General features: G+C 36.0%; 1 protein-coding gene across 1 annotated transcript; it reads right to left on the minus strand.

The window, feature by feature from the left end:
* Nucleotides 1-14,534: 14,534 nt before the first annotated feature.
* Nucleotides 14,535-40,296, minus strand: LOC129882531 (uncharacterized). The gene is made up of 7 exons (XM_055956868.1): nucleotides 40,112-40,296; nucleotides 39,914-40,001; nucleotides 39,520-39,578; nucleotides 39,297-39,436; nucleotides 38,055-38,265; nucleotides 36,018-36,189; nucleotides 14,535-14,911 (listed from the first exon to the last, which is right to left on the minus strand). Exons 1-6 carry the CDS (start codon nucleotides 40,112-40,114, stop codon nucleotides 36,019-36,021), a joined length of 672 nt encoding a protein of 223 aa, XP_055812843.1. The 5' UTR covers nucleotides 40,115-40,296; the 3' UTR covers nucleotides 14,535-14,911; nucleotide 36,018.
* Between the last annotated feature and the right edge of the window lie 31,793 nt (nucleotides 40,297-72,089).

Raw genomic sequence — 72,089 nt, forward strand, 5'->3', positions numbered from 1 at the left:
TCTAAAAGTATATCAAAATATTATTTAAGACATAACTCCTAAAGATGAAGTCAATAAACTCTAAACTCTATATGCGACTAGTATATGAAGCGTCTAAACTAATTCTGAATAGATACCAAAACAGGCCCAAGGCTACCTCAAAATACTAATAATAAATGAAAGAAATAAAAGACTAAGAGATCCTCCAAATGCAAAGAGCTCTCACCAAGAGTTGGATGAAAAATAAATCTTCAGCGAAGCGCCTATTGAGGATCTCCATCACCTGCGTCCGCATCATAAAATGATGTAGCACCAAATGGCCTCAGTACATGGAATGTACAGTATGTAAAATAGATGAAAAGAAACTTACTCAAGAATACTCAACTCAACTTAATTCAGTGAATACTAAAATACTCAACTCAATAAAGCATGAAATAAATAAATAAGACAATGTTTACAAAATATAAGTAAATAATGCAACTCAGTATAAAAATAGTATTTTACTCTTGGCGAGTTTCTCTTCATTGACAACCATCACTATGAGCATCCTGATGATACCATGCATTGTTATCATTTCCACAACCATCTAATACCTTACTAGGGTGAGGGATACAACTCATCTCATGGATCCAATAAAAGTCCGTATCAGGGACTAAAGTGAGGAGTCACACGAACCAATGGTACAATCCTATGCTACACTAGCTATACTTTATGGGTTTCGAGTTGCTCCAGACTCTTACCCAAATTAGTGCTCAATACTACTTCCAAAATGTATGTATAATGCTCATGAACTCAAGTGAGTATAAGTACTCAAATTTAATCTCATTTAGTCTCATTGGATTTTTCTCAATTTAACTCAACTATTCTCAACTCATCTCTTCTTTTTAAAATAGTTATACTCTTAACTCAAAACATTTAAAAACATAGCTCGATTTCTCAACTCAGTCTCAAAATAAATATTTAAATGCATTATACTCAAACTCATTTAGACTCATAATTATCATGCTAAAAAATCAATGAATGAAAGATTTCTCAAAACTCAACCTCATGCTCAAAAAATTTCTCAATTAAAGGATGAAAATATCTGTAAGACCCAAAAATTTGAAGTCGAAACAAAGGGAAAACTTGGGAAAATGAATTGGTTCAAGGTCTACGACTCAACCTACGAGTCGTAAGAATGACTAGTAGGATTGATACTGAAGTTGAAAAATTGGCTAAGTTAAGAAGTTAGTCTATGAGTCAAGTTACGACTCATAGAAGTGAAGATGACTCCTAGAAGTGAGTCATAGTTGTAGGGCCTGAGCTATGAACATAACTAGCCTCAATACTTTTTCTACAACTCAACAGGATGAGTCATAGAACATTTGATGAGTCATAAATTTGAGTCGTAGGAAAACTTCAAAGACTCTATTTTTAGAGTTTTCTCAGACCCTGCAGAATGCGTCCTTTCTACGAATCGTAGAAAGGTATACAATTCATAAGGACCCATTGTAGGGTCTGTTCGGCTATTTACAAGAAGGGGTATTTTGGTCCTTCCATATGTTTTATTAGTGAATGGGACATTTTTTTGGACTAAATTCTCACTATTTACTAGCCCTTAGCATTCCCTAACCTTTCATTCTCTCATTAACTCTCAAATTCACAAAACTTTTCTCTCCCAAGGCTCCTTTCAAAGGTCTTCTTCATCACCAAGAAAATTTAGGGTTTCTTTAAGATCAAGTATCCCTTGTCAATATCAAGGTCAAAATTTATCAAGGTATGTGGGTCTTTATCCATCGATTCTTCCACCCATGGAATCAAAAACCCTTTTAAATTGAATCTATTGATTTCAATTAAGATTTTCTTATGGGTCATTCTAATTTCTACTTAATAGCATGAATCATGATTAAGCTAATGATTATTGATCTATTTTGATGCAAAATAGTTTCAAATGCATGGATTCAGGGTTTGTAAGTAGTTTTTCGACTTAGCTCCTTAAAGGTTCTTGAAATTCATGGTGGGTTGTTTAAAGCGTGATTTTAAATTGATGAACTTCATAGTGTTATGCATGATTTCATTTATATACATGTTAAAAGTTGAATTGACTTGAATCCACCTAGTTTTACTCTATTTTCATTAAAGCATAATTTGAAGGTGATAGACTTCAATTAAATGTTTATGAAAGCTAATGACTATGATTATAGGAGTCTTTTCAATGAAAGAACAAATGTTGGTGAGAGGTTTTCTCACCCAAGTTATGGATTCTTTATGTGATAAGGACAACTCTTGCATACTTGAATCACCAAAGGTTTTAAGGAGCTTTTCTACCAAATGATGATTTGATATCTCAAAATGTATGTATGTTTATGTTACTATGATATACTAATCTGTGGGATTTGACTTAGCAATGAATGAGGCTTAAGGTGGGGTTTGGTAAGGGAATCCTAGTAACAACCTCTTGTTTTATTTACTATGTACCACCATACGAACCATTGTAGGCTAGGCTAGTGGATCCACAAATGGCCATCTAATGTTAAAGAAATGAATTTTGACGGAGTTCTACCTTGGAAAGTAGTCTCCTCTTCCAATGTGAAGGGTTATGTTGGATTCCATGTTATAGCTCACGTGGTCTTAATGTCGGTTACAGTAATCTTCCCACATATGTATGATTGAGATGATATCTACTTATTACTAATGCATGCACTCATTTATGTACTTTACTTTATAAATGTCCTAAATATATTTCCATTGTATTGCATGTCTACATAATTAGTACATTCAAAGTACTAATGCATACTCTTTTGCCTACATGATATCACCATATAGGGATCGGTGATCCTCCTCATTCTCCTCTACATGGCTTACTGGAATTGTATGAAGGCTACTTTTGGTGAGTTCCCATGTTTCAGGAAAAATACTCCTTCTCCTTTCTTTCTTATGTTATGTTGAGACCTTTAGACATCTATTATGGTACTTTATTTCTATTTTGTTTGAGGGTGAACTAGAGACATGTCTTATCCACCGTCAAGTCTAAGAGTTAGAGGTATTATTGGACATATGTATGGTGAATCTTGACTACTATGGTGCATGTTTATGATTTTTCCCCTAGTCCCTCTTTCCCCTTGTTTTTCCGCTTGATTATTTTTTTTCATTACCAATGAAAGGTTAAATAAATTCTAAGAGGCTTGTTTGAGGTATCTTCGGGTTCCTCATTCATCATGTCACGTCTAAGCCCTGGGCTTGGGTCGTGACAATATCATTCTTTTAAAATTAATGAATAAAATATAAGCAATGTGAATATACTCAATTAGGATTCATGTGAATGTATTCATGAACGATAATTCAAGAACTCAAATCATGGGAAACATCACAATAAGAATAAATACATACAAAACTCAATAAGAGATTATATAAATAACTCAAAACTCGATTCAACAAAATGGAAACTCAATCTCAATATTTGACCTAATGAAGATGTAGGGCACGAGGAAGAACTCAGTCCAACATTGTAATTATCCTTACATATCCAGAATGATGATTATCTAAGCAAAACTTGAAAATTTTGGTTAAAATGTTTGAACTCTTGATTTTCTCCTTCTCTTCAATCTTTGCTCTCATAATATTCTAAGTTTTAATGAGAGATAAGGCATGTTGGGTACTTATAAGGGACTTATTTTGGTCCCATAATGTCATGGTTTTGGTTTGTAAAAGGTGGAAAAAGACCAAACTATCCCTACTTAAAACCTGGTCGGGGTTATCTACGGGCCTTCCTACGAACCGTAGAGTCTTCGACATACTGTAGAAGACTGGTCGTAGAATCCTTGGCACAAAAAGGGAGTTCACTAGTTTGGGTCTCGTTAAGGATATGATCCCACTCTATGGGTCATAGACACTTTGACGAGATGTACAGACCTCTCATAAGGACTCATTGGAAAAAGGACTTAGGGTCTACGGACTCATCTCTAAGGGTCATATAAACTTGTACAGGTCGTAGACCCTATCGTAGGACATAAGTGCACATTATAGTAGCTATTGTAATGTTCTACTAAGTCTACAAAGGGACCCGATGGGTCATAAGGCATTAGACGAATCATAACGTGGCTCGTAGGAAAGGGTCTTTGCACTGAGATTTTTTCTAAGTGCTGAGGGGCTATGAACCCCTTCTACGGGTTGTAGAACACTCTTTGGGTCGTAAAGTGTACTCAGATACAACTAACAATGGTTTTCTCAAGCTTTTTTTTTGGGTTCTCATTATTATTCTAAGCTAAAATAGTACGGGGTGTTAGAGGTAGAGTTCAAACAGATGTAAAGGATATGCACACGAGTGTACAAGAATTAGAAGAAACTAAGCATAGCTAACTAAACCTAATTGGGTCACATAAGCCCAGAAGGTACACTAGTGCGCAAGTTTAAATAAAACCCGAGCGGACCCCTAATAAGCCTGAAAAGTACATAAAATAGATAAATCTATTAGGAATACGCAATGGTGATTCCAAAGTCAGAAAAGCATATCCCATACCTCAAACCGTGGATAACATTGAAGTAACCAATGAGTGCCGACTAGCAAAGGAGCCCAAAGCCCGGACCTCAAACTGCGGATAAATATAGAAGTAGTCAATAGTAGTCTCCAAGTAACCAATAGTAGAAGCCCAGCTAAGAAGTCCAAAGCCCAAACCTCAAACCATAGATGAGTCTCAAGGGGTAATAGACCATAGCCAAAGTGTATCAACTCCATAGATGATAAAAGCCAGCATGACCAGATCTTGAATTTACGATGATAGTGGCTACTAAATGATATCATGTCAACCTATTATCATATAACCATCATGGAACAATGTCCTTTCACAGATAATCAACTAAGCACTCCAAGCTCGAATCGTACCCAATCCTAAATCAACAAGCGAAGCCCAAAATCTCAAATCGCAAACAAATGGGTCTTAAGAAGAGGGAGAAGGGGTAGAAGGTCATTAAAGCTGAGGCAACACCTAATCTAGGGCTCAAACTACCAGACACAAGTCTGTTATTCTAGTCCACAGGGATCTAAGCCGTTTGAATCAATATTAAGGTAAGAACAAGGCCTAAAGGCTCCAAATATTGCAAGTCTATGGAAACCACTAATATAAGCCTATAATAAGTCCAATCATGCTCAACATCATTAGAAAATAGTAATAAACAAGGCCACAAGGTATTGTTAATCACTAAACAAGTTCAGCATGCTCGCAAGTTCCCAAATTACTTGAGAATAGTCTAAAACATGACTTCTACACCATCCGACATGACCAAGAACCTAACCAATCCAACTTCCAACTAATCAACATGATTTCATATAATCAAGCTCTCTAAGGAAAGGGAAGAAGTAATTTATTGTTAGGCTAATCACGCATGCTCCAAATCAAGTCTCCAGAGCCTTTCCCTGCCATACGACCTCAGAATGCTACTACGCTATCAAAATAAGAATCACAACATTAATGTGGTCATTTAAATACTAAAATAACTTAAAATGAAGATGGACCAATTTCAAAATCTAAAAATAAGAATGTGGGACCCATGTCAGAAATTCCAAGATTGACTCCAGAACTGTACACAATCAAACATACACGATAACTAACTCAAAAACACTATTAATGGCCAAGGAGATGTCTAGGGAGAAAGGAATTACCTCTAAAATGATGTTATGACTCTTCCTCGAAGTCCCCAAACACTTATTCAATAATGCCCAGCAACAACAAGCAATTATCACCAAGAAAAGAGTCTAGAAGCTCTCTAATTAATCTCAAATTATGGGAAGAAAGTCCTAAAAATGGGTCTTAATAGACCACTGGTGTCACAAAAGCAACATAATGTCACTAAAGCAACGGGGCCTGATAGGAGGCCTCACTCAAGCGGGCCCTTGGCCACTTTAGCGAGGGTGGCTTTAGTGGAGGCCAGGCCTCTTTAGCAACAAACTCTATCACAATCGGACCTAGGTCCTAGTCGTAACACGGTGATTAGAATCTCGAAGGACTCCAACCAAGCCTCTTAGCATAACATTTATGAGAATATATAAGGTAAATAAGCAATAAAGTTAAATCAAGATACAGAAGTAAAATCTCAAGTAGAAAATAAGTCTCAAATGATAAAATGACAACATAGACTTTTCTACCTAACATGCCTCTAATAACTCGATGGGGCATAAGACGATATCCTAGCTCACCCATATAGACAACATAAGAGAATGAAGTAACAACTATAAAAATAAGAAATAAGTGTCATTTTCTTGAACTGTAAGGACTCACCAACAGTAAGAAGCTAATTGCAGAACTCTAGCCATGAACGGGGGGGAGATAAACGTGATCACCGGTCCCTAGGTTATGATACAATGTAGGCAAAAAGTATGTGTCAGTACATGGAATGCACTAAATATGTGAGAAGATGCATGAAAATAAGAATAGGATATAATCCATATGAATCATGGATGCAAGACCAATATCTTTAAAACATGAATAAAGTCATGAAATCATTAAAACATTAATCTCATTAGTCAATGCATCAAAAGGATCTCATAATCATCATAAGAACTTATAACTCAACTGAAATTGTGTGGCATAGGACCTTTAACTGACATATAAGACCATGCGAGCTAATACATGGAATCTGATAACTCCTGCATCAAGAAAGGGGAGGCTACCTTTCCAAGGCATACTCCATTAGTAACTCTTTAACTTTGCTATGTGGATCCTGGATCCAATAGCTTCACCATATTGGCATCTTTGAAAACTTATGCGGGCAACATAATTTGGGATTAAAGGTTGCTACTACAATTCTCTTGGGTAACTAACTACGTTACTAGACTAAACCCCACCTAAAAGTCCTCTCGGGGCTTAGTCAATATCCCAACGAAACTCATAAAACATGAGCATAACATCGTAGGAAAGGATAATAATAGATATCAATCCATCTTTATAAACATCATAAGAATAGCTCATCTAGCATCATCATAACAACATTATAGCATTAGCTCATCTATCATGTTACTCATGCAATATGGGTGTAGGTCTTCCATCATTACATATTTTAATCATAAACATCTTTAGGGACTTATCTTTCCCTATCTTTAACTTTGCTTGAAATATCATAGAATCATCATTCATAAACTTCTTTGCATAAAGCATCTTTAACTCATTCATAAACTTTCATAGAATATAACTTGAAAATCATGATCATATCTCATACATCATACTTAAAACTAGCATATAGCATGGGTCATTAAAATTCAACTTGAAATCATGCAATATAATGTGAATTATGTATAATTAGGTTAATATCATTGAAATATATCATAACTAAGAAGACCTAATATAAATCATGAAATTAAGGCTTTTAATTGAAGAATTCGTAAGAGAATTGAGAAGAAATCTTTGGGATGCCATAGGTGAAAGTAACCCATGGATGAATTCCCACATACCTTAACCTTGATGAGCCCTAATTTGAAGAGAATGAAAGCTTGACCCTAAAGAAGCCTCTTCGATTGCTTGAGTAAGAAGAAGACCTTGAGAGAAAACTTGGGAGAGAAGACTTTGGATTTTGGGGAATTATGTGAGAATAAGAGGGTTAGGGGGAATATAGGTTAGTTAATAAGTAGGAATCTATCCTCAAAAACCGTCCACATTCATTAATGAAATATGGGAAATTGACCAAAATAACCCCAACTTAAACTGAATACGGAACTCAAGACAGACCATCACCACGGACTGTTATGGGCAATACGGTTTGTGGTCCCCTCTGTGGTGAGGGACTTGGACTTTTGAAAAAAAAGGGTTTTGGGAAGATTTCCCACTACGAGACCCACCATGGTCCATTCAGGCACCACAAACCGTGGTGCTTTTCTATGGTGGTAGACTTGGACTCGGATTTTAGGAGTTGCAGAAAAAGTTTCATAATTTCCTCCACAGAGACTTTCACAGTCCGTGGAGGTCACTACGATTAGTCAACTTGGATCATGAAAAGGATCCTAATAAGAGGCCTACAGGGGTGTCCACCACGGGAGTCATAAGGTTTGTGGTCAGCACCACGGCTCATGGTGGTCCCTCTAGCCCTCAAATATGAAACCCAATTGACTGGGCATGGACCACGATGGACATTCACAGCCCCTAATGCTCTTCACAGCCTATAGTGGGTCTCGTGAAGGCCACCTAATGCCAAAAGCTGCATTTTTTAGAATTTCATCTTTTGTTCCTCATTTTCTGACTTTTCGGAGTCTTACAAGCTCCTAGCTAGCTTATCGCTTAAGAGATGCCCTGGCCACTTAAGAGAGGGTCTCTAAAGTAAATCTAGGGCCACAAAAGCATTGGTATCAGCAACAGTTGAGTTTTGTCTTTGCCAAGTCTCCAACGAGGTGCTCGGAATTATTCAAAATATCGTGCGTGCAAACAAGATATGCTACCCCATCAAATTCGATATTACAAACTCAGCAGTGTAGTTAAAATTTCCATTTAAGGTCATCTTGAAAAAAAGTGGGGCCCACACTCAAGTGTCATTTTTAGCCAATTCCACAAGGGGCCTCAAGATTAGACCGGAAGCCTCAAAAAGCACGAGAAAGACCATTCTAGACTAAACTTGACATTTTAGAGATAAACACGCTAACAGAATTTTCATCCGCATGCATTTTCCAAGAATGTTGACCAAGGTCAAACTTAGGCTAAATTTCTAATGGTTCAAACTCGCATCAAAAGCCTCAAAGCTCAAGCCGACCATGACATTAGCTTAAAATGACCATTTTGGAGCTGATAGAACCATCAAAATTTCATTCTGAGACCGTTTACCTGATGTTTTGATCGAATTCAAATTTTCAAGTTTCAAAAGCTCCAAAATAGAGAAATGGGTATAAATTCCAAATGAGCAACTAGAAAACCGAACAGTCAGTGCCATCAAGTCACAAATGACTTGGGATCGCTATAGAAATGCTCTAAATGGTGAAAAGAATACATTTACAAAAGAATGACCTGGAGGGTCATTACATTATAGGACTTGGGTTTTACGAACCTACATCCTCTCAGTGTTGAAATAATCCTCCCAAAATAACCTATATGTATACTAATATGTTCACAAATAGATAAATTATATGTTTGTTTGAATCAATTATGAGAATTCCTCAAAATCATCTTTTTGAAATTTCTACATAAATTAAAAGTTATTTTATTTTAATTTCATGATTAATTCATGCTTGAAATCATCAAGTTCAAAAGAATCTATAAAAATCATGCTAAAGTGGTTCAATATAGATTAAAACTTATGTAAATCAACAAAAGTGAAACTTATGACGAACTTGCATAATTTGAGTAAAACTCTAGTTTTATCCTAGAAATTTGGTAATATATTTTGAAAGAAAATATGACTTTGGCATGAGATTGAAAGTACACTCTTATTTAATCCTTAAATGTATGAGAGAACAAAAATTATGGAGAGGAACTTGATTGGAATGTTTAGAATCCTAGACCTAGCCTTTCTCATGCGTCTATTATGAGTTTAGGAAGTTGAAAGCTTAAAATGGAAGAGGAACTAAATGATTAGTATGATATACTGCCCTAATTGGTGCTAAATAGGTGGGATATATTCTTAGAAAATTATAAATGATGAAAATACCCCTAGGTAAACATTTTAAATTTTCTAGAAATAGGAACCTACAAATTATTCCCCAACTCGTGGTCTGATACAATGGATCGTGGTTTCTGGGTGAGTTTTTTCTACTTACTGGATCAACTCCATGAATCATGAGCTTCTGGAAACAGTATCCCATGTGTCACTCCATTACTCGTGGTTGATACCACAACGCATGGTGTTCGAGTGGATTTTTTTCAACTCACATCATCAACTCTTCCAGTCACTTTATGAATCATGGTCTGTTACCACGACTCGTGGTCTAACTCATGGGTTTTAAAATTTGAGATAACTGGGAGTTGATCCATAATTGTGTCCATGGGTCAAAGGCTTAGTTCACAACTCGTGAACCAACTTCTGAAAACCTAGGATTAAAAATTTTAGAAGGATTTTTCAATGCTGAGTATTGTGTATTTATAGATACAAAAGTCAAGGTGTTACAATAGAGGTGACCAAGATCAGAGTTTGAGTACCATCAAGGTTAGTGTTCCCAAATTCAAAGGTAGTAGTGATCTGGAAGAGTTTCTTTAGTGGAACTTATAAAGTGAAAGGATCTTCTTCATCAATAACATCGCAAATGCTTGGAAAGCCAAATATTCCCTTACTCAATTTGAGGGATATGCATCCACCTTGTGAGGATCCAAGAAAAGGGATAGCACTCGAGATCATATCTATGAATTTCCTTCTTGTGAAGAATTTATGGTGCTTATGGAATCAACATATATGAAACCTAACTATTTTTAAGAATTTATCAAGAAGATTTACATTCTAGTCTAACACAACCAAAGTGTATAAGAGTATCATGATAAGTACAATAATTTGAGGATGAAGTCCAAGATCATACAACGCTTAAACTACACAGTAACAACATTTGTTGATAGCTTGAGATATGAAATCTCCAAGCCTATGAGGCTAAAACATTATAAGATCTTGGAAGAAGCTTTTCATGATGCTTCAAAGATTGAGGAAGATTTGGAGGAAGAGAAAGCTTACAACTCATAGAGTACAACTTCATCATGGATCAAGAGTAATGATAAATGAAAGCCTTCACTCACCCCAAATCACTCAAACATTAATGGACAAACTAACCAAGCTAGAGTTTATTACAAGGCGAAGAGGGACAACAAAGCTAAGAGGTGATCATGAAAGACCTAACTTCCCTCATCCTTCTACAATTCAAAACTATAAATGCCTAGGTGGAGGACATATTGCAAGTGAATGTCCTAATATGAGTTCAATTATATCCTAACAGGATGGGCATTATATCGATGATAATGAGGAGTGCAAAGTCGACAATGAGAAAGATGAGTTTAATGAGAGGCATAATGAAGAACCCTTGGAAGGTGATAAGAGAAGTTGGAGAAAAAATATGAATTTTGCTTGTCTCTTGAGAGGACGAAAACCTATAGAATGTGGTGATAAGCACTTGGAGGAAAGTATGAATCTTTCTTGCAGCGTAGGATGGATTATGGAGTATCTTTCTAAAAAGGAACTTGACCAAAAAGAGAACCTATTTCTTGTTAGGTGCAAAATAATTTATAAAATGTGGGTTCCTTAATCATTGATGGTGGGAGTTGTACTAATGTGGTGAGTAATACGTTGATCAAACAAATGAGTCTCCCTATAAAAAGTCACCCTAGTGCCTATGAACTATAATGGCTCAATAAGAGTGGTGAAATAAAAGTGACCAAGCAAGTAACAATTAAATTTGGTATTACAAGTATCAAGATTAAGCTATATATGATGTTTTGCCCATTCTAGACTATTATATGTTGCTTGAGAGACCGTGGCAATTTAATAGGGATGAAAGATCTAAAAGTACTCTTTTGTATTTAAGGGGTGAAAGCACATCCTTGTACCTTGACACCCTATTAAATGAGTGAGGATTATATAATCATGAAGGAACTTCGAGAAGTTATTAGAAAGGAAGTAAGTAGTTGAGAAGGTGTAGAAAGAAATCTTGCTTGTGCAAGAGAGTAAAGGATTGGCTAAAGGAAAAGGGAAATTATGTGTGGTTGAAGAGAGGGTTGACGATCCATAGGCAAGGATTGTAGAATTGAAGCTCAATTCCAATAGCTCTGCAATTTGGACATGGGTTCTACGAGTGCTATTAACGAACCCTGGAAGATCCTATGGACCGTAGGTCCTATCTGTAGGGTCACTCTGAAAGATTTAATCCAGGGTTATTTGGGACATTCCTCACCCGTCTAACATCTAAACTACGTCATTTTGGACTATTTTGGACGTCCTGTTCTCCATTCACCCTCATTCTCCTAAGATCCTCTAAGGCACTTAAAGGTCTTTTCTCAAAGGCTTTCTTCTCCATCAAGTTAGGGTTTCAAGTTCAACCTCCATCACTTTTGAGTTTTGATTATCAAGGTATGTGGGAATTCACCAATGGATTTCTTTCATCCAATGGGTCCCGAAAGATCTATATCTCACAAGTTCTAATTCACCCAAATCCATTAGGGTTTATGTTCAATCTTAATGGATCCTTTTAATTATGATTCAATTGATGTTATTTTACTTTATTATGCATGATTTGACTAAAATACATGATTTATAGTTGATTTCATATGGACCCATGCATTATGCTTTGAATTTCACTTATGAACTATGAACTATGAACTATGATCATGAATTTAATGAAGGATTAATGCATGTTTTATGAAAATGATGAAGTGTGTTTAAAGGATTTTTTGAATAAGTATCAATGATTTGTGAAAAGTTTTCTCACAACATGAAAGAAATCATGATTTAGATGCTTAGAAAGGTAAGTGTATATGAACTACTTTTATGAATCATGATTTGAAAGGAGCTACTCTTATACGATTTTATGATGTGGGTTGGTAAATGATTATGTCTTTCCTAATGTTATGTTTTGATGATTAACTTTATCTATTTCGTTGGAATTTGACTTAGCACTGAGAGGGCTTTGAGGTGGAGGCTTGGTAAGGGAGTCTCTAGTAGCAACCTCTAGTCCCAAACTACGTGGCCCTGAAGATTATCATAAGTGACTTAGCTAGTGGATCCACAATAGCATTGATGAAATGATACGGAGTCTACCTTAACAAGTAGCCTCTTCTTTTTCGGTGTAGGAGTTAGACCGAATTCCATGTTATAGCTCACATGGTCTTAATGTCGGTTAATGTTAATATCCCACAAAATGAACTATGTTTTTTTCCTCAAAGCTTTTCAATGTGTCTTATAGTAATGTATTGACCTTATTTCTTGATGTATGATTTACTTTTAAGCTCTTAAAGGATTCTTGGTTATGCATTTCATGTTTATACCCATTATGATTTCTTATTTACCTTATGCATATTTTTCACATATTTAGTACATTTCATGTACGAATGCATACTTGCGCCTACATTATCTCATAATGTAGGATCCGACGCTACTCATCACCCTCTTGACTAGTACAGGTTGTTGTTGACACTACACTGCTTGGTGAGTCCTCATTACTTCGAGGAAGCAACCATGATGGTTTCTTATGTCTTCTTTTTATGATTTCTAGACTTAGATTGTTTGGGTGAGTTAGGGCTTGTTCTATGTCCCGTCTATGATTAGTAGAGGTGATGTCAGACATAGTATGTTTTCGTATTCACTGATGTTATCTCAGATTTCTTTTATGTTGAGATTGCTAGATTTGAGATATACCTTCCGCTTTCAGTTTTACCCTGTGTATTGTTTATTCTCAAGTCATGCTTATGCTAAGAGGCTTGTTTAGGATCTTTCGGAATCCTATTAGCCGTGTCACGTCTAGGGTATAGCTTGGATCGTGACATTGGTGGTATAGATGGAAAGGATATTCAAGCAATCGCCATTTATGTTTCTACTTCCAGGTTGAACTAGGATTCCCACTTCAATCTGATGATACCCATCCGTGGATTAAGGTAAAAATCTGGCTTTGACGAGTATAATCCTCAAGCAATGTCGAACGAATCAATAGAAAATTGTTGCTCAAGAACCTTATTTTGCATTCACCCTTTAATTCACATGTAATGGGATTATTTTCCGTAGTTCCTCCATATCAGGTCAACTATATGAGAATTTTCTAGTTAAAGCGTATGAAGTTCTTGTATAACCATCTCATTTACTTCTTCTTCATGTTCTTGTATAACCATCTCATTCACTTCTTCTTCATTCCATATTAAACACAGTACTCCATGAACAAGTTTAGGGATTTCAATACTAGAGGTTTAGAATTGTTATTGCTTGGGCTTGGTATTAGTGGTGTTGGTTAAGGGATTAAGGCTTTCTGTGTACAAAGTTTTTTGTGGTGGTTCCACCATTGAAGGAGGAACACTAGTGGTCGCAGCTATGGTCAAAGATTCTGGTGACCTAGATTCATTAGGGTTTGCATGAAACCAAAGAAAGAGGAGAGAGAAATCGCGACAAACTTTGCAACTCTTTGGGTGGGAGGTGACATCATAGCTATAGAGTTCACTTTTTCCCCTCAGTTTTTCTCCTTTTTTAACCTATTTATTCGGGATCAAAATGCCACTTTCTCATTTATTTTTTCACCACGTTTACTGTGTGCGAAATGCTTTCTTTGTCAAAAATGTATCTAATTAGTACAATTTTGAAGGGATTTAAGCGTCCAGCATTAGTTCTAGTTCAAGTGTCTAAATGTACAAGTTTTAGGGTACTATGTATTTGGCCTTTTTTTGGCATCCACAGACCAAATCTCATCTCACATAATAAACTAATGCAACTTGTGATCCCGTGAACTCCTGAGTTGTGTCTCAAAACACCATACGACCTAGTAGCCATGGATGGCTTGTCGCAACAAAAAGGGGAAAAGGACAAACGCTAAATACCATAATATGTTATTAATCATGCTGGAAAAAGACGAGATGATTGTGCTCATAATCGTACGTGCATATGCATCCATTGGAGTGAAGGTTTAAAAATAGAAATTCAGACTTTAAACGTTAAACGACGATTGTACTTTTTGTTAATATCTACATGATGAAAACCTGTTAAGCCACGGATACACGCAATCACTAATGCATCACAGGGATGAGACCTTGTGTCTGGTTTCGCCCCTCAAACAAAAACAAAATGCAATTAGAGGACAAAAGCACCAAACTCCAAAATCTGTCTTCCAACATCAAAAAAACCAAACTTCTGACACTCCTATTAGGTCAAATTCCCACCCACCCAAAAAAAAAAAAAAGACCCTCTACTGTACAGTTGCAGCCTGCAGGACAATAAGTCTTGACTAAATGGACCAAGAGCATAGCAAAACAGAATGCAATGATAACTTCACCAATTGAGAAGTCACCTTCAGCTGCAAGATGAACTCAACCTGAAACAGAACAACAAAAATAAGAAGGCTAACCAAATATAAAGAGAAGAGGTGGTATAATACGAAAATGTTCTTCAGGGCACAGAACAAAAGTGGATATATAAGCAGCTTAAAGTGCAAAAGAAAGCTTAGAGCAGAGTATATAAAGAGCATATTGACATTGCCCTGAGAAAGCATGGAAATGGAATCAGAAAATTCAATGGTTGCTGCAAAACCTAGCAGCAGATTGAGACTACGGTTTTAGAAGTTGGTGCACCATTCGCAACATAGATCTACTAAATAGAGAAGAAACAACAGTCACTTGGTGTTATTGTAAAAGTATCATCTTAAGAAGCTTCTTTTATCTTCGTTTCTTTCTTTATGGAAAAAAAATATCCAGCAGCCTAGAGGTTCTTATTATGTTTTCATTGTTTATAATTTTTGTTTAAAATATTATTAATTCCCAACATGTTTGTCACTTTCTGCTTACCGAGCGTCGAACAACGTGAACTTTGTTTATCTTTGGTTATGTTTATTTTTTTGATAACCGAAAAATCCGCAAGGGTTATTGGTGGCCAATAAAGAGATACTTGTCAAAAGGAGAGAAGGAAGTATTGCTCAAAAGTAATTTATCTAGCATCCCCATATGTTTCATGCCGCTTTTGTGACACCTGGTAAAGTGACAGAAAGGTTGAAAAGACTTCAACAAAAATTTCTACGGGATACAACAAAAGGAACTAAAAAAGTTTCACTTAGTGAAATGAAGAATTGTCACATCTCTGAAGGAATGGGGAGGACTCGGTGAAAAAATCTTTGGGCTTCAACAAATACTTGTTAAGGAAGTGGTAATGGAGGTTTGGGGTGGAGGAGAATGTATTGTGAAGGGGTGTGATAGCAAAAAAAGTATGGTATAATGGAAGGTAGGTGGAGGACAAGAAACATCATAACACTGTCTGGGTGTGGCAAATGGAGAAGTATTATGAAGGAGTGGGAAGACTTCAGTAGACATATTTCTTTCAGGGTTGGGGATAATAGTAAAGTTGGTTTCTGGGCGTATAAGTAGTGTGGGGAGAATGAACCGAGGGAAGCCTTCCCTAACATGTATAGACTGTCTTGCCAAAGAGAAATACCATCGAACAAATTTGTAGATCTCATGAGGAAGTTCACTAGAATGTGAGGGTTCAGGAGGAAACAAGACTACGAGTTGGAAGAATTTCTAGTTTGGTTGAATTATTGTATGGGTACGATATTCTAATCAATATATCAGATGTATGGAAATGATGAGAGAGTTGAGTTGACTTATTCACTTTTAAATCTTATTACGAGAGGTGATGCCCCAAAAGAAAGTGAGAAAAAGTCGTCTGATCTGTGAACCAAAAGTGGTACCTACAGACCATGGAAGGTACTACGGACCGTAGGTGGGACTCGTAGTCCACTTCCAGACTTAGTGAAAGTTTAAATTTCTTTTAACCCTTATACGGATGGCTTCTACGGCCCGTAGAAGTTCCTACGGACCGTAGGTGGTGCCCGTAGGAGAGATTCAGAGACTCAAAAACTTAGAAACCTCCAAGTGTATAGGACGAAGGGACCCTACGATCCGTAAAAGGTCCCATAGACCAAGTCCTAAAGACCCAATCTCAAACCCTTTCCACAAACAGTTTTCTACGACCCATAGAAGGGACCCGTAGGCCCAACCCCTACGATTCTAGTGAGCTCCAATAAGTGCACCCAGGTATGTAAGGCTACTCAGAGTGTTGGACTAAGTTCGTCCACATGCCCTATATCTAAATTCAGTCAGTAAGAGTTTAACCTAGGGTTCTAATCCGAGTTTCTTTGAGTTCTTGAATTGAGATACCATTCGTTTTATTGCATTTTGAGCATTGCCTTATTATTATTATTGAGTATATGTTCCTCCCTGTGGAAATTCTGATTTTTCTTGAGTTACAATTCATGACTATTCCTCCCATGAATTCCACATTAGTTGAGAAGTTAAACTAGTTGCATTGCTTTAAATTATGTTTGATTTACAGAGTTTGAGTAAACTAAAGCATTTATGCATAAAATTATCTTGAGAACGAGTTCGAGGAACAAGAGCTATATTTTTATGCATTTACTGAGATTACAACAACAACAACCCAGTGAAATCCCACATCGTGGGGTCTGGGGAGGGTAGAGTGTACGCAGACCTGACTCCTACCAATGTAGGACGGCTGTTTCCGAAAGACCCTCGGCTCAATAAAAGTATAGAACAAGGTTAGACAAGAATATTAGAGTAAATAAGTAGATAATGAAAACGATCCAAACAATAGTATAATCAAAGCACAAAAAACAGTAGATATTATTATTGGATAATAACATAAATACCATAAATAACATACAGCAGAGTACCAGAAATCATAGTGCGTTAATACGCCTACGAATAAGGGAGAATAAAACCACTATGAACTAGCCTTCTACCCTAATGTGTGTCCTCCACACCCTCCTATCTAGGGTCATGTCCTCGGTAAGTCGTAAATGCGCCATGTCCTGTCTGATCACCTCTCCCCAATATTTCTTCGGCCTACCCCTACCTCTTCTGAAACCATCCATGGCCAGCCTCTCACATCTCCGCACTGGTGCCTCTGGGACTCTCCTCTTCACATGTCCAAACCATCTCAGTCGCGTTTCCCGCATCTTGTCTTCCACCGAGGCCACTCCTACCTTTTCTCGAATAGCCTCATTTCTAATCCTGTCACTCCTGGTATGCCCACACATCCATCTCAACATTCTCATCTCGGCAACCTTCATCTTTTGCACGTGGGAGACCTTAACTGGCCAACACTCTACCCCATATAACATAGCTGGTCTAACGACCACTTTGTAGAACTTGCCCTTAAGTTGTGGTGGCACCTTCTTGTCACATAACACACCGGAGGCAAGCCTCCATTTCATCCATCCTGCCCCAATACGGTGTGTGACATCCTCGTCGATCTCTCCGCTGTCTTGCATGATAGAACCAAGGTACTTAAAACTACTTCTCTTTTGGATGGCTTGGTCCCCGAGCCTAACTTCCGCGCCAACCTCTTGAGGTGTCTCACTGAACTTGCACTCTAGGTACTCTGTCTTGGTTCTACTCAGCTTAAACCCCTTAGACTCCAAGGTGCGTCTCCAATCTTCCAGTTTAGCGTTAACTCCGCTGCGAGTCTCATCGATAAGGACTATGTCGTCCGCAAAAAGCATACACCATGGCACCTCACCTTGAATTTGTCGCGTCAATCCATCCATCACCAAGGCAAATAGGAATGGGCTAAGAGCTGATCCTTGATGCAACCCCATCATAACTGGGAAGTGTTCTGAGTCCCCTCCTACTGTCCTTACCCTGGTTTTGGCACCCTCATACATGTCCTTGATCACCCTTATGTACGCTACAGGTACACCTTTAGCCTCCAAACATCTCCATAGTATCTCTCGTGGGACTTTATCGTAAGCCTTTTCCAAGTCGATGAACACCATATGCAAGTCTCTCTTCCTCTCCCTATATTGCTCCATCAGTCTCCTCATAAGGTGGATGGCTTCTGTAGTTGAGCGTCCTGGCATAAATCCGAACTGGTTCTCTGAAATAGACACGCCTCTCCTCACCCTTATCTCTACCACTCTTTCCCACACTTTCATAGTATGGCTTAGAAGCTTAATACCTCTATAGTTGTCACAGCTCTGGCTATCCCCTTTATTCTTGTAAAGCGGGATCATGATGCTCGATCTCCATTCTACGGGCATCGTTGCCGTCGTAAAGATGACATTAAATAACCTAGTCAGCCATTCCAAACCTACCGAGCCCGCACTCTTCCAAAATTCTCCAGGGATCTCGTCAGGTCCGGTCGCTCTTCCCCAGCGCATCCTACGAACAGCATCCTTAACCTCATCGACCGTAATACTCCTACAACCCCCAAAATCGTGACTCCTTCCTGTATGTTCCAAATTTCCCAACACAATTTCTCTGTCCTCTTTGTCATTCAAAAGTTTATGGAAGTATGACTGCCATCTTTGTTTGATAAGGGTCTCCTCTACCAATACTTTTCCGTCTTCGTCTTTAATGAAAGTGTTTTAAAGAGAATACAGTGAATTTGAGAAAGAGTTGAATTAGACTGAGTTAAGTTCAATGCGACTTAAAGAGATACATTTTGAGTATTTTACTCACACTAATATATGAGCATTAATGCATTTTTTGGGAGTAGTATTGAGCACCGATTTGAGTAAGAGTTAAGACAACTCAAACCCCATAAACTACGTAGCCAGTGTAGGATAGGATCGTGTCGTTGGTTCGACTACTCATTTCAGTCCCTGATAAGGACTTTTATATGGATCCATGAGTTGAATTTGCGTCCATTATACTAGCAAGGCATTGGACGGCTCTGGCACCGTGAGCAGTACGTTGTATCATCACAAGGCTCATAGTGATGGTTGTCAGTTAGAGAAACTCCGCAAAAGAGAAAACATTACTTCATGTTAAGTTGCATTTATCATTTTATATTTTTGTAAAGCCTTGACACTTTATTATACTAGCATGCTTTACTTCAATCGAGTTTAATGAGTATTCAGTTTCAGTTATTTATCTATTCAACCGTTTTACATACTGTATATTTCATGTACTGACCTCTTACGACGCTGCATCATTTTATGATATAGATACAGGTGTTAGAGATCATTAACAAGCACTTCGTTGAAGGCCACACTAATCCAACTTTTGGTGAGACCTCCTTGCTTTCGGAGGGACTCATTTCCAGTTTATCTACTTTATTTTAGTTCTTTTGAGGTAGTTGTGGGCCTATCCCAGTACCTATCTATAATATTTAGAGGCTTCATAGACGGAGTCGAGAGTCATTACAGTGTTTCAGCACTTGAGTTTTAAACATTGGTTTTGCTTATTCATTTAGAGTATTTTAGACAGTTTTTATGAGTTATACTTTAACTATTTTAAAATGCCCATTACCTTTATAATCTTGTTATTAAGTTAAGTCTTCCGCATTGTAGTTAGCCAGGCCAAGGTTCACTTGGAACTAGCAATGGTTTTCGAGTGTCGAGCATGCCTAGGGTGTAGACGCGGGGTGAAACAAACTTGGGATGTCTATGAAGGCGTGTCTACTAGAGTCTTTATCAGTGTGAAGCGCGCTACATCTATAATAGAGAGGCTACAGGGCATTAAGAAGTATCACCCTTCTTACATAGTCTAAATTTGTGCGATAGAGTTTAACTCTATAAAAGTTTCTTCTGACTCGTGCATTTACACGTTTTCAGATCATGCCTTCAAAGTGTACCATCAGTCAAAGGAACATCACCGGCACTGAGATTCCTCTAACTACTATGCCTTCATCTTTGAGGATGCAGATAAGGAATGAAGCTCGTATGTCTAATCAAGCAAATGACGTTGAAACTCAGGAGGTTTCACAAACACCTACTCCACAGCCTTCCCTCACTTTTGAGGCAGAGTTTAGAGGAGCTATCAATATGCTCACCCAATTGATTGTTGCCCAATCACTAGTTCCAGTCCCCAAGAGTCGTCAGCTACTACAAGTATCAGAGATTTCTTGAGGATGAACTCACCAAACTTATGGTATATGCACAACAGCTTGAGGAAGACAAAAAGAAGGATTGAGATTCGTTAATATGTATGTTTTGCAAAGTTGCGTATAATGGTGGTATTATTCGACACAAGCAACATTTGATGGGTGGAAATAGAAATGTAAAACAACGTCCAAAATGTCCGTCGGAAGTTAGAGAAGAAATAAGAGCCTACATAGAAAATAAAATCGCGAGTAATCCGAGATTTCAGGTGAGGCAGCAAGAACATGTGGTTAATATTGATGATGATGATATGGATGAATATGGTGAAATGATGCCTCCCTCAAAAACTCAAAACATGTCTTCTAGTGGAAGTGCAACATCCACGGGGCGGAACGTGACGAAAAGTCCTCTCGATCTCTTTTTTCACAAAATGGGCAGACAAATAAAATGGAATCTTACTATTTATGAAAAACAATTCATTTCTACTCACCCCCAGCGATCTTAACTTTATGCAAAGTTCCACTTCTTCCTTCCCTTCCATTAGATAATCAAGCTCAGTTTCCATCTTCTTTTTCTTAAAGAATAGGAGCGAGACTTTCATAGTGAAGGGAGAGGCGAAGCCTAGTAACACAGCATCATGGTTTAGCCTAGCCCTGACAAGCAGTTCACCGCTTTCACATGGCAGAACCCATCACAGCACAGGGAGTCTGGCGCCCCTATACACTCATATCTCGACTTGACAACCAAAATTGCGGAAAATGGAAATTTAGAGATCGATGGTGGGGATGAGCCCATGTGTACGCCTAACCTTCGGCAAGGGAGGCTTTGAAAAGGGAGCAAGATTTGATGCAACCAAGAAAGTTCTAAGGAAGTGTGCAGTAAGTGCTTTTGCATTATGGATGTATGATACGGGGCTCCCTTTTAATTGTGTTAATTACAAATCATTTGATAAATTCATTGAGGCAGTAGGACAACATGGCCCGAAATGAAGCCTCCTACCTTCCATGAAGTAAGAGCTACTCACCTACTAAAAGAGGGGAAGAAAGTTGACAAAATTGTTGATGAGCAGAGAGTTCAATGGACTAAGTTTGGATGTTCCATTATGACGGACAAATGGACGGCACGAAATGGTAAAATGATCATCAATATTTTAGTGAATTCTCCAATCAATAGTGTATTTCTTGGTTATGTTGATGCTAGCAATGAATCTACAGATTCTATCAAAATGTACAACTTGTTTGAGAACAATATTAAAAGAATCAGACCGGAAAATGTTGTACAAGTTGTTATCGATAATGCTAGTGAGAATGTTAAAGCAGGAAGCATGATGATGGGTGTGTACCCACAGATTTATTGGACTCCGTGTGCTGCTCATTGCATCAATTTGATGTTTGGTGACATATTCAAGATTAACCCATATGCTTCAGGAAATATCATTCTTCTATCAAGATTTGCAACGGCCTACTTGACTTTGAGAGTTATGTACATTCAAAAGAAAAATTTGAGAATGCTAATCCTCTCAACCGAATGGACTTTAAGTAGATTTGCAAATGAAACTTTGGGAAAAGATTTTGCCAACCTTCTTATTTCTACCCACTTTTGGAATGATGTTGTTCGGACACTTAAAGTTTATGGTCCCTTTGACAACAGTGCTTCGTTTGGTGGATGGGGAGAAAAAATCATCAACGACTATATTTACGAAGAAATGGATAGAGCGAATGAAACTATTGAGTGGGCCTTTGGTGGAGTTAAGAAGCAATATGAGAAAGTGTTTGAAATCATTGATGCAAGGTGGACTGACCAACTACATCAGCCTTTGCATACTGCAGGCCATATTTTGAACCCAGGATTGTTTTATAAAGCTTATGAAGATGGCACTATACATCAAGATGTGTGGACTAGTTATCATGCATGTGTTGAGAAGATGAACCTCAATATAGCAACACAAGATTTACTAGCCGTTGAGCTTCCTAGGTACAAATATGGTGATGGATTGTTTGGTTGTGGTCAGGCTCAAAGAGCCAAAGACACAAGGTCACCAGGTAAGTGAGTTGATTTAGTTCTTTATACTATAGCTTTACTTTAGTTATTTGACTTATTTATACTTATTATTAACCTTTAAATTTATTTTTTTATAGTTGAATGGTGGTCACTATTTGGTAGTCAAACTCCAAACTCGCAAAAATTTGCCATGAAAGTGTTAAGTCTAACTTGTAGCTCATCCGGATGTGAGCGAAATTGGAGTGTGTTTGAAAATGTAAGAAGAATACTTTATATCCTAATATCCATATTATATTATTATTACTATTTGTTAGTTAATATCTACCACTTATGCGCAGATTCATTCTAAAAAGAAAAATAGGCTTGCACTATCGCGCCTCAATGATCTTGTGTACATTAAGTACAATAGAACATTGAAACGTCGTTATGATGCTCGTGGTACCATTGATGCAATTGCCTTGAATTATATTGATGAGGCAAATGAATGGTTGGTTGGATGCCCCAAAGGTCAAGTAGATGAACTAGTCTATGAGGAAGGTGATCTTACTTGGGGTACTGTTCCTATGGCAATTGGAGCTGACGAGAGTATTTATGGTCTATAGGGGAATTCCTTCAAGATCAAGGGCACTTGACAAGGGCAAAGGAGTACAAACTGCATCTACAAGTTCAAGTAGGACGTCTCGGACACTAGGGCAACCCGGTGCACTTAAGCTCTCGGACACTAATTGATGAAGAATCTGAAGAGGAGGAAGATGAGGAGCAATATAATCAATAATGAAATGGATGTTGATCTTCAAGATTATCATCAATATAATCAATAATGAAATGCATGTTGATAATCTTGAAGAAGAATAGACTTTTAGAGTTCTAGTATTGTTTGTCAATTGTCTTATGAATTATTGAATCATTCAAGTTGTAGACTTTTAGTATCTACTATTAGTTGTTGAATTGAAATATTTACTAATATATGTCATTGCTATTGAGATTTTGGATATTTATATATGCAATTAAATATTTTAAGAATTTGGTATTAATTGGTGCCTCAATCCAAAGTCGCCTTATGGCAAGTGTGGGAGACTCCATTTGGGAGAGTGTCGTGATGGCACTAGTGGTTGCTACAAGCGTGGTCAGATGGGTCACTATATTAGAGATTGTCTAACGAAAGCAAGGTAATTGGGGCAATAAGGCCCAGTCAACAGCACCATCAGTTACAGTTGCCCAAAAGGGTACACTTCAGGGGACAAGAGGAGTTTCAAACCATCTGTATGTCATTGCTAGTCGCCAAGATCAAGAGAACTCGCCGGATGTTGTCACAGGTATGCTCAAAGTCTTTTCTCTTGATGTTTATCCCTTACTTGATCCAAGTGCAAATGTGTCCTCCATATATAGCCGTGAAGCTTGGGATCCGTCTCGAGCGCCTTCTAGAGCCCTTTAGTGTTTCTATTCCTGTTGGTGAGTTCATTCTAGCGAAAAGAGTCTAGAGATTCTACAATTTCCATCTATCATAAGGACACCACAGCCGACTGAGTTGAGTTGGATATGGTAGATTTTGATGTTATTCTAGGTATGAACTGGTTTTATGCTTGTTACGCCTTAGTTGATTATAGAACTCAAGTTGTCAAATTTCAGCTTCCTATGAGCCAGTTATTGAGTGGAAGGATAGTCCAGCAGTGCCGAAGGGTCGTTTCATTTCATACTTTAAGGCCAAAAAGTGAATTTCCAAAGGGTGCATCTACAACATTGTTCGTGTTAAAGATGCTAGTGTGGAGACACCGTCCCTTTGGTCGGTTCCAGTCATGAATGAGTTTCCTAAAGTATTTCCTGATGATCTACCTGGAGACCTGAAGTCCCTCCCGACAGGGAGATAGACTTTAGGATAGATGTTCTTCCGGCGCTCATGTCCTGTTCGAGCTAAAGAAAGATGATTTCCTCAGAATGTGTATTGACTATCGTCAGTTGAACAAGGTCACCATAAAGAACAAGTACCCTCTTCCTAGAATTGATGACTTGTTCGACCAACTTCAGGGTGCCACTTGTTCCTCTAAGATAGACCCCAGATCAGGCTATCATCAGTTGAAAGTAACAGAAAGTGACATTCCGAAGACAGCTTTCAGATCTCCGCTATGGTCACTTTGAGTTTCTTGTTATGTCTTTTGGTTTGATAACACTCATGCAACATCCATGGATCTCATGAACAGAGTATTTCAACAGTATCTAGACATGTTTGTTATCGTGTTCATCGGCGATATCCTGATCTACTCGAGAAATGAGAAGGAGCATGCCAATCATCTCAAAACTGTTCTCCAGACTTCTCAAGGATTAAGCTATATGCAAAATTTTCTAAGTGTGAGTTTTGGCTTGCATTTGTGGCATTCCTAGGCCACATTATACCTACTGAAAGTATCTGAGTTGATTCGCAAACAATAGAGGCAATAAAAAATTGGCCCAGACCCACATCCCTGACCAACATAAGGAGTTTCTTTGGCTTGGTTGGTTAGTACACAAGGTTTGTAGAAGGATTCTCATCCATATCATCTCCATTGACTAAGTTGACCCATAAGAAGGCTAAGTTTCAATGGTCCGAAGCTTGTGAGAAAAGTATTCAAGAATTGTAAACCAGATTGACTACTGATCCAGTCCCTACCCAAGGAAACAGATGGTTTTATTGTTTACTATGATGCGTTCAGAGTTGGACTGGGTTATGTGTTGATGCAGAAAGGTAAAGTTGTAGTTTATGCCTCACACAACTTAAAATCCATGAGAGGAATTACCCGACTCATGACCTCGAGTTGGCAGCAGTGGTATTTGCTCTCAAGATATGGCGTCATTATATCTATTGAGTGCATGTGGATGTATTTACTGATCACAACAATCTTCAGTATGTCTTCCGTCAGAAGGGGCTAAACGGAGCTAAACGTAAGGCAAAGGAGATGGTTTGAGTTGCTCAAGGACTATAACATGAGCATTCTCTACCACCCAGGTAAAGCTAACGTTGTTGTTGATGGTCTTAGCAGGTTATCCATGGGGAGTACTGCTCATGTTGAGGAAGAAAAGGAGTTAGCTAAGGAAGTGCATAGACTTGCACGTTTGGGAGTTCGCCTTGTGGACTCAAATACAGGTGGTGTCATTGTTCAGAATGGAGCTGAATCATCACTAGTGGTAGAAGTGAAGGAGAAGCAAGACAAAAACCCCATCCTACTTCAGTTAAAGGAAGATGTTCATCAGCAGAAGGTGATTGCTTTTGCACAAGGGGGAGATGGTGTGTTGAGGTATCAAAGCAGATTGTGTGTTCTGAATGTTGATGAACTCCAAGACAGAATCATGGCCGAGGCCCATAGCTCCAGATATTCGATTCATCCGAGTCCCACGAAAATGTACCATAATTTGAGAGAAGTCTACTGGTAGAATGTTATGAAGTTTTTGAGTGTTCAAATTATCAACAAGTTAAAGTTGAGCACCAAAGGCGCCTTGTGGTGTAGCTCAGAATATAGAGTTGCCATAGTGGAAATGGAAGATCAATATGGATTTTATCACAGGATTACCCCGATCTCACCGACTACATGATTCGATTTAGGTTATTGTAGATCGGATGACTAAATCAGCCCACTTCTTACCAGTTAAGACTACAAATTCAGCAGAGGATTGCCAGATTGTACATCTGTGAGATAGTCAGACTTCATGGAGTTCCTTTGTCTATAATTTTAGATAGAGGTACTCAATTCACTGTCCAGTTTTGAAAGTCGTTTAGAAAGGTCAAGGTTCAAAGGTGAACCTTAGTACACATTCCATCCGCAAATTGATAGACAGGCAGAGCGTACGATTCAAACTCTGGAGGATATGTTGAGAGCTTGCATCATTGATTTTAAAGGTAATTGGGATGACCACTTGCCTCGTATAAAGTTTGCGTACAACAACAATTATCACACAAGTATTCTGATGGCACCATATGAGGCTCTTTATGGGCGGAGTTGTAGATCTCCAATCGATTTGGTTCAAAGTTGGTGCAGCCTAGTTGACAGGACCAGACTTGGTCCATCGGGCTATGGAGAAGGTGAAGATTATACAAGAGAGGTTAAAAACCACACAAAATCGTCAAAAGTCCTATATTTATGTTAGGTGAAGGGATTTGGAGTTTGAGGTGAATGATTGGGTGTATTTGAAAGTTTCACCCATGAAGGATGTTATGAGATTTAAGAATAAAGGAAAGATTAGTCTCTGTTACATTAGTCCCTATCAGATTACAAAGAGAGTTGGTGATGCAGCTTATGAGTTAGAGCTACCATCAAAGTTAGGGGATGTCCATCCGATGTTTCACATTTCTATGCTTAAGAAGTGTTTGGGAGATCCTTCACTCATTGTTCCTACAGAAAGCATTTGTATGAAGGATAGCTTGTTTTATGAGGAGAATCCGGTGCAAATTTTTAATCGTCCGGTTTGCAAATTGAGAACGCTTCAGTCAAAGTTTTGTGGAGGAATCAGATAGTTGAAGAGGCTATATGGGAAGTCGAGGAGGATATGAAAGCTAGATACCCTGATCTATTCATTCCTCCAAGTGGTAATACTCTTTTCCCCATCTCGGATTTTGTGATTATTCGTGTTCTTGAGTGTTTCTCATTGAACATAGTATTCGTACCTTGAGTTATTTCCTAGCTTGGTCATCATTCGAAGATGAATGATCCTAAGGGGGAAAATTGCAACACCCTAAAAATATTCTAACTTAGATCAGTCCAAAAGAGCCCAAGAGAAAGTGAGAAAAAGTCCTCTGATTTGTGAACCACGAGTGGTACCTACAGACCGTAGAAATTCCTACGGACAGTAGGTGGTGCCCGTAAGAGAGATTCAGAGACTCGGTAACTCAGAAACTTCCAAGTGTACAGGACGAAAGGAACCAAGTCCCGAAGACACAATCTCAAACCCTTTACACGAATAGTTTTCTACGACCGTACAAGAGACCCGTAGATCCAACCCCTACGATTCTAGTGACCTCCAGTAAGTGCACCCAATTCTTACGAGAGGGCACCTAAGGGTGTAGAAACTTCCATGGACCATAAGAGGTACCCGTAGATGGACCCTATCAGTTTTAATGAAGGGTAATTGCGTCCTTTTCCACCCTTTCCAGTCAAAACCTTGACATTTTAGAACTAAATTGAGTCCCCTATCACTACCATATGAGCCTTTTTCTCTCATAATCACTTCAAAGACTTAGAGCAAGGATTGGAGAGGAGAAAAAGCTAAGGTTCAAGCGTCCTCATCGAATCCTTCGAGTTTCGTCAAGAACATCGTTCTTCCAGGTATGTAGGGCAACTCAAGTGTTCGACTAGGTTCGTCCACACGCCCTACATCTAAATTCAATCCGTAAGAGTTTAACCTAGGGTTCTAATTCGAGTTTCTTTGAGTTATTTAATTGAGATACCATTCATTTTATTGTATTTTGAGTATTGTCTTATTATTAGTATAGTGTATATGTTCCTCCAAATAGAAATTTTGATTTTTCTTTAGTTCAGTTCATGACTATTCCTCCCATGAATTCCACATTAGTTGAGAAGCTAAACTAGTTGTTGCTTTAAATTAGGTTTGATTTTAAGATTTTGAGTAAACTAAACCATTTATGCATTAAACTATCTTGAGAACAAGTTTGAGAAACAAGAGCTATATTTTTATGCATTTACTGAGATCGAGAGTATAACTATTTTAAAGAGAATACAGTGAGTTTGAAAGAGTTGAGTTAGACTGATGTAAGTTTAATGCGACTTAAAGAGATGCATTTTAAGTATTTTACTCACAGTAATATATGAGCATTAATGCATGTTTTTGGGAGTAGTATTGAGCACCTATTTGGATAAGAGTTTAGACAACTCAAACCCAATAAACTTCGTAGCCAGCGTAGGATAGGATCGTGCCGTTGGTTCCAGCAACTTCTCACTTCAATCCTTGATAAGGACTTTTATCGGGATCCATGAGTTGAGTTTGCATCCCTTATCCTGGCAAGGTAATGGACGGCTCTGGTAACGCGAGTAGTACGTTGTATCATCACGAGACTCATAGTGATGGTTGTCAGTTAGAGAAACTCCCCAAAAGAGAACATTACTTCATGGTGAGTTGCATTTATTATCTTATATTTTTGAACAGCCTTGACATTTTAATATGCTTGCATGCTTTACTCTAGTCGAGTTACTTTTAGTATTTCTTTAATGAGTATTCAGTTTCAATTATTTATATATCGTTTTACATACCATACATTCTATGTATTGACGTCTTTCGACGTTGCATCATTTTATGATGCACATACAGGTGTTAGAGATCATTAACAGACGCTACGTTGAAAATCACACTTATCCATCTTTTGGTGAGACCTCCTTGCTTTATGAGGGTCTCCTTTCCAATTTATCTACTTTATTTTAGTAGTTCTTTTGAGGTAGTCGTGGGCCTGTCCCTATACCTATCTATAATATTTAGGGTTTCATAGACGGAGTCGAGATTCATTACAGTATTTCAGCACTTATGTTTTAAACATTGGTTTTGCTTATTCATTTAGAGTATTTCAGACAACTTTTATGAGTAGTACTTTAAGTATTTCAAAATGCCCATTTTACCTTTATACTCTTGTTATTAAGTCTTCCGCATAGTAGTTAGCCAGCCGAAGGATTCGCTTGGGATCAACAATGATTTTAGAGTGTCGGCCAAGCCTAGGTGTAGACTCGGGGTGTGACAATTAAGGAGAGATGAATGTATTTGCCCTCATTGTGTTATATGAAAAATCATCACAAACCTCCCTTATTTCTTTTCTATTGTAATTTCTGGATTATTATATGATGATTTTTGAACTTTCCATATATATAAAAGAAATAGAAAGAGATAGACTAGAAATGACATCTGTTATGTCAATGACACCAAAGGGATATTAAATGAATGAAATTGGGATATGGATGGAATATAATGAAATAGAGCCACTTTGAGGTTCCCTCTAAAATGAGGCATGTAAGGGAGCCACTACAAAGAAGTTCAGGGAGTTATGAAGGAAGCTTCGAGCCCATTGGTCATGGGTTGGGAACGGGAATTGAACTCTATGAAATCGAATCTCCTGTTGTTCCTCAGTAGCTCAGTGGTAGAAGTCAGGGTTGAAAGGCGTGTTTCTTTGCGTAGTTGGCAGCAAGAGGTGTGATGTTGGCAGCAAAAAACCTAATAAAGCAGAAGATCACCCATGTTAGCTGGTGCTTCATGTGCAAGAGCTTAGGTGAAGATGTGGATCATCTCTTCTTGCATTGTCAAGTGGCTAATGGGAAATGGTTCTTAATTAGTTTTGGGTGAAGTGAGTGATGTCAAGCTCAGTGAGGAGGCATTGCATATCTGCGCTTATAGGACAAGGAACGAGGAAGAGAAGTCCTAGGGCATGGAATGTTGCCCCAATAGCAGTAATGTGGGTTTATTGGGAAGAGAGAAATAAGACAGTGTTTGAAGGTGCTGAACAAGATATTGTAAAGTTGCAAAACAATCTTCTGTTCTAATTTTCTTTTTGTGTTTGCAAGAGACTCCAATTTGTATAGAAAATTGAATCTCCTTTTTGTATAATCATATTTTGATCTAGGTTCTCTCTTTTGCTATATGAGCTTGTATCCGAGGGTTTTCCCCAAATGTTAGTAAATTATTTACCTTATCAAAAAGAAAAGTGTGCAATTTAAAACTCAGGCAAGTAATGGGCCTTGCGCCCTCTACCCTCTCCACTTAAATACCAAGCGAGCGTCAAACCCACACATCACGCATTACACACCTAACCCGGGGACTGGATATCTTTTGTAGCTCTCGATAAGCAAAAGAGTTGACCAAATGCATAAAAATATTTTATTTCTAGGAAATGATATCCTTGGATTTCATGTCGAATCCAGTAAAATTAAATGCCTCACATTAGGTTTTAATTCGTACTTGCACACACTAAATTAAGCATTATTTCGTCGACTTACCCTTCAATTGATATCATCATTTTTTCATCATTCTCATACCCAATATAATCCCACAAGTCAAAGAAGATTTAAAAACTGGAATCGTGATTTGAACTTGGCAACCTTCAAACCCTATTCAATATTTATGCATTCAAAACACAGGACGGGTAAATTAATCTAAGCTTAAGCCTCAAAATTCCTGACTAATAGGCTTGACGCCTACCTTTCGTAGACTACAGTTAGCATGAAAACTATTGAGCTATCTTCAGGCCCTAGCCAATAATATCCATTTGGAGCAGAGGTCAAGTAACTTTATCCTCAAACCAGGCTAACAAATTTCTTGAGCCTCCAAGGTGTTTCATACACATATTCTAAATTTTACTCATGTCTCTCTACTTGTGAGTAAATACATTGTCTCGGGAATATGAAGGATTTTTTTTAAACAGCAGAATATAATGGATTCAAAACTATATTTGAAATATATCTCCAGCCCCTGCTTCATCCTACGCAACATCCACTCCTGCTGCCTATCTCTACCCTCTTATGTCAAGCCGAACAAAATAAAAAAGCCCTCCCCACCCTCATATTAGTCTAACCATTTTGTGTTTGATAACCCATTCTCAATTGACCTCGGTAAAGCTATAACTTAGAATACTTGGCCAAGCTATAGTTCGGGATTAATCCAGTTAAGCCAAAGAAAGCATTCTCAAGGTTGGCTCAGATGGACTACATACTTATTTAGATGGATGTTAAATCTCCTTTATTCAAAAAAGTTTCGTCTATCCTCCTATATTTGCCATCTGTCTTCAGTATGGTAAATTCTACCTTTCATTGAAAAACAATTGACCAATGACACTACAAATTATGCTTTTTATCAAATAGGGAAAGTACAGCCTTGTTTATAAAGAGGATGCATCCCCCTTCCATCCTTCTTCCTTGTTCTCTTTTTAACCATCTCTAGAACCCTTTAATCTTGAGTTAAGTTTAACCCAACAATGAGCCACTTAGCAAGAAGAATGACATACATTTATAATGGATGATATGAGGCATATATGCATGAGTTAAATTTCATACGGAATAGAGAACACATGAACATCACAGAAACCAATGATTATAAGTTGAATTCAATTATAACCAAAAAAGGACCACTTGGTTACCTTTCATAGTGTGGTAGCCAAAGCTAAGATAGATTACTTACTCTTTATGAAGGGCGATAGAGGCCTTTATAAGGACTACAAGGTTATCCTATGTGAGAATCTTACTACCCAACAGAAGCTTTTGGTGATGGACTTGGAAATTAAGAAAGGAAGAGGAAGACTATATGCCCGGTCGAAAATTAAATGGGGTGGCTTGACCCTTGCCCTATCTCGGGAGATGGAGGAGAAGTTGATGGCTATGGAGACTTAGACGAGTAGTGGGGATGTAAGCATGTGGGATATGTCAGCTAGTTGCATTAAGGAAGAACCAAGACAGGTGCTAGGGGTTTCAAGAGGTAACTTTGGTGGTCATCAAAGGGATTGGTGGTGGATTGGAGAAGTTCAAGGCAAAGTAGAAACAAAGAAAGTTGCCCATGCGAAGTTGCAGGAGTGCAAGGGCAAGGAGGAGAGGCAGACGAATAAGGAAAAGTATAAGGCGACACAAAAAGAGGCTAAGCTAGTGGTTACCGCGGCAAAGACGACAGTTTTTGAACGCATGTATGTTGAACTAGGGACAAAGGCGGAGATCTGAAATTGTACAAACTCGCAAAGGAAAGAGAGAGGAAAGCTCGAGACTTGAATCAAGTGAAGTGCATAAAAGACAAGGCAAGGTATTGGTGGAAGAGACACTCATTAGACGAAGATGGCAAGCATATTTTCATAAACTTCTGAACAAAGAAGGGGACAGAGACATTGTGCTGGGTGATTTGGAGCACTATGAGCGAGATTTTGGGTATTGTATGTGTATTAAATTTAAGGAGATTAGGGGTGCTATTAGTCGGATGTGCAAAAGAAGAGCAATTAGAACTAATGAGATTCTAGTGGAGTTTTGAAAGAGCACAAACAGGGCAAGTATGGAGTGATTGACGGTCCTTTAATGTCATTTTTACAACGACAAAAATGCCTGAACAATGGAGGTGGACGTGGAGGTGGAGTACAATGGTTCTGTTATACAATAACAAGGGTGATATCCAAAACTACAACAATTACAGGGATATCAAGTTGCTAAGTCACACCATGAAAGTTTGGGAGATGGTGGTGGAGATGAGGGTGAGTTATGGTGTGTTCATTTGCAAAAACCAGTTCGGATTCATGTCAGGGTATAGAAGCTATTCATTTTGTGAGGAGAGGGGCGGAGAAATATAAGGAAAGTAAGAGGGATTTACATATGGTGTCCATTGTCCTTGGAAAGGCCTACGACAAAGTGGTGGTTAGACCAACTTTGTTGTATGGAATGAAGTGTTGACTAGTCAAGAACTTTCATGATGCAAGTTGCGAAAATAGAATGGTGAGATGGATTTGTGGGCATACTAGGAGGGCTAAGATTAAGAATGAGGATATTCGAGACATAGTGGCAGAGGCCTCCGTGGTGGACAAGACGAGGGAAACACAGTTGAGATGATTTGGGCATGTGAAGAGGAGAAACGTACAAGCGTAGATATCCTAGTGAAAAGGGGCGAGAGGTTGAATATAGTGGGGATGAGGAGGTAGAGATAGGCCGAAAAAGTATTGGAGAGAGGTAATTAGACAAACATGGAGTAGCTTCAGCTTATCGAGGGCATGACCTTAGATAGGGGTGTGGAGGTCGAGAATTATGGTAGAAAGTTGGTAGGTAGTGGAGTGTTGTCTTATTATTCTTATATTTCTTGCTTTCGATATCTGTCGTAATCTTGTATTTATTGTGTACTTCCATAAACTCTTGAACGAAGAAGGAGACAGAGAGATTATGTTGGGAGATTTGGAACATACAGGAAGGCATCGCGTTGGTGAGTGTTGCAGGAGTATTTCGGTCGAAGAGCTTAAGGGTGTTGTGCGTAGGATGCGCTGGGGAAGAGCGACCAGACCTAACGAGATCCCTGGTGAATTTTGGAAGAGCACGAGCCAGGTAGGTTTGGAATGGCTGACTAGGTTATTTAATGTCATCTTTAGGACAGCAACGATGCCCGAAGAATGGAGGTCGAGCGTACTAATCCCTCTATACAAAAACAAGGGAGATATCCAGAGTTGCAACAACTATAGGGGTATCAAGCTTCTAAGCCATACTATGAAAGTGTGGGAAAGAGTGGTGGAGATGAGGGTTAGGAGAGGCGTGTCTATTTCAGAGAACCAGTTTGGATTTATGCCGGGATGCTCAACTACTGAAGCTATCCATCTTATGAGAAGACTGGTGGAGCAGTATAGGGAGAGAAAGAGAGACTTGCATATGGTATTCATTGATCTAGAAAAGGCTTACGATAAAGTTCCACAAGAAATACTATGGAGATGTTTGGAGGCTAAAGGTGTACCGGCGGCGTACATTAGAGTGATCAAGGATATGTATGAGGGCGCCAAAACCAGGGTAAGGACAATAGGAGGAGACTCAGAGCACTTCCTAGTTGTGATGGGGTACATCAAGGATCAGCTCTTAGTCTGTTTTTATTTGCCTTGGTGATGGATGTATTGACGCGACAAATTCAAGGTGAGGTGCCATGGTGTATGCTTTTTGCGGACGATATAGTCCTGATCGATGAGACTCGTAGCGGAGTTAACGCTAAGCTGGAGGATTGGAGACACCCTGGAGTCTAAAGGGTTTAAGCTGAGTAGGACCAAGACAGAGTACTTAGAGTGCAAGTTCAGTGAGACACGCAATGAGGTTGGCGCGGAAGTTATGCTTGGTGACCAGGCCATCCAAAAGAAAGGTAGTTTCAAGTACCTGGGGTCTATCATGCAAGGCAGCGGGGAGATTAACGACGATGTCACACATCGTATTGGGGAAGGGTGGATGAAATGGAGGCTCGCTTCCGGGGTGCTCTGTGACAAGAAGGTGCCGCCACAACTTAAGGGCAAGTTCTACAAAGTGGTTGTTAGACCGGCTATGTTATATGGGGCGGAGTGTTGGCCAATTAAGGTCTCTCACGTCCAAAAGATGAAAGTAGCTGAGATGAGAATGTTAAGATGGATGTGTGGGCATACCAGGAGCAACAGGATTAGAAACGAGGCTATTCGGGATAAGGTAGGAGTGGCCTCAGTGGAAGACAAGATGCGGGAAATGCGACTTAGGTGGTTTGGGCATGTGAAGAGGAGAGACACAGATGCCCCAGTGAGGAGGTGTGAGAGGTTGGCCATGGATGGCTTCAGAAGAGGTAGGGGTAGGCCGAAGAAATATTGGGGAGAGGTGATTAGACAAGACATGGCGCAGTTACAGCTTACCGAGGACATGACCTTAGATAGGAGTGTGTGGAGGACCCGCATTCGGATAGAAGGCTAGTACATAGTCGCGTTATCCTATCCTATTAGTAGGCGCATTAGCGCACTATAATTTCCTTTGTGTAGGACTCAGATTAGGATTAAAGGCTATGTAATTCATCTTTTGCACCATAGTAGTTGTAGTTCTGCTCATTGTTTATTGCCTTTTGATTTCTGCATTGTATTGCTGTTTATAGTTGTGGTGCCGTTGTACTTTGACTGTCTTATCTATCTTATCTTATCTTATTTATTTATTTATTGTAGTTATGCTTCTTTCTTCCCGTACCACTCTACCACGACTTTCCCTTTTGCTATTCCTGTTTTCATCTTGTTTTCTATATGTTTGCCCCTATCTGACCTTTTATCTTGTCCTCACTTAAAGCCGAGGGTCTTTCGGAAACAGCCGCCCTACCTTTCAAGGTGGGGGTTAGGTCTGCGTACACTCTACCCTCCCCAGACCCCACACTATGGGATTATACTGGGTTTGTTGTTGTTGTTGTTGTAGATTATCGTATTATTGTGTTGTTCCTGTTGTTTCCTTATTAGTTGTTATGTTTTCATCATTGTCATTTTTCCTCTTCATACCTACTTTGATTTGTTGTACTTGAGTCGATGGTCCTTTGAAAACAGACTTTCTACCTCCTCGAGGTGGGGTTAAGATATGCACACACTCTAGTCTCCCCAGGTCCCACTAGTGGGACTTCACTGTGTATGTTGTTGTATGGCTTCCTCTGAAATGAATGTCATTATCAAAACTTGCATTGATTCTTATAATTTACACCAAAGAGAGTGGAGACGGAAAATAATTAAGTATCAAGAAAAAGGGATCAAGAGCCGATCAATCCTACCTATCCCTCACCACCTTCCAAGGGATGTCAGAATTTTCTGCAGGTGTAGGAGATTCATTTATTATGGAAGAGAGAAACAAGCAAAAAGGAAGAGGTGTATCAGGATAATGTCCGTTTGTACTTAATTCTAATAATTTAAAGGAGGCCATCAACTGAAGCAAGTAAAATGACAAAAATACAACTCAAATGTCATAGAATAAAGAGGTAAGGTTCTAAAATGTTATTCATGGGAAAATGCAGCTCTCGATTCTTTTATACATAGCTTCTAAAATGTAGAGAAAATAAGAAGGAAATATATCCAAACCAAGGAAAAAGTTCCCAGGAGGAGAGAAGAGGAAGCTGAAGTTGAAAATTCCAATAATTTAAAAGATAACTTTACCTCAACAACTTGGTTTTTCATGCACTTCAATGATGTCATCATCCTCCATCCCAAGACTAATGGGAGTTGCATTTGGATTAATTTTATCCCCGTCAAAGCAGAAAACCAAATTTTGCAGCTCAAGCTTGACTTTATCAGCGAACAACTTGAACAGCCTCTCAAATTTATCATCCTACGTGAATATAAATAAGAATGTGAGTCATAACAACATTTGATTCCTGGCTATGAAGTATGACTTAAGCATATCCTTTTCATAAACTAGAAAAACAACAGATCGCAAAATAAGAGAGACAAACAGCATACAGAAATATGAACCATGGCGAGTTTAACATGATGTAGAAATAGCTTTGGAGTGAAATAATTCAAGGCCAAAATAAAAGGAAAAACCAAGCAATATCTTGAAGATTAATGGCATGTTAATGTTAATAAGTGCTGATTGCTTCAGCGCATGACTGGTAAATGTTTTGATGAGCCTGGATGACTGTCATCCTCTTCTTATTTCCGATAACGATGGAGTTCAGGAAAGCTTGCATGCACCTCGACTAATTTCACAGAATATCTGTCACCCAGGCTAGAATAGATGGGAAGAAATCACCTAATGTTTTGTCTCAGTTGGGAATTGAACCTAAGACAAGGTAACTCTGTCCACTAATGGTTAATAGTCATTAAGTTTTATTAAGATATGATGTATCGGTTTTCCAAATGGTAATTAAAGCAGTTGTTGTGATAAAAGAAAAAAGGTCTGGTTTATTACGTTCATCTACAAAAATAACCAATTCAATTGTAACAGAGAAAACGTAGGAAACTAAATCCTGCAACTTTTGGTACATATTTGTTCCATCATGAAAGTCAAGCTACGACAAAGTTGATTAGATCCTAAAGTGGCATCTGCTTTTTTAAATAGGATACTTCACAATTTAGTGATTTTCTGATGCACCTTTTGAAATGTTGTATTACATAATTAAAAATATGTGGTACCACCAGCTATCAAGCTCTCAAGTCACTGAAGTTCCATAAGAGATGATGAAATCATCCAAACTAATTTCTTTCCAAGCATGCTCAAAGCACAAACTTATCTCCTTTATAGGAGTAATTACCTTATCCTATGCTAATTCAACTCAATTATTTATCCATATGTTACATGAACTTAAAAACTAGTACCAGTAGATGTATGTACACTTACATGTGTATGTCGGTCTTTTAGTGCATTTTTCTTTTTGTTAAAAAGCACTTACACTGCAGTCATATTTGTTTGACAGTGCTTTAACACAAATGAAGTTCAACGTAACCTAGAGTTTTATCCATATTGCATTTAAAGATGACAAGAGAAATACTTCAGAACTTTCTAAACAGTTATAGAATTAAAGCCTCCTATGATCGTGGCTTCCAAGAAAAATCAAATGAGCCTACAACATCACTTCACACACAACACTTGGCAGACAGCACATTTTAAAACCTTCTTTTTTTTTTGAGAAGGAAGCATTTTAAAACTTTGCCTCACTTAGGCTCAGTTTATTTGTAATATAAGTTGGGCAGGGAGGGAGGGAGGGGAGGGGGGGCGAGATTAAAGCAGACAGAATTCAACTTCAAGAAGTCATATATTATAGGCATCATTGAGCATTTGAGCTATATATATGTAACAGAATATGGATGATATTGTAAGCTACTTATGCACTTATTGAAACAAAAAGTGATTTAGTTTCCCCTATGTAAACGAACTTGTTAATACCTCCAAATCAATAAAAGACCAAGTACTTTTGTAGAAAGCACTATACATTCATCCCCTTTTTTATCAGGAGCACTATACATTTATTCTTTAGGATAACTTCTTTCTGTTTGTATAATATCCATTGTTTAGGATTATATACAAGTATATACTCCAATCTACCTCAAAAACACACATAATGAGTATATTAAGAATGACAGAAAGACTATAGAACACCTCTTTTAAACATTATGGAGCATATGACATAACTACACAACAGGTATGCAAACTTCTATATATGTAAATATATGAACTGCAACCCCAGGGAATACCGCATAAACGCGAAATTGCTTTGTTCCATCCTTGTCTTGGATAGAAATGACCGTTTTAACTCTTTCAGTTGAGGGTTTTGACGGCATCTCAGCAACACTGTCTTGAAGTGAATGGAGCGAAGCACTAAGATCTCTTTTTACAGATTCTTCAACATCTCGCAGCTCATCCTTAGCTGATTGGGCAAATGATGCCAGCTCTTTCTTTTTCAATCTAAAAACAAACTCATAATAGTAAAGAGAAAAGGAGAAGAACAAGAGCAAGTGCAACTTAATTAGTACTACAAATGCTGTCACAAATTACACAAGCCTCATGTTTAAAAAAAATGAAAAATGAGAGACTCTTCCTATTCACTAAACCCTAAACAGATGAAATCGAGCATAGGTCGGTGGTAAGCTGTCATGGAACCAGAACGAATTTAATTGATGAATAACAATATCAATGATAATTAAATCTAATAACAAGAATGGATGGTCATTTCTACGCTTTTGATACTTGACATAAACTTCAACAACATCATCATACCCAGTATAGTCCCACAAGTGGGGTCTGAGGAGGGTTAGGTGTGCTTAGACCTTACCCTAGTCTACGCCCCTACCTTTCTGAGGCGTAGAGGTTGTTTCCGATACTTAGATCCATGGACTCTTCACTTTTGATGCCGCACCAGTGTCACATTATCCAAAAACACACTACTTTTGGAGAATCAGACATGCACCCGTCGACATTTTTGAAGAGTCCGAGCAACATAGTTCCAATAGACCCTCGGCTTTTCAGACCTTTCGCTATTTGACATAATCGATTTATTTGAATTCAATTATCTCATTTTGGAACTTAACTCAACTCGTTAAAGATTGGCTATACCGAAGCAAATAGAGTTATCTAATCAGTTGCCACCTAAAGAAAACAGACATCAAGTTAGATTCACGAAAAGGGTATTAATATTTACATCAACTTTATTAAATTATACTTGGAGAATCCAACTTTGAAAAGTGAAAATTCATAAGATCACAAAACTTATATTTCATTCAAAATAAAGGTGCAGGAAAATTCATAAAATTGCAAAACTTATATTTCATTCAAAATAAAGGAGCAGGAAAAACACCATACTCAAATCAGACACCAAATTAAATTAATTCAATTGTGAACCCACTGCCATTAAGGTTTTTTCACGAAACATGTAATGCAAATCTCAAATCATTGGATACAAAAGAATATAGAAATCAAATAAGGCACTACTAATTTACCTAATTTCCTTTATAGTTGAATCTTCAACAAGGTTACTAGTATGAGCAGAAATCTTTGGGGAAGGTGGCAGCCAATCCTCTTCTTTTTCTTCACAGTCAATTATTTGAACTGCTTCATTTTTTTCTTCTTTCTTTTCGAACTATTTCCACGTCCAATTGAAAGATTAAATTAAGAAATTGAGAAAAAAGACAATTTACAGAGCATTAAAGAAGAGAAGTTTACAGCAGAATCGATCATTTTCCGTTTCTTTGAGATAACTGGAGACGAGTCTGGACTATCATCTGCGAGGTTCAAAGGAAATATGATAAAAATCTGAAGGAACAATATCAAGCAGATACATCCGTAAATTAATAATGCTGTGTCACCCGACTATATTAAATCGGTATTTCTTATGAATAGGACAGTGAGGGAAAACTTATCCACCACACACACACAAAGAAAAAGACACCTCGTAAGAGCATTGAGATCACAGCAAGCGCGGAGCAAAATTGCCTGTATAAAAGAAAGATAACGCCGATGCCAGTGTTTTTTATGCTAAGCCAAAGTATGCACATACAACAGCAATTACATCTGACTCACATAGGTATACAAACATATATGAGAAAAGGGAGCTGACCGTCAAGGCAGACAATATTGAAGGGAGTATTGAACGGCTGAACACGTCTGTAATCAAAAAGCGGCTCCAGTTCTTCATTGGATTCATCCTGCGAAATTTGAAATGACAGAAAGAAAAATATCAAATTCGCAAACCCTAAGATTGAACCAACCCTGTTGTAGACGTAAGACGTTACAACACCACAGAGCAGAATAGCACCATTTCTGAATCCCTCAAATATCTCTCTCTCTCGATTTCGATTGTCTCGCGGAGAAGAAACTTCGAAACCAAGTGCCCGATGGAGCAATCCTTTTTTTGCTTCTGGTCCAACAGATAAAACGCGCAAGAACAAGGAAAATCTCTATGTATATATATCTGGAGAAAATGACCAAGAGGGTGTAAAGTAAGTGTTAAAATTTAAAAAATGTGATAATTTTGACTTAAAACATCAAAGTACCCCATTGTCTCAATCTTGGGGAAATAACTATTTTAGTCCCAGTGTTATTGTATTATTCCCATTTTAATCCTTGTGATATTCAACTCAGTGCATTTAATCTTTAATTAAGTGTGTGTTTTTAGTCCTCCTACTAACAGAACTAAAATAAGATAACAGGTTGTTAAACATTTCAAAGGCCAATTTGGGGATTTAAATTTTCATTGCGATTGTACTCCATGAATTCTTCTTGTTTTATTTTGATGGTTTAGTTGTCAATAATTACACACAATAAGTTGAAAACCAACACAATTAAATGGTCGCAATTGACTTTAAATTTTTTTATTATCAAAGCTTATATATAATCAAATCGTACATGTTTTAGAAAATAAAATCATGGCTTGGGTGGGTGTATTTTACTTGGATATTCAAAGTCATTATCAATTTTTCCCCCAATTTTAAGCTTTCTCGAATTTCTCTTTTGATACTTCTTCATTAATGTGAAACTTGTTTTATTCCTCAAATATAATTATGTCATATACCAGAATAATTACAACAAGTTATAATTTACTTACGTTAATAGTAATTGTCAGCATTGTGAAAATATTAAAGTCATTTTAAACTTATTTTAAATTATTTTTAACTTTGTCAAACACTTCTAAAAGCTAAAAATGACTTTAAAATAGGTTTGACCAACTTTTAAAAAATTATATTGTAATTGATGGTGGTGATGACTAACGATAATGATTTTGTGTGTTAATTTGGGGTGGTGTTGACTGATAATGATAGCTATGGATAGTATCTTATGATATAGTTACTCGCAGTAGTGATTAATAGTGGTTGGTGGTGGTGGCGAGTGATAATTAGTAGTGAAATGATATTGATAGCTAATGATAGTGGTAAATGATGCTGGTGGTTAACGATATATAATGTTAACTAGTAATGCTAATTAACGGATAATGGATGTAGTTTATCTATAGATAATAGGGGCAACAGCCATCGATGGCCCCCTAACATTGGCATTAAGTTTCAGTTAGACACTTTAACTGGCTTTTGTTCATTTTAAATACCTATTGTTGGGTTCCTTTGTGTCATTTTGACACATTTTGCTGACTTGGCACATTGTGTGTATTGCACTTACTTTGAGCACGTGAAAAATATAAATTTTAATATTTTTTATTTTTTTCATTTAACTAAAAGAAAATAAAAAATATTTAAAAATACACTCCCATCTTCTTCATCTTTCCAAATAAAAATCAGTGAACTCCATCACCACCAATCGCCGAAAAAATTCTTCGCACCATTTTTCACCGCAAAATTCAACAACCCCTCCATTATCAACAACCAAAACAAAAGAAACACACAAAAAACTTTTAATCATCACTTAGAAACACCAAATTGCATAACCCAACAACCTACCTCAACAAGAAAAATTCATTTCATAAGGAGTATAAATTTTTAACATAAAAATTTGACAAAATTATTAGAATAAAAAAATGATATTTTTATCTAATAAAATTGGGTAAAATGGACTCATTGAGATTATCAAAGAATGAATTCGTCATCTTTCTTCTTTTTTACATCTTTTTCTCATTTCTACTTTAAATTTATATTTTTTGGGGGGTAATCATTTCAGATCAGTCCATTTTCTCATATTTTTTCTTCACAATTTTAAATTCTATCCAATAACCTTTTTCTCCATATATATGCCAACATTAATTTGAAAAAGAAGATGGGGAAAGGGTTGTGTGTGTGGAGAAGAAAAAAATGTATGGAGAAGAGAAGTGAAGACAGTTCAACAAAGACGAAAATGGATATGGGATGGGGTGTTGCGGTGGGGAATGAAGGTGACTCCATTAATGGTGGTTAGAGAGAAGGAGATGGTGAGAATAAATAGGAAGTGGTTGCTCCAATTTTTTTATTTTTGTTTTTTTTAATTATTGAAATGTAATATTTTTTGAAATAATTAATTAAATAGTTTTAAAATAGGTTTTTATAACTCACAATATTTTTTAAATAATTATTTGTTAATATAAATGCCACATGTCTTCATTTTATTCGTCAATTTGACACATCATCGATGAGTGTGTTACACTCTCCTTAATATTTTTGCTGATTATAAAAAAAGTGCCCAAATAACACAGTAGAATTCTACTATAGGTGTTTAAAATGAATATAGCCTAGTTAAGGTGTCTAAGCGAAAATTAGTGTCAACTTTAAAGGGTCATCGATGGATTTTGCCTATAATAGGAGAGGCAAACTAATAAATTATCGACTTTTTTATTTGATTCCATTGTTTTACAAAGATTGCAAAAGTATATTTTGCAAACTAATGTCAAATGTCAACACCCAAAAAAATATGATTTTAATATTTTTAAAATAATTAAAACATGTCAGCACCACAAATTAACTGATTTCAATCTTTTTATTTCCTTTCATCATATATAGATACTAACTATACATTTAGAGGAACACCAAATAACGATTCACGATAGTCTTGCTCTACAAAAGCGTTACTTTTAACGTTTTTCTTTTTAAAAAATTATTTATATATAATAAGAGAGGCAAAAGTACCATATGTTAGCACCCACAATTATTTTTTGAATTTTCAAGTTAAAAATAAAATTAATTAAATATTATAAATTTGATTTGTTTCTTAGAAAAAAAACACATGTTAGCAACCAATAAATTATCGATTTTTTAGTTTGTTTATAATTTGTTCTAAAAAAATTCAAAAATGTATTTTTGCAAAATAATGTCAACACCAAAAAAAATTATGATTTAATATTTTTAAAATAATTAAAACATGTCAGCACCATATATTAACTGATTTCTATCTTCTTCTTTTTTTCCATTCATCATATATAGATACTGATTATATATTAAGAGGGACAGTAAATAATGATTCACAATATTCTTGCTCTATAAAAGTGTTATTTCTAATTTTTTATTTAAAAAAAAATTATTTATATATAATAGGAGAGGCAAAAGTATAATGTGTCACCACCACAATTATTTTTGAATTTTCAGTTTTAAGAAATTAAACTAATTAAATATTATAAATATAAATTGTTTTAGAAAGAAACACATGTTAGAACTAATAAATTATCTGCTTTTTTGGTTGTTTACATTTTGTTTTAAAAATATTACAAAAATTTATTTTGCAAAATATTGTCAAATGTCAACACCAAAGAGAAATTATGATTTAATATTTTTAAAATAATTAAAAAGTGCCAGCAAGACAGATTAACTGATTTCTATTTTTTTTCCTTTCATCACGTCACACATTAGGGTAGAAGGCTAGTACATAGTGACATTATTCCCCCTTATCCGTAGGCGTATTAACGCACTATGATTTCTTGTACTCTGATTTATGTTATTTATGTTATGTATGTTATGCTATCTTATGTTATTTATGGTATTTATGTTATTATCTAACGATATCTACTGTTTTTTTTTTGTGCTTTGATTATACTATTGTTTGGAACGCTTCCTTTATCTATTTTTCTACTTTTAATATTCTTGTTTGACCTTTTTTTCCTATGCTTCTATTGAGCCGAGGGGCTTTCGGAAACAGCCGTCCTACATTGGTAGGAGTCAGGTTTGCGTACACTTTACCCTCCCCAGACCCCACGATGTGGGATTTCACTGGGTTGTTGTTGTTGTTGTATATATAGATACGGACTATACTTTAACGAAGGACAGTAAATAATGATTCACAATTGTCTTGCTCTACAAAAGAGTTATTTCTAATGTTTTTACTTTTTTTTAAAAAATAATAGTAAATATTTTTAAAAAAATCATCACTATCCATATCCTAAAATTTTGTGGGTTTGAATTCAAAGTAGAATTCTTTTACTATATTTTAATGTCCTGGAGATTTTTAAGTTCGGATCGAGTCCTACAGAGTACTCAAGAATTTTCGAGGCTGAAGTTCGCTGAAGTCACTCGGCGACTTACCGAAGTCACTCGGCTACTCGCCGAAGTGACGTGAGCTCGCCAAATGATTTAGAGATTTTTGGTCTAAAGTTGAAATCAACTCGATAAGAGAAATACAGAAACGACAATTTGCCCATCGAGTCGGCAAGCACAATTGTTATCGCATAAATATTTAATGAATTTAGTATAGGATTCGAGAAAGTTTGCCGAGGAAGGATAGGAACGACGACTAGCCGAACAGGTTCGTCGAGCTAAGGGATGATCACGGAAATATCTGATCTCTCCGAGTAGGCCTTGTCAGTTATTTTATAAAGGCTATTTCGGTCATTTTCGATATTTTAATACCTAAGTTATGTATGTTTGGACTATTTCCTAAGACCTATAACTACCCAAACCCTTCAAAATTTCCTCACTCCCTCTCATTCACTCAAAACTCCAAAATTCTCTCTCAAAGTCATGTGTTTCTCCAAGCTAGTGTTGACACCCAATTTTGACCCCCTACAATGTAAATTAATAATCGAGCTTCTTTAACGATGTATATATTTTCGTATAATTATTTATATAATTACATTTTTTATCATTATTCGAAAATCGTTTTAAAAGATTTTGTTTTTAACTAAATGATATGTTAATTAGTTTGGCTTAATTAATAGATTTATATTTTAAGTTGGTTAATTCAAAATTAAGTTAATTATTTTACTTTATCAAGATTAAAAAGCTTGTTAATTAATTAGTGTTAATTCATCTTATCTAATATTTAGCCGAAATCATTAATCAAATTCATTTTGTCTAAATTCGTAAGTCGATTCGCTATAATTTAAATCGATATGGCCATTTCTAGTTGCAAAATCTAACCATTTGTAGCTCTATCCTTAACCCACTTCCCAACCGACCCTTCCCCAATTTTCAAATTCTCTCTAACACTTATACTATCCACACATATAATATAATACAATTTCCAACACTATTACAACATATACAACTTACACTTGTACACTACACTACAACACACCTAACCCGCTGCCCATAATTCCTCAATAACACTTCATCATACCACACCTATACTATAATTTCCTACACATAGCAACTCACAATTTACATTATTCTAACACTCTCATTACAACTGACCCAATGTCCCTTTTTTCCTTTACTTTACATCACATCACCCTACCCAAATTTACACCTCACACCTAACTATTCAATTTTCCCTCCTTTCTTTTCTTTTCCTCTCACCTCACCTCACGCACGCACCCCATATTCATCTTCTTCACCAAACCAACGACAATTTCCAGCAACAACTCATTGCAATGATGCATCCCTCTTCATATTTGACATCTCGCATACCTCAAGCCGTAATAGTTGACTTCGTTTTAAAATTGCAAGTTTTTCGCCAAAAAATCTAATCCGAATCGAATCGGGATTTTTGGGGTATGTTTTTCTTTTACTTTGACTTCGCCTCCATCCCTTTTTTTCAATATCTCATCTCCCGTTCAAATGGTTGTATTATGATTCAAATCTTTTTATTTTTAGCTATAAATACAGGTATAGATGATCATTGAAAAAAAATTAAGATTGAGAGCTTGATTTTTGGTAGTGAGAACAGTGTTTTCACGAAATTAAACCCATGAAGGTTTGAACCTGAGATCTTGAGCTTTCTTTTAGTTCTTTACTTGTTTGTTTTCTGGTGGTGAGGAGTTAATTATCTTCAAATTCGTCGTCTCAGACAATGCTCCGAATAAGGTAATTCTTTTCTATTTTTTAACTTTTATCTGTTTAGTCATCTATTTTATAGCTTAAGTTATGCGTGTTATTTAAATTAACTATTTATTGATTAGTTCCTTTTTAAGTTTCTCTTTTTTCTTACAATTGAAATATATATGTTGGGTTAAAGAAATTTTGATCATGTATGAGTTCCTTATTTATCCTTGCATTTGCTTTCTCTTCATTTGAATGGATAGTTGTCATTTTTTCCCTATTTTTTCAATGCTTTTTATACCAATTAGGTTAATTTTAATGTAAAATCTTAGAAAAAATGTCACTGTTTTAAAAAGAATATATTTTGCTCCATTAATTCTTAATGTGACATTGATAAGAATTTGAGTATTAAAATCTCTTTTGTGCATGCTCTGTATATGACTACTTGAGAAATTAGTTTTGAAATTTATATTTAATAAGGAATTGAGTTACTGCCCCGGCAAGTAGTGAGAAACTCATAAGCATCCTCCTCAATCGCCTTATAAACCTCGGCGGTGACAATCTCAGAAACACATTGAGCATTTTCTGTTCCCATAAAGGCATGAATCCATCCATAGTATCTAGCTAGGCGACAACGTGTGCAGGTGGCAGCTGAAACTCTGGAGCCGCTGGTGTAAGATAACTTTGCGGTGTTGGCATGGCTGGAGATGGAGATGAAGTTTGGGAATTCTGTATATCCCCAAGTACAGTCAAAAGCTGAGTAATGACAGCCTGAAGATCAGGAGCCATAACTGGTCTGGGTGGTGGCTGGGCTGGTCTCGGCCCTACCAACTATGGAGGTACATAGGCTGCCTGAGGCTCCGCCTCTAGCTCTGAAGTCCTCTTTCTATCATGGGATGGTGTTGCAGCCCTTGCGCGACCTCAGGGTTGGCCTCTACCCTTAGTCGGGTCACTACTTGTGGGCTCGGATGCATCACTTCTGGCCATTGTACTGTGCGTGCTAGCCATCATGTGAAAGAACGAAACAAGTGAGATTCTATGAAACCAATCAGACACACATAACGCGAAAGCGATAAGAGATCTTCCTAACGACATTCTCTAGCCTCCCAAAGATAAGTTACAGACACTCCATACAGATCCGCAAGACTCTACCAGAAGTTAGCTCTATACAAGTGAGATCGGTAAATCAATCTCTCTGATACCAATTTGTCAAGACCCGATTTCTCGAGTCATGATGACACCTACTATAAATCACTAATAGATAAGCCGACCCTTATCCATATTCACATGTAAATTCTTTAAAAAATTGATTATTCTGGTTTAGTTTCTAAACTTAATCCCATTACTTGTAGGTTCCCAAAAGGGTTCAGGGTTCAAGGTTTAGGGTTTAACCCAAAAGGCATATATGAAAAGACATCCAGTATATCGAGATATAAGATCTAGATATTGGTTATTATATCATGAATACAAGATTAAATAGAAGGCTGAGCAATTAAAAAAGGCTTTAGAAGACTATCTAAAAATAGTAGAAACTATAGATAACATAGATAATACGTATTACTGGTTTAAGAATTAGAAGTAAGAAATATCCAAGTAGTGACCAAGATTACTAAGCAAATAGAACATATAGATACAGAGATTAGAAATTTAGCAATAATAATTCAAAGACTAGAGTAGATTTCTTTTTCATGAGTGAAGAAGACCTAAATTATAAAAGAGCATTAGAAGCAGTAACCAAATAAAGAAAAAGTATTAGTAAGAACAGATTGTGAAGAAATAGTTAAATTTCACCAAACAATAAATAGTAAAGCAAGCAGTATAAGAAGATGGTTAAATTTTATGGACGTTATATCTATATATAATAACGTAGTCTTTGAGTATATAAAAGGAAAAGATAATAATTTAGCAAATCATTTAATCATTGAAATATTTCTAAATTATTAAATCCTTTAAATGTGACGACCTCTAAAGAATATTAAACCTTTAACGAAACAAAAAAAAACTAAGAAATTTGTATTGGGAATACAAACGCTTGAATAAGACCAAAGAAGATAACCTTAGACTAGACGAATTAATAGACATAATATCTAGAGTAGAATATAAATTTTTGACACAGCTCAAAGCTAGAGCGAACTATCATATATGAAAATACATCCAGCATATCGAGACATATATTTATAAATATACAGTATGTCTATTTGGATGGTATAACTTGTATTGGTTTATAATTGTCTTTAACTCAGTTTCTGATTTTGTTACTTCTGAATTATGACGTTGTTCATCGATAAACCACCTATGTACCTATTTATATCTTTGAAATACATGTTGATTTTGCATGAATAGGTTTATCCAATTTGGTAGGCCTGATCACTTATGCACATATTACACCATCTAACTCTATGAGTAGGTTTTTGGAATAGTGGGACATTGACGGGAAAATCCATAAAGCTAGTTAAGATTCTAAAGAAGAGAAAGATTAATATAGCTTGTATACAAGAGACCAAATGGGTAGGTTCTAAAGCTAAAGAGGTAGGCGGGTATAAGCTTTGGCTCTTTAGTAGATCGAAGTATAGGAATGGGGTAGGCATTTTAGTTGACAGTAATTTAAGGGATTAAGTGGTGGGGGTTAGGAGAGTCACTGATCGGATGATGTCGATAAAGATAGTCATTGAAGGGATCACGTTGAACATTATTAGTGCTTATGCGTCGCAAACGGGCTTAGGCGAGGAGGATAAGAGGCACTTTTGGGAGGAATTGGACGAGATAGTGGGAGGCATACCGCTTACTGAGAAGCTTTTCGTAGGAGGGGATTTTAATGGGCACATCGGGTCTATTTCGGAAGGGTATGATGATGTGCATGGAGGCTTTGGCTTTAGAGACAGAAATAGAGGAGGAGTTTTACTTTTGGATTTCGCAAAAGCTTTTGGGTTGGTGATAGCCAATTCGAGTTTTCCAAAGAAGGAGGACCACTTGGTAACCTTTCGGAGTATGGTGGCTAAGATTCAGATAGATTTTTTACTCCTTAGAAAGGATGATAAAGTTCTGTACAAAGACTATAAGGTCATCCCGATCGATAACCTTACGACCTGACATAAGTTCTTGTTGATGGATTTAGGGATCAAGATGACGAGGAAGAAGAGGGTCAGAGATGACCGACCTAGGATAAGATGAGGGAGTTTGACCACGGCTAGTGCCCTAGAGATGGGAGAGAAATTGAAGGATATGGGGGCCTGGGATAGTAATGGGGATGCGAACACTATGTGGGATAGGACAGCTAGTTGTATTAGGGAAGTGTTGGGAGTCTCGATAGGTAGCCATGTCCGGCACCGAGGGGACTGGTGGTGGGATGGAGAAGTACAAGGGAAGGCTGAAGCAAAGAAGAAAGCATATGCGAAGTTGATAGAAAGCAAGGACGAGGTGGAAAAGTAGACGAATAGGGAACTTTATAAGATAGTGAGGAAGGAGGCGAAGTAGGCGATCTCGACGGCAAAAAGGTAGCTTTTGAATGCCTTTATATTGAACTAAAAGAGAAAGGCGGGGATAGGAAATTTTTCAAGCTATCCAGGGCACGGGAGAGAAGGGCACGCGACGTGGATCAAGTAAAGTGCATTAAGAATGAGCATGGAAAAATATTGGTAAAGGAGACCCTCATTAAACAGAGATGGTAGTCGTACTTCCATAAACTCTTGAATGAAGAAGGGGACAGAGAGATTGTGTTGGGAGATTTGGAACATATAGGGAGGCTTCACGATTTTGGGTATTGTAGGAATATTACAGTTGAAGAGGTTAAGGGTGCTGTGTCTTCTAAAGCCTTTTTTAATTGCTCAGCCTTCTGCTTAATCTTGTATTCACGATATAATAACCAATATCTAGATCTTATGTCTCGATATGCTGGATGTCTTTTCATATATGATAGTTCTCTCTAGCTTTGAGCTGTGTCACAAATTTATATTCTACTCTAGAATATAATTTAGTTAGTGAAGAAGATATAGATACAGAGATTAGAAATTTAGCAATAATAATTCAAAGACTAAAGCAGATTTCTCTTTCATGAGTGAAGAAGACATAAATTATAAAAGAATATTAAAAGCAGTAACCAAATATCACCAAGAGTATTCCAACTAGCCTAAGTGATAAAATTATACTAAAACAAAATAGTATAATGATAGTTTTGTTAATAGAAAAGAATATCAAAATAGATAAGCTAATTAAAGAAAAACAACCAGAAATTCAGGCTCCAAAGAACACGGAAATAGACGAATTAATTGGTCAATTAAAGAGAATAGAAATAACTCCACAAAAAGAAAGAGAAAGACAACACATAATCAAAAGACCTTGTCATGACCCGAATTCGGGTGTGATGACACTCATCTCAACTCACCGAGATAAGTCAGCCTAATATCCAACAGAAAGTAGATACAGAATAAAAAGAAATGAATCAAAATTTAACTTAATCAAAAACATATAAAACAAACTTAAATTCCCCCAAGATTGATTGTCATGTGTACAAGCCACTAATACATTACCGAAGTACGAAAAAAAATACAGTCACAATGTCTTTGTCTCTAGAATAGGACTAAAACATATTAAAGGAGTAAAAGGTGTCCACTAGATGGATGTAACAGCTACCTCAATACTCGAGATGATAGCCTTGGATGTGGTATAAAATACGAGGAGATCAAGCAGGTCCGGACTCACAACCTACACAAGTGTAGAAGCAAGGGGTGAGTATAAAACAACACAGTACTCAACAAGTAGATAACTAAAACAAAGCAAAGCTCAATAGATACAAGTACTCTTGTCATCCCAACCGAACCTCCTCAACTACAACCTGCATAAAACCAGTCAAACTCTACACTCTACACAATAATAACAATATAGTCCATGAATATTCATTGGTAGTCTTATCAAGTGAATCATATCAAGTCAAATTAAACATATACAGAGTAATGAGTGGTAAACACGTATTCACAAATATCAACAAAATGCGATGCAATGCACTAAGATGATGCATGTCTATCCTATCGGTACACATCCACTGAATTACAGTCCAAAACCCATGGGGGACATTTCTGTCCATGTCACCTACCACAAAGCGTGTGGCACATCCCCTCAATATACATATTCTGCCACAGAGCATGTGACCCGACCCCTTTGTTTCATAAGTGTGTGACCCAACCCCTTTGTTTCATATCATTTTCAGTCTCGGCATAGTATGTCAGAACCAATGCAATCAATTCATGTTCATATGATTCACGATAATAACATGACAACAATAATAATTTTTCCTATCTCATATCAACATAGTCATTTCACATGTCCAAAATAAACCCATAGTCACAACATATTAATTCCACCAATCCATGTCATTAGATCACCATTTTATACCCCTCATCTCCATTTTTAAACCAGTCATACAGTCAATAATCCAGTCTAATTTTCATTACTCTCCAGTACACATAATAGGGAAATACAAGCATCTACAAGCTTAAACTGAGGTTTAGAAATTTACTTGCCTCAAATAATCAAGCAATTACTCCGGAACTTGAGCCTTCCCTTTCGTTGGGCCTCCAAATAAGAATAATCTAATCAAATAAATAACCACAATAAGATTTTAAAACTAACAACACACATATTACTATAATCAATTTTCTAAATCCCAAATCTAGGGTTAAGCCTTAATTCCTTCAAATAACCAAAATCTAATGATATTTATATAATACAATATACCTAATATTTAATTACTTATACCAATATATCAAAATGTGGATCATAATATGATAACATATCAGAAATGCTAACATCGAGATCGAACTTACAATCACTGCATTACTCTATCAGTACGAATATGAATAATTTCCTTCCCACCCATCCTTCTCACCTTATTGGCCAATCAACTCCTAAACATTAGTCATCAATATGTAGGGATTGTAACTCAAAACTTATCTTTAAATAATATACTACTTATCATTCTATATACTACTTAACAAAATAATAAAATAATCATAAAAATTATGCTTACAACTATCAATATACATAAGCCAAAATATGGAACTTAATTAAGTTCACCTGCTGCGTTTTCTGTGGTTCTTTATCGACGACACGCTAATGAAAAATAAGGGTTGCAACCGGTTTGTGATATGATTAATTTAATATCAATCCCTTTTTGTTTTAATAAATAAAGTGTCATATGGTATAAAATAAATTTACGCTTTAGGCCATCAACTAAATTAACTCTCTAAAATTATCCCTCAACTAATTAACCGAAGTTACCGAAAGGTCCAAAATTTTCAACTTAAATTTATGAAAATGGTCTTCTATGAAAGGAGGAGGACTCATTCTCAAAATGACCTAACGGGTTATTACAGACCTAAACCAGGGACCTTACTCCACATGAATCAGGACGGACAAGCGACGAAAACAACCAAAGGATCTCCCACTTCAAGTGCCTTAAAGTGGGAGATCCAAAGTCAAGAAACTGATATACGATATAGTAATAATAGAGTTAGATGATGTAATATGCGCATAAGTGATCAGGCCTACCAACTTGGATAAACCTATTCATGCAAAATCAACCGGTATTTCAAAGATATAAACAGGTACATAGGTGGTTTATCGATGAACTACGTCATAATTCAGAAGTAACAAAATCAGAAGCTGAGTTAAAGACAATTATAAACCAATACAAGTTATACCTTCCAGATAGACATACTGTATATTTACAAAGACAATTAGAAGCCTTAGAAATACAAATAGGCTATTCTAACATCCAGATAAGACTTATAAAGAAATACTTGACTCTAATCCGTTAGGATAAATATTCATGCCATTAGAATACGTAACAGAACTGGATACACCAAGAATGAAAATTTAGAGCAGAACTTAAAAAGAATCTTGCCTGGTTACAAGAACAATTAGATAAACCAGTGTTTCGAATACAACCATATACAACAGAGGCTATATACAAAGAACAAACTGAACTACGAGCATAATTACTTAGAGAAATTACTGAAGTACAAAATGGTATTAGATTTAGTACCTATAGAGTAGAGTTATACGAAGTACTCTGGAAAGTTAACTCATTAGGATAGACAAAATAGATTTGTTAAAACACATCGAATACTTAGATCTACGAATACATCCTGAAAAGAAATACAGATCTTTACACAAGACAAATACTATTAGGTGTAATTTTGCACAAGGAGATCATATATTACACTCTAAAGATAAAAATCATAACACATTGGCAGACTTAATTATAAACCTTAGTGAAAGTACCCAACTAAAAGACAAAGGTGTAATAAGAACCTTAGAAACTATAGAAACTGTTATGAACAAACAAACTAAGATACTAACTAGATTAGAACAGAACTTTTATTTCCTCAAATCTCAACAACTAGAAGTAGATTGAAAGATTCAATTTTTAAATGCAAAATTCAACCTTGAAAAAATACCTACAAAAACAGAAATAGAAAGGTTTGTAAAAACTATTATTGAAAAGCCTAAAGAATTAGAAGTAAGAAATACCCAAGTAGTGACCAAGATTACCGAGCAAATAGAACATATAGATACAAAGATTAGAAATTTAGCAATAATAATTCAAAGACTAGAGCATATTTCTCTTTCATGAGTGAAGAAAACATAAATTATAAAAGAACATTAGATGCAGTAACCAAATATCACCAAGATCCAGTAGAATATTCGGCACATATTCCAACTAGCATAAGTGATAAAATTATACTAAAACAAAATAATACAATAATAGCTTTGTTAATAGAAATCAATATCAAAATAGATAAGCTAATTAAAGAAAACAACAAGAAATTCAGGCTTCAAAGAACACGGAAATAGATGAATTAATTGGTCAATTAAAGAGAATAAAAATAACTCCACAAAAAGAAAGAGAAAGACAACACATAATCAAAAGACCTAAACCATGGACCTTTTTCCACATGAATCAAGATGGACAGGCGGCGAAAACAACCAAAGGATAAGTTTTTCAGACAACAGGATAGGAAATAATCTTATATCTAGGATTTTATCCCGCCGAAGACACCCTAGTGAAGAACAAAATCAAGAACTTAATAAAATAGTAGATGTAGAAAGAGACTTACAAATATTCCAATAAAATCAATTAAAATTACTAAATCCCAAGACTTTATACAAAGTCTCATATTTTTCTCAAAATAATCAATTATATAGACATTATAGAGAAGAACAAATATCTGCTATAGGAGAGAACTTTTCAGTATTAAATTTAATAACTTCGAGTTTTTTAAAAACAATAAAGTCCCCTTCCATAATGCTAATGCATATGGGACTAATAGTCATAGGGATAAAAGGACTAACTAGAAAAAATTTAGGTTCTAAAGTATTAGCAGTAGTATATGATGATAGGTGGTCAGATTTAAAGAAATCCATAATTGGACTAATTGAAGTAGACATGACTAATAATGGAGGAATATTTTATATTAGTCCAGATTTTTAATAAACCTCAAAGAATTCAGTAAACACATTAAAATAGGAATACAAACTAAAGGATACGAAGAAATGAATCATGGAAATAATCTGTTAATGTGTATAGGTTTTATAGGTAAAATGACTTTGAGTAGTAATACCAAATCCAGACTTCAAGTTAATAATGTTGTGGAAGTAATGGGTAATAAAGGGATAAAACTAATAAAACCCATTAAAATTAATCCAGAAGAATACGCGGGGCTAGAATGAAATCTAGACACGCTAAGTAAACCTAAAGTATTTATACCAGAAAATCACCTAATGTATACCAGTTCAAAAGGCGAGACTTCTATACGGTTTACAGATTACAGTTATACAAGCCAAAATCAAATAGATGATATAGGCTTTGATACCAATTTAAAATAATAAAATTAAAATGATATTTCAATGATTAAATGATTACAATGTTAAGGGATATTTCAATGTCTCAATATTTCAGAAAAATGACAGTCTTAGTCGCCAAATTGGATTGTCAAATATATGTTGTAAAATCCTACTCAGTACTCTCTCTCTCACTTTGTCTTATCATGTTTGTCTGGTAGTTTATATCCTGTATTTTCTATAGTTTTTACTTTTTTTATTTTTTATTTTTTATTTTACCCTGTTCATCTCTTCTTCCTTACCTATGTTCTTAATAACTTCATCTTTAACCTCACCCTGGATATAAATCTGGCCATACATTCGTCCTTTGTTTATGTGGACTTTCAAAGCCTCAGATCCTAGGAATTTACAGGTTAATTCATAGTTATTGTTAAGAGATAAAGAAGCTAACCATATACTAGGAGTAAAACAATTGAAATATGTAGTAATTTACATATGAAAATATTAACTAAAATATGAAATCAACATTTAAAGTAAAACAATATATTTTTTTGGGGAAAGAACTTAGGTATGAACATAGTAAGACTTACATGAATAAACTGAGAGATGTTTCCCTTTCGGGAACCCCAAAAAAACTTGAACCAGAAAAACTGCATACACACAGTCACACTTTTTTATTACTTCAATCTTTTGTACAAACCATAGAAGGATCTTAGGAAAATAGGATATGTGTACATGAAAGGGAAGGAAAATATGTTGAAGATTTTTTCTCTCTAAGGATTCTTCTAGCTCTACCTCTTCTGTCTAATAACTCACTCTTATATAGACTTAGGGATATGCAATGAAAGGCTTAAGACATGCTACGTGGCTCCATTATTTATGTCGATATATTGATAAGATTTGTTTAATAATGCGCGTCGGGTGCTCATTGGGCCCCACATCACATGCAATATTAATCGCATCTTTTAATACTGACAGATATGTTAGACAGACGCATGCTTATCAACAGTTTTTCTCTTGACGGGTAGTGATAAAGTGACAGCACTCACAAGACACTTGTGGGCATACGCACATGGCACACTATGTACATTCATAATTATCAATCCATTCATCTTTATGTCTTTCCATCTTATCGAATTAGCTGTATCATCTTTGTCGTTGTCTTCTGGATATATCTATATTCTAAGTATCTAGATTATGTAAGGCAATAGAGTCAAAACTTATGCCTGAATCATCGTCTTCATATGGGTCTTAGGCATCTTGATAATTATTGTTCCCATAGTCTCCTTCTGAACTTGTTATTCTTATTGGGCTGGTATTGGTATCTTTGTCTGACTGTATTCCTTCATTTTCTGGATTTGGATTGTCCTTACTAATAACAAGCTTATCACGTCCATGGTCTTGAAAGAACTGCTCTAAAGTCTTCTTAATTATGACTTCAATTTTATTATTATTTTTTCTTTTTTATAGCCATATTATGCTTAGAATTGTCTTTGTGGGAAGTTTTAGGTAATATTCTTTGTGAGGAAGAAGATTTCTCTTCTTCACTTTTTGGCAAAGTGACAACCATTAACGGGTTTGATATGTCTTTACCGGTCACCATTTGAACTGGACTAGCTGTACCTTGATCTGGTACAGTAGATTTCTGAGCATTTAGAGGGGAATGCACACCCTTCTCATCCATTTTTGATTGAGATGGAGAACTCATGTCTTCAGACTGAGTACCTGTATTATTTGTTTTGGAAACAAACTTCCCTTTAAAGGTTTCAAGCTGCTTCAGTAGTCTCATGTTTTCTTGAACGAGAGCCTTAGTTTTGGTGTTTAATCTTTTGAAGGCTTCGATCACGGTGGAGTAATGATCACAAAAAATAATTTTATCGGTATCTTTTTGGATGTTGTATTGAGGGGTTTGGTTTGGATTTTGTCTGAGTGCTGGTGAAATATAATAATTTGGGCCAAGTATTCCTCTGGCATAGTCTAAAGCTTCAGTAAAATTATTAAAACCTTTGAAGAGAGGATTTTGTTTTCACTACCTGAATCCGGGTGTGATGACACTCATCTCAACCCACCGAGATAAGTCAGCCTAATACCCAACAGAAAGTAGATACAGAATAAAAAGAAATGAATCAAAATTTAACTTAATCAAAAATATATAAAACAAACTTAAATTCCCCCAGGATTGATTGTCATGTGTACAAGCCACTAATATATTACCGAAGTACGAAAAGAAATACAGTTACAATGTCTTTGTCTTTAGAATATAGGACTAAAACATAATAAAAGAGTAAAAGGTGTCCACTAGATGGATGTAACAGCTACCTCAACACTCGAAATGATAGCCTCAGATGTGGTATAAAACACTAGGAGATCAAGCAAGTCCGGACTCACAACCAACACAAGTGTAGAAGCAATGGGTGAGTACAAAACAGCACGGTACTCAACAAGTGGATAACTAAAACAAAGCAAAGCTCAATAGATACAAGTACTCTTGTCATCCCAACCGAACATCCTCAACTACAACCTGCATAAAACCAGTCAAACTCTACACTCTACACAATAATAACAATATAGTCCATGAATATTCATCGGTAGTCTTATCAAGTGAATCATATCAAGTCAAATTAAATATATACAGAGTAATGAGTGGTAAATACGTATTCACAAATATCAACAAAATGCGATGCAATGCACTAAGATGATGCATGTTTGTCCTATCGGTACACATCCACTGAATTACAGTCCAAAACCCATGGGGGACATTTCTATCCATGTCACCTACCACGGAGCGTGTAGCCCATCCCCTCAATATATATATTCTGCCACGGAATGTGTGACCCGACCCCTTTGTTTCATAATACCTGCCATGGAGCGCATGGCCCGACCCCTTTATTTCATATTATTTTCAGTTTCAGCACAATATGTCAGACCAATGCAATCAATTCATGTTCATATGATTCACGATAATAGCATGACAACAACAATAAGTTTTCCTATCTAATATCAACATAGTCATTTCACATGTCCAAAATAAATACACAATCTCATCACATCAGTTCCACCAATACATGTCATTAGGTCGCCATTTTATACCCCTATCCATTTTTTAGGCCACTCATACAATCAATAACCCAGTCCAATTCTCGTTACTCCCCAGTATACATAACACAGAAATATAAGCATCTACAAGATTAAATTGAGATTTAGAAATTTATTTGCCTTAATTAATCAAGTAATCACTCCGAGACTTGAGCCTTCCTTTTTTGTTGGGCCTCTAAATCAATGTAATCTAGTCAAATAAATAATCACAATAAAATTTCAAAACTAACAATACCCATGTCTATTCTAGACCCCAAAACTCACACAAATCTATAATCAAGTTCCCAAATCTTGATGCCAATTAATAAATCAAATCTTATATTTTCTAAATTTTAAGCCTAGGGTTAAGTCTCAATTTTCTCCAATGTCATAAATTTAATGGAATTGATATCACATAATACATCTAATATTTAATTACCTATCTCAATATATTAAAACTTAATTTATAATCTAAAAACAAAATAAGAATAATTAAAATTGAAGCCACTAGTTAAGAAACAGTGGCAAAAACCATGATCTGAAATACCTTATGCCCATTTGATCTAATATCCAATTACACGTGACATGCCTTCCAACAATTGGTACCATTCCTATAGCATTTCCATATAACCAACCCTCAATTAACCCTTTAATTTTATTTTTCAAATGAAAAATAATAAGAACATCTCTATTATTCTTCCACCTAATATTACAATACCCAATAATCATAAAATAATCAACATAACTTGGATGAAAAAAATGAATACCTACAAAACTCATTGTCCTTTTCTGATTACCACATGTCCTCGTGTGAATTATGTGTGGAAGCAGCAGTTAGTTCTCTTTTTTTTTTCCTTTTATTTCCTAGATTAATTATGTACTAAAAGTGATAAACCCTACTAACCTATTTTAATACATATGGATCAAGTGGTACGGGATTTTAAATAACCTCAAAATTTAGCCCACCAATTAAATTAATATTTAAAGTCACCCATCAACTAATTAACCGAAGTTGCCGAATAGTCCAAAATTTTCAACTTAAATAAATGGAAAGGGTCTTTTAAGAAAGAAGGAGGACTCATTCTTGAAATGACCTTTTATCACGACCCAACCCCGTAGTTCATGGCTGGGGTCCGACCTGGACCCCGTATACATAACTATCAGATATAAGAACTATGCATAAGAACCCCAATGGGTGATAATGTCTTCATATACATATAACCCTTTTCATTGGTCTCTAGAGGGGTTACTATCAGTCATATTATGAAAGGGCGTGCAAGCCGATAAGCCTGCTATAGCATATTAATATTTACAATACATCATGTAGACATAGCTGAACTGAACCTACACGTACAACCCACACACATGTCTACAGACCTCTAAGAGTAATAATGGTAACATATGGCAGAACAGAGCCCCCATCGTACCCCTGAATAAACAAATATATACATCAAAGGTTCAGTACAAAAAGCTAGGCTTCGAAATAATGGAGATCTTCCCCAACTTGCTGAGTGGAATCCTAAGCTGGCGGATCCCCAAAAAGTGCGTTTGTACCTGCGGGCATGAAATGTAGCCCCTCCAAAAGAGGGGGTCAGTACGACATATGTACTGAGTGTGTAAAGTCTAAAATATCATAAGGAGATTACAACTGACACAGAGATGCAAGGGACAATTATAACATTTAACAAATCACTGTACCTGCATTTTACAAAATGGAATCATGTACATCATTGTCACATACCGTACCCGACCCATTGTGGGACTCGGTGTTGCAACGGTATCACTATATTTTCATATGCATGTCTATCTACTGTATTTGTCCCTTTAGTGAGGGACTCAGTGAAGAGAGTAGTGTATATTTATATCATACCCGGCCCATCATGGGACTCGGTGCCATTATCGTATCATTATATCTTAGCATCATGTATATCATACCGTACCCAGCCCTTTAGTGAGAGACTCAGTGCCATCATCATATCATCATATATATATATCATACCCGGCCTGGGACTCGGTGAATAATCATATCATCATATCATCTCATCATATCATGTCATCATATCATCGTATACATACCCAGCATATATATCTCCAATCTTCTTTGGGGTCTCATTTTTGTGCGTTATGGTAGAGAAATTAGAACATAACTGCACATTCAAATATTCTAAGATGGAAAATATTCAGCTCCTGACCAAAAGCCAATTGTAATGGGGAGACTTTATGTTAACTTATGGGTCTGATCCGCACAAGACTTGTTGCATGCAAAATAACATATCCCCATAATGAAATGGGAAGTTTTGTTCTCATAAGCATTGGTCTAGCAATTAATTGGAGACGTTTAATTAATGATTCCGCTATACCATTTTGAGTATGAACATGAGTAACCTCAACTGTTATCCTAGTGGACAAATAATAATCATTAAATGCTTGAGATGTGAACTCTCAAGCATTATCAAGACGAATTGTATTTATTGCATAATCTGAAAATTGTGCTCTTAACTTGATTATTTGAGCAAGAAATCTCGCAAATTCCATATTACGAGTTGATAATAAGCACACATGTGACCATCTTGTAGATGCATCTATTAAAACCATATAATATTTAAATAATCCACATGATGGATGAATGGACCCACATATATCACCCTGTATATGTTCCAGAAATATTAAGGATCAAATGCCCACTTTGATTACTAATGGTCTATTAATCAATTTGCCTTGAAAACATGCAGCACAAGAGAATTCTTTAAATTAAAGAATCTTTTGGTTCTTCAAAGAGTGTCCATGTGAACTCTCAATTATTTTGTGCATCATATTAGAACCGGGATGGCCCAACCGATCATGCCAAATAATAAAATCATTTGAGTTAGTAAACCTTTGGTTTACTATGACATGTATTTCAACCATGCTAATACTTGTGAAGTATAAACCAGATGAAAGAGCGGGTAACTTTTCAAGTATAAATTTTTTGCCTGAAATCATTGTAGTAATATAAAGATATTCATTCTTTTCATCATTTGTAGTCTCAATATGATAACCATTTTGACGAATGTCTTTGAAACTTACTACAATATAATGCTTCATTAATTGTTAAATTTGTTCCTCCGACAAGTACAACTTTACCTTTTTCGGATCCTTCAATTAATATTGTACTACCAAATATTGTATTAATATTAGCTTCTTTCATAATCAAATAAGAGAAATATTTCTTATCTCTGAAAATAGTGTGTGTTGTAGTACTATCAAAAAGACACATATTATCATAATTGATGTTGGATCCAACTGATGACTGGAGAATTTTCATATTCTTTATAAACAAAAACAAACATTATAAGAGCGTGAAAAACTAAGAACATAAGAAACTTTTAAGAAATTACACTGCCTTAAGAAATATTTTACGAAGGACAACATAATATCAAACATAATAAAAAAATAACTATTTTTATTCCAAGTTAGATGATCAATTCTTCAGTCAATATTCATAAAATCTTCAGCTTTCAAATGAGTAATATTTGATAGATCTTCGAAAGCATCATCTTTATAAGCAAGATTCGTCTCAATATCTTCATATTTATTTGAGAGAGTTGCTTCATTATCATTATTCCGAAAATTCAAGTGTGCCTCTACATTATTATTTCTTCTTTTGAGAGAGGCTGGATAAAGTTTCACAAAATAATCGGGCGTACGACATTTACGTTCCCAATGACCCTTCATACCACACTGGTGACAAATATTAAATTTACCTCTGGAAGGATTATTTTGAGAAACTTTAATTTTTCTCATGTTTATTTCCATCATGATGACGATAATTATTTTATTCTCTACCATGTCCCCGTCCACGACCATGACCACGACAGCGGCCGAGATAATTATTTTATCTCGATTCAGACTAATTATGTGCTGCTACAACATTCGCTTGAGGGAATGGAGCAGACCCAGTAGGACGGGTTTCATGATTTTTTATCAGTAAAGTATTATTTTTCTTAGCCACAAGTAGACATGTAATTAATTCAGAATATTTCTTAAATCCCTTTTCACGATATTGTTGTTGTAGCAATATATTTGAAGCGTGAAAAGTGGAAAGAGTTTTCTCAAGTAAGTAATCATCAGTGATTGTATGTCCACATAATTTTAACATGGAACTTACCTTGTGAATAACAGAATTATACTCTGTCACAGTTTTAAAATCTTAAAATAGAAGGTGTATCCAGTCATATCAAGCTTTTGGTAACACCGTAAGTTTTAGGTGGTGATATCGATCCTTGAAATTAGTCCATAATTCAAGAGGATCTTTCACAGTTAAATATTCAGTTTTTAATCCTTCATGAATATGATGACGGAGAAAAATTATGGCTTTTGCTTTATCTTGGCTTGATGCTTTATTTTCTAGTTTAACAGTATCACCAAGACCTTTAGAGTCAAGGTGAATTTCAGCATTAAGAATCCATGACAAATAATTTTTTCCGGTAATGTCAAGTGCCACAAACTCAAGTTTTGATAAATTTGACATGATAAAGACTGAGATAGTAATTAATTTTAAAATAACAAAGATAACTAAAATTAAATTTCTTTAGTAGATATACCTGATATGAAAATTAATTTTTTTAGAAAAAATTAGAGTTTCGTACTGATAACGTCTTATAAATAAACTAACTTAGCTAATTGATAAGAAGGTGTAATAGAAAGAGAGAGTTTAGAGAAGAGTCTGTATTTTGTGCATATCATTTCGTAGAATTAATGCCTTTTTATAGGCAAATTACATAGAAAAAATGGCAAGCTACAATGTAAAAACGCGTGAATCTACAGTGAATTTACTGATCATTTACAGTGAAAATACTATTCACTACAGTAAAAGTGGGTCCATGGACATCCACTTTTGACTACTTTTTCAACAATAATATAATACTTTATAAAACTATTTATCAAAACCCCATATTATTTCATTTGCCGCTATAATTCATATGCGTTTTAACAATTTCCTTAAAGCAACATGTATTAGACCAACGTCACAACAAATATTAAGCGTTAGGAAAAAATGTAATATTCTAACATATTTCAAAAATAAATTATAGAAAATAAGTGGGGTATTTTTTAAAAAAATTATAAACTATTTTTAGCATTATAAATGGTTTTAATTAAGTTTGTATGCAAATTAAGTTGACCCACTAAATCTTATATGATATGCAAGATAAGACAATATGATGAGTCCTCCACTGGATTTGTGCATTGTCAGGCTAAAATAATTTTAAAATAGATATGAGTATACTTAGGTGTTTCTTACGTGACAAAAAATATATGACTTTTAAGTTGATAGGAATGTAATTAAGTGATTCTTATAATTTATATATAGTAAAAAAGGCTTTTCTAATTAAAAAAAAATTATACTTGAGTGATATTTCATGAAATTTACTATATTTCACTTTACTTATTTGTTCTAAAGAGTTTTAATTTTTGAAATTAGATCTCCATGGTGTCTAGTGTATAAAGTTTTTGCTGATAAAATGGAAAGTACATTCAATAATATTTCTATATTGGTTATATCAATCAAAAATCACGTAAAAATATATTTCATCCGTTTCAATTCATTTGTCTACTTTTGACTTGGCACGAAGTTTAAGAAAAAAAGAAATATTTTTCAATCTTATGAACTTAAACTAAAGATATGTAGAATATTTCAAAATGTCCTTTGATCTTGTGTTCTTAAACAAGTCATGTGTAAAGTTGCAACAAACTAAATTGAAAAATACGACAAATAATTTGATATGAAGGGAGTATATATTTTTTCTTTGGGAAAACATGTTAGAGTTACCTTTCAAAACAAATTAAGTTATGCAAATAAAATTACCTGAATTCTTAAGCAATAGAAGAGGGTAAAAAAATATACATAAATGAATGGGAGAAGATACGGGTAAATATGATCATATGATCTCTTTTTAGCATGAAAAATAAAACTATCTTGAGTTGTAGTTTATCAAATGCTTTAAGATTTCATAAGATTCATCCCTTTATCTATTTTCAGTGAGTGGTTATTTAAAAGCCGTAACTAATTTTAATATACTACCATTCAAAATGAAAAACCAGAGTAAAAAGGCAGTCAACGGAAATTAATGAATCAAAGATTATAACTTTGACCTAATTAATACATTCATAATCTTCAAATTAGCGAGTTTGATGTAGAAAGAATCATACCATATAGTGTGATAATTTTAAGTTTCTGCGAGAAATAGACCTTTCTCATAACAACTTAAAAATCCGGTCTTTCCACCGTTTCTAGAACACTTAACTTGTCACACAATTCCTTGACTGGTGTATTGCCTATTGATGTTGGAAACTTGAAACTTTTAGGTGTATTTGATGTTTCATAAAACATATAGGCCAAAAAAATTCAAATAATATTGGAAAAGGAACCAATGCTGGTTGGGAAGAAACATTGCAACATATAGTTAGAAAATATAAGGAGCATTAGTTACGAATCCGAAGTATCACATCCCTTCAAATTATTTTAGGGATAGTAATTTAATATTCAAGTTTGGGGTGTTTTTAGTTAGGGGTATTATAGTAATTTAATATTTAAGTTAGGAGTGTTTAAGTTGGGTATTATAGTAATTTAACATTCAAATTAAGGAGTTCATGCTTTTAAAGTAATATATAAAAGAGTCTAGGATGCAGGTCATGGTCAACATGTTTGCTTTTAAACAAGGGCAATCTGGTCATTTGAGGATCACTGTACTTTCTCCCAAGTTGAAGTTGTTTGTGCAATGTGTTGGGGAGTTATATGAGTTTATTGTGTAGGAATTTTTGCCCTTTAAGGTTCATTCTCTTTATAACAGTGGGCACACTAATTGTTCACATAACATCACATGTCATAACACTACATGATATTATTCACTTTGTTTCTTTTGTGTTAATTCATTTTTTGGTTTTGATTTAGCACGAAGTTAAAGAAAATAATTTTTTTTAAAAAAAATTATTCTCTTAACTTATAAATATATTACATGTATATAACAATATATTTTAGTTTTATGGTCTTAAACATACCACATATAAAACTAGAAATAAAGAATTGTATTTTTTTTGCTTGTGTGGTTTTTTATCATAACTCTGAGTTGTATAAATTACATATTTAGAGAAATTCATTTCATTCTGTTTAAGTTGCTTCTGTATTTGTATGTTAGTACACTTTTCTTGTAATATTTCCATTACATGTTGTATTTTTTGTCGTATTGAACAAAATCCTACCACTTTATGGTCAATAGGACAAAAAATTCATGTAATGGAAATACTACAAGAAAAGTGTACTAACATACAAATACAGAAGCAACTTAAATAGAATGAAATGCATTTCTCTAAATCTGTAATCTATACAACTAAGAGTTATGATAAAAAACCACACAAGCAAAGAAAATATAAAAAATGACCTTATTATAACAACCAGACAAACAAACGTAAAAAATACTACTTAAAAAGATCCTTAGCTAAAAAGCCTTATTTAAATAGGGAAAGACATGTTAGAAAATACAGGAATGACAGAAATTATAAAAACAAATTAAGAATGTTATACATGTGGTAGTATAGAACATTTAGCTAATATATGTCCTAAAAGAAATAATAGTAAGAGAAGAAACTCTCAATTAGTAGAAGAACTACAAGAGACACTCTTAAATGTAGATGAATATACGTCCGATATTGAAAGTATATACTCTATAGTAAGTATTGAGGTAGCAAAAAAAACGCAGTCTGAATCTTCAGATTCTGAAGAAGAAAACCTCATAAATGAACTAGGACTAGAAAGAGGAATGTTAAATTTAGAAGACTTACAATTAAGTACTATGATGAATATAGGGCAGGAATGTAGTCATAACTTTGAAAGACATAAGACATCGATAATAACCAATGTAGTATCTGTAAGTGGTACCCAAGTAGAAAAAATAGAGCCAAATACCAAAACTGTTACATGGAAGCATGTATAACTTGCATAGAAGCTAAGTTAGAAGTAAAAATAGGAAAACAACAAGAAAACTTACCAGTAAAAGACTCGATCACTAATTTAAGGTTACTAACTCTAGAAACCAGATTAAATGAATTTGAACAAAGATTAGTCTACCTTGAAAGAGGAAAACAAAAGGTAGATATAGAAGAAACAGCTTGACAATATAGAATCTGAACTCATGAATATAGAAGAAAAAAATATGTCATGACCCAACCCCGTAGGCCGCGACTAGAGTCCGACCTAGACCCCCATCTACATAACTATCAAATATAAGGACCATACACTAGAACCCCAGTGGGTGATAAGATATGTGTATACATATGGCCTGTTTCATTTACATCATATCATGAAAGGGCATGCAAGCCGACAAGGCTGCCTTAATATAATAACATTTACAATATGCCTTATAGGCATAACTGAGTCAAACTTGTAAACAACTCACATACATATGTCTACAGACCTCTAAGAATATCAACGGTAACATATGGAGGGACAGGTCCCCCGCCGTACCCATGAATAAGCAACCATATACATCAAGGGTCAGTACCAAAATCTGGGCTCTGGCACAATAGAGTGCTTCCAAATCGCTGAGTGGAAACCCTAAGCTGGCGGATCTCCAAAGTAAGTACTTATAGTTGCGGGCATGAAATGCAGCCCCACGAAGACAGAAGGGTCAGTACGATATATATATTGAGTATGTAAAGTATAACACATCATAACTTAGACCATAGATGAAACAGGGATGCAAGGGACAAGTATAACAATTAACGAATTATTGTACCTGCACCTTAGGATACGTAGTCATATACATCATCATACACTGTACCCGGCCCGCTAAGGAACTCGGTGTCATAATTATTTCATCATATTACCATATCATCATATCATTATGTCATCATCCCTTTCCATCATGTATATTATTTTATCATGTCATCGTATACGACATAATCTTATCGTATATATTATCATATTACATTCGGTCCATTATGGGGCTCAAGATCACAAGTGTATCACCATATTTTCATATACATGCCAACGTAAAGTATTCGGCCCTTTAGTGAGGGACTCAGTGAAGGGAGTAGTGTACATCTATAGCGTACCATCATCATATATATACATACCATACCCGTTCCTCTAGTGAGGGACTCGGTGTTCCTTCCTTATATCACCATACATATCATTATATTATATCCGGCCCAAGATGCAGTGAATTATCATATTATCGTGTCTTCATATCATCATATCATCACATATGGCATTTCATCATCATATGTGGCATAATACCACCCTTACATACACTGCCCGGCCTGGGACTCAGTGAAAGATGTAGTAAATCTATGCACGATGACATTCTCGGCCCCCTTATAGGACTCGGAGGAAGAGGGGTTACAATATGCATGAGTAAAGTAGTAAGAAACCATATGCAATTTCAATCATTATCAGAGACTCAATGAAGTCATCAAGTGAACTATCACTTGGAAATCAGGGTAGTAATCATCTACAATTATCTCATTATCTGAGACTCAATAACACAGTCGAAATGAACTATCGTTTGAGGATCCGAATAGTACTCATCTCAAGTATTCTCTAAATGCCCTTGGGGCCGTATCAAACGGAGTCTCAAGAATCATAGATATGTATCGGGACAAAGCTTAACAACTTATGGAATTAGAGACGTTCGTCATCACAGAGTCCTTAGGAATAGGAACTTATACATTCAATTATTATACCTCCTATAGGAGACTCGAGGGTAGTAGTTCAACTACTATAAGAACATCAACATTCAGAAGTGAATAATGACCATGAGTTATACTCGGAGCTCATGAATGGAATTATCCTCAAACTCATATCATGTGTCAATTCACTTACACTTAAGACGTTCCAAGAGAAAGAGGAGATAGACTTTACATGTATTACTTTTCATCATGTAGAAGATTGACAAGGCAATAACTCAACTATTGTAGGAGTTCTAATATCAAAAAGTGGATAAAATTTATGAATCATACTTGGAGTTTTTATGAGTGGAATTATCCCCACACTTCATATACAAACCATTCATAACTTATACCTAAGACATGCCAAAAGAAAAGAAGGATAGCTCTACATACTCTCCACTTTCCCTCATGTAGTCATCATATACATATGTGCCGAGGAACGTACGATCCGATACTTATATAGTAACATGTGCCAAGGGAGGTTCGGCTCGATCATTATATAAATATACCATACCCAGCCCATCAAGGGACTCGGTACCAAAAACATCTCATCATAACATCATATTTACATTAAGGACATATCGAGAGAAAAGAAGGGTAGCTTTACATACCTTTTTATGGATTAACTGTAATCCAACTTACCTCGTTATCTCCTTAAACTATTAACATGAAATTAATACTAAGATTAATAACCTTTCACTTTCCAATTTCCAAATCTACAGCCAAGTATCCATAGGAATCATTTCCTTATCCATTTCCTTCGACTAGTTCATTACTAGTTCCGAAGTTAGCGGAAATCGGGCAGCATCTCCCTAATAACTTGCCCTATCCAAATTCTAATCTTAGCAGTCATATTATCAACAACAACCAGCAGCTATATACAATCAAATCTCTCCAATACGATGCAATACAAATTCTACACAACTCGCCCAAAACCACGATACCAAAATAAGGTTTTCTATCTCTATTTCGTAAAACCTTTAACCACACGAACCGGAGGGTTATGTGGATGCAACCAGAAGAAACCACACCCCTTTTACACTATTCCAACCCTGAAAAACACAATTAAACCATCTCCAACCACAACACCACAATCGCAACAACACTACTCAACTTCAATTTAACTAGAACGACTCTAATTTAGTTTGTTTCTCACGTCAAGTGTCCTTATGCAATTTTCCTACTTCAAACTTCATTTAATACATGTAATATAATCCATAACAACATCATTAAATCCAACTCAAAAGGTAGAACCTTACCTTGCCGAAACTCAACTTTAGAAGCTCCTTAACATGCTGAAAATTAGCGGGCTATTTGTTATGCTATCCTGCTGCCCCAAATAATTAATTTACGTTATTAAAAACCTTTATATCACTGTAGGATACCTTAAATAATTAATTCATGGGGAAAAAGTCGGAGGTCTTACCTTAAATTGCCAAATCTGTGGCTGGCTTTGTTCTCTCTTTCACGTTTTCTCTCAACTCTCTCAAGCTCTTAAGTGTAAAAACTGAAGTATAGTGAAGATTAGTCATCAAATGACATGTATATATTATTCCTTAGGAGGTAACATGTGTCATCCCCTAAGGGTGACACGTGTCCAGCCCTCATTAGGCCACCTCAATCATGCAACCCCTCCTAGGCTGCCACGTGGTAGTGTGGGGTCCATCTCAAGTAGGTGTGTCACCTACTTGGTCCAAGTAGGTGCATCACCTACTTAGTCCAAGTAGGTGAATCACCTACTTATTTCAATTAGGTTCTACGTCTCCTTATTTCTCTTTCGTGGGTTTGTAATCTCGTCTCACTTTAAGAGCTTGTGTATTCCTTGCTACTTAAGCTTGACGTGTTCTTAAGTAGCTTAATTACGTAGGACATCCAAGTTTGTAGGTTACACAAGTAGGTTGAGTACCACGACTCCTTATTTGGCCTCTAACTCCTTCTAAAGCCTTCTAGACCTATTTCCAACCGTCACTACTCACGTAGAACTTCATAGATAATATGGATCACATGACAATCTTTTAGGAAAAAAAATATGGTCCAATGTACAAAGGTGCGGGGTATAACACAACACTAGCCTTATATGTAATGAAGACAAATAATTTGGAACAGTAAAAGTGTTAGCTAGAATAAAAATTAAAGATATAGAAATAGAAACTTTAGCATTAGTAGATACAGGATGTACAACTTATCTTATAAATAAAAGAATATTGCCAGCAAAAATAGTAAAGACATTTAAAGAACCTATATCAGCACTACAAATGGATGGAACTTATAATTTTTATAATCATTACATTGTTACACCCTGTACTTTTGTACTTTAGAACGTGTTCTTAAGTCTCTTGAAAGACTCTTAAGTTCTTGTAAGGGTCGTAAGCCTACTAAGTTTCTTAAGGTTTCCTAAAGTTTCTTAAAGCTTCTTAAAGCTTCTTAAGCCTTCTTAAGAACTCTTAAGCTTCTTAAGAGTTACCATGTGAGTCGGATAATCTATAACGCTATCAAACAACTCTAAGGAAAGGAGAATGCGATACCCCATAGTAGAGAAGATTGGAAATAGAATTATAAGAATTCAGAAGAAGTTGGAGAACGAATAATGAGTCATAAGACTCGACTTATTAACGTAAGCTACCAACTTGGAAATCTTACATACTTAAGCTACTTGAGTGCATACCAAGCTTAGGTAGCAAGGATTACATAGGTTCGTAAAGTAAGATGAGATTATGAACCCACGAGGGGGAAAAGAGAGTGCCACATGGCAGCATGAGAGAGTGTCACATGGCAGAAGCTGGAGCAAGGGTGGTGGGCCCCCACCTTCCATGTGGCAGCCTATGGTAGGAGGAAAGGATGTGTTAGCCCAATAAGGGCTTGACATATATCACCACTTAGGGGTTGACACATGTCACCCCCCTAAAGTAGCCTATATATATATATATATATATATATGTTATGACTCATTCTTATCTACAAGAAAGCCATTTATCTTCCTAGTTCAAGAGACTTCTAGAGAAAGAAAGAAGATAAGAAAAATCTAGAACTAGAGAGAGAGTAGGTTCAGCCAAGGAGAAAGAAAGGTAAGCATCCAATTTCGTTCCATGAATTAATTATCTAGGGTATACAAAGATGTTATGAAGATATTATTAATGTAAATTTATAGTTCGGAGCAGCACCAAAATGTTATCAAGCAGCCACAAAGTTAACATCCACCACTAAAGAGGATTCAGACCTATTTTGAACAACCATACCACCATCATTAGTACCACACAACTTTACCCCTAATCTAGCCAACCGGTGAACATCTTTCACCAACTCCCTCTTCGTTTCATCCACATGGTCCACACTCCCAATAGACACTCTACTAAGTGCATCAGCAACCACATTGGCTTTACCCAGATGATAGTGCACACTCATGTCATAGTCCTTAAGGAGTTTTAGCCACTTCTTTTGCCTTAGATTAAGGTCCTTTTGGGTGAACACATATTGAAGACTTTTATGATCAATATACACATCGACATGCACCCCATAGAGGTAATGCATCCAAATCTTCAAAGCAAAAACAACAGTCGCCAATTTAAGGTCATGGGTAGGGTAGTTACGCTCATGCACCTTTAATTGCCTAAAAGCATAGGCTATGACCTTGCCGTTTTGCATTAAGACACAACCTAAACCAATCTTTGAAGCATCAAAATGAACTACAAACCCTTTTAATCCTTCTGGGAGAGTGAAAATAAGAGCGGAGGTAAGTCGATCTTTCAAGGTCTGGAAACTCTTTTCACATCATTCGTCTGTATGAATTTGGCTTTGTTTTGGGTCAATTTTGTCATAGGAGATGAGATAGAAGAAAAACCTTTGATGAACCTTCTATAGTACCTGGGTAGACCCAAGAAGCTCTTAATATCTGAAGGATACAACGATCTAGGCCAATTCTTAACTGCCTCTATTTTCTTAGGATCAACCTTGATTCCATCATCGGATACTACGTGACCAAGAAATGCCACCTCCTTTAACCAAAATTCACACTTACTAAATTTTGCAAACAATTGCCTATCCCTCAATATTTGAAGCACAACTCTTAAGTGATTTTTATGTTCTTCCTCACCCCTAGAGTAAATCAAAATATCATCAATGAAGATCACCACAAAAGTATCAAGGTAAGGTTTGAATTCCCTATTTATCAAGTCCATGAATACCGTTGGTGTATTCGTCAGCCCAAAACTCATCACCACAAACTCAAAGTGACCATACCTTATTCGGAAGGTCATTTTGGGAATGTCACACTCCCTTACCCGTAGTTGGTGATAGCCGGACCGAAGGTCGATCTCCGAGAAGTGACTTGCCCCTTGCAATTGATCAAATAAGTCATCTATTCTAGGGAGTGGGTACTTGTTCTTAATAATCATCTTATTTAATTATCGATAGTCTATGCACATTCGAAGTGACCCATCCTTCTTTCTCACAAATAAAACGGGAGCACCCCATGGCGAAATACTTGGTCTTATGAACCCCTTCTCTAACAAGTCC

Source organism: Solanum dulcamara, chromosome 3 (genome assembly GCF_947179165.1).
Source record: "Solanum dulcamara chromosome 3, daSolDulc1.2, whole genome shotgun sequence".
Classification (NCBI taxonomy): domain Eukaryota; kingdom Viridiplantae; phylum Streptophyta; class Magnoliopsida; order Solanales; family Solanaceae; genus Solanum; species Solanum dulcamara.

Bases quoted from the DNA above. Each gene is read 5' to 3' on its own strand.
- LOC129882531 (XM_055956868.1), bottom strand. The intron at 38,266-39,296 runs GTAAATTAGTAG...GTTTGTTTTTAG, and splicing joins TCAACTATAAAGGAAATTAG to ATTGAAAAAGAAAGAGCTGG. The intron at 36,190-38,054 runs GTATTCCCTGGG...ATATTCACGTAG, and splicing joins AGCAATTTCGCGTTTATGCG to GATGATAAATTTGAGAGGCT.